General features: G+C 39.4%; 2 protein-coding genes across 2 annotated transcripts; one reads left to right on the top strand and one right to left on the bottom strand.

Annotated features, from left to right (window-relative positions):
- The first annotated feature begins 25,966 nt into the window (after window positions 1–25,966).
- On the top strand, window positions 25,967–58,828 carry LOC124156646 (putative nuclease HARBI1). Its single transcript, XM_046531303.1, has 5 exons — window positions 25,967–26,014; window positions 26,970–27,115; window positions 57,624–57,756; window positions 57,847–57,991; window positions 58,085–58,828. Exons 1-5 carry the CDS (start codon window positions 25,967–25,969, stop codon window positions 58,465–58,467), a joined length of 855 nt encoding a protein of 284 aa, XP_046387259.1. The 3' UTR covers window positions 58,468–58,828.
- On the bottom strand, window positions 58,821–61,165 carry LOC124155316. Its single transcript, XM_046529031.1, has 7 exons — window positions 60,724–61,165; window positions 60,209–60,411; window positions 59,881–60,069; window positions 59,652–59,681; window positions 59,254–59,529; window positions 59,078–59,163; window positions 58,821–58,971 (listed from the first exon to the last, which is right to left on the bottom strand). The coding sequence occupies exons 1-6, from the start codon at window positions 60,758–60,760 to the stop codon at window positions 59,146–59,148; spliced, it is 753 nt and encodes a 250-aa protein (XP_046384987.1). The 5' UTR covers window positions 60,761–61,165; the 3' UTR covers window positions 58,821–58,971; window positions 59,078–59,145.
- Window positions 61,166–72,089: the final 10,924 nt, after the last annotated feature.

Below are 72,089 nucleotides of genomic sequence, written 5' to 3'. Positions count from 1 at the left end.
GCGGTGGCTCCGTGTTTACCGTATTCGAGTCCTGCCCGGTGGTCGTATATTCAATTCTTGGAAGGGGCAAATTTTTTTCATCATTTGTTTCCACCTTTCGTTTTACAAAATCCTGGAGTTCTTCATTATTTCCATGATTTCCGATGACAGTTTTATTTTTCTGCGTGGAAATATTTTTCTGCAATTCGGAAGCGTCGGATGTTTTTTCCATTTTTCACACGGAAGCCTAGTTTCAATTACGTGATTATTGGTGTTACAACATGAAGCACTTTTACGTAGTACATTCACTTTTATGTTGCAATATGAACTCATTCCTTGCAATTCCATCCTAATTTTTATAATTGGATATTAGTGGAAAATTCGGCACGACACGGATTAGGAAAGGAAAATGATGACCGCGAAGCAATATGTTTTACGTATAAGAATTGCTTATTCACTTTCGGGGAGAAGTATAAGCATAACTTACCAACAAGATTCTTCTCGGGAGCCTTTAGATAGGTACTGATGATTTGTTAACAGTTGAGCGACCGCTCAATGAAAAATAGGATGATCGTCCGGATCTCCGGAAAAGCCCGTGACTCCGAAAAATATCAAAAACCTGTAAATTTATAGCTTCATTTTTAAAAAACTATTTGGCGAAATATTAGGTCATGATCGTTGTTGCGTTAAAATAAACTATCGCAAACGAACACAGCAAACCTTTTTTCTATCACTATGCGAAGGCTTTGTGAAAATATGCCTCGAATATCTTTTCCCTAGGAAAAATTGTTGCCAATCACCACAGTTCCGCCGTGTAACTAGTTTACTAGACGAAAATAACGTTTTACAAGTGTGAAATATCCATTCCCAAGCACTTCTACTGGTAATTGATAAGATTACAGCCAAAGGAAATCTTACGACAGCTGACCGGTGGCAATAATAGTACGAAAGTATGTTCACGACGATATATTATCACCACGATATGACTAATGTATGCACAGTTTAATATTCACAGTAGTATGACGAACGATCGGTTAACTTCAATGACAATCAAGAATTAATAGTTTCATGTTCACTTTATAAATTGGAGGCGATATAAGGAATAGAATACTTGATTATATACGCACACTGTTTGAGACTAAGTCCCTTTTTTGACCGCTTTTTTACCTTTGAATTTTTACGAAGTACTCAATCTTTCCCAACATTTTTAAGGCTCATGCGTGGAATTTATGAAAATTGACATTCGTTAAATGCGTTTTTGAAAAACGTCCATATACTGTGAAATGTATTTTAATGAAATGGAATATTCACTTACCTTATCTTTGCGAGTAAATATAATGGAGTCAGAAAGAGTGGAGAACAGCGATTGATTTCCAATTGTTGATAGGAATATAATATATATTCTACAATTTTCTTCCAAAACAACTCTTCACGTGCCGTTTGTGAACTGTCTTACTGTTTTGCAGACTATTTCCTTTTTATTTTTCTCGTTTTTTTTACTGCAGAACCTTGTAATAGGGTTCCTACATACATTAGTCACATTAATATAGACCAGTTAATCCTCTAGTTGAGGATATAAATTATATCTTCTTTGGAATATCATCTCCTTTAGCGATTGCTATACTTCGATCTCAGCGACGGCCTTATTATAGGCTATGGACTATTGAGGAAAAAACGTATCCCGCAAAAATTCGTTCCACCGCTAACACGGCTGTGTGGGAAAATTGGTTACCTTTCGGACGCTATTTATTTCTATTAAAACGAGATGAAGGAAGTTCAAATGCAGTCAATGCCACCTAAGGTTGAGACGGAATGTGCTACCCGCTCCAAGCTTAATTCGTGTTATAGTCGGTGCAATACAGGTGTTGTCGATGTATTTATTAGTAAAATAGGCGTTCCATTCCACTTTCATTTCATATCTTTCTCGCTCTGCTCACATCTTTCGATGCTTCGCACTTTCTCTTTTCTTTCGTGCAAATTCACTCCTAGTCCAAACCAACTCCTTCGATCTATCGACTCTGAAAGGTTTCGAAGACGAAAAGCAGTCTTTAGACAGATGATAGCAATGAGTCCCTTTGAGCATAGAATATAATATAGAATATCTTATTTATGCTCCGGCCTTCACCCTTGAAGCAAAACTCTATTTACAATGATAGGCTAAAAAAGCTCATTAGGTACATTCATGAACAGTCAGACACAAGTGTGGCATGCTAATTATATTTTTAATTGTTTTGGTTTAGTTATTTTGTAGCTTTATAGGCTTTTGTATATTATATCGGTCCTTTTGCTTTGTTGCTATGCGATATATTACGTTTGATATAAATAAACAGACATTAGGGGTTTAGCGACATTAGAGTGCACATCGCATTGAACAAAAAAGGCATAGTTATTTAAATATCTTATTTTTAATGAAGAACTCTCGTAAGAGCCCGTAGAAGTAATGACGATATGACAGTATGATAAATAAATTATTATGACATAAAAAAGAGACAATAATTATAATTTAGCCACATGCATGAGATCTGTAGGCTGTGTTCTGTTGAGTAGAGTTTAATGTAGCACTGGTTTGATTAGAGCAATGTGTTAACATAATTTATAATTAATTAATAATTCATATTTGGAAGCATGATTGGAACCTCTCTGTTTGAAGCCCTCAGGGATAGAATCCCAAAATTTAGACGTCGTCGTAACGAGAAATGATTTTTGACAGGTATTTGAACGTAGAATTGGATATAAAATAGAACAGTCCTCTCTGTTTGAAGCCCTCAGGGATAGAATCCCAAAATTTAGACGTCGTCGTAACGAGAAATGATTTTTGACAGGTATTTGAACGTAGAATTGGATATAAAATAGAACAGTCCCCGAAGCGAGATGTTATCAGAGTGGTTTCTGATTTATTCTTAAACATTTCTCTCATAGAATACGGAAGGATGAAGAAATATTCTCAATACCTCAGGGATCATAATAATAATATCACCAATGAACATTTATATAATGAGTATCGTTGTGAAAAATCATTAGGGACCCAAGCATTAGGATGACTCATTTCTCAACTGCGTTTACTAGTCTAGTATTTCACTTCATATTTACGTATTTATTTTCTTTTACTTTCTCTTAATTACTTGTCTTAAGTAACTCATTCGGGGCCTTCATTTTCATGTCTTTCCATCCACTTGTCCTTCGACGATTCTCTTCATCAGGCCATCATCCCTCAGGATTCATATGCAGAGCTCTGAAGAAATCAGGATTCGTCAAGCATTTTGTGGGAAGATTTTCGGAGAAGAAAGTAAAAGAAAGGTGCTATTTCGCACTCGTCCGACCGCACCTAGAATATGCAGCGATATCATATGGGATTTATTGCAGAAAGACTTAATCCGCGAACTGAATAAAATACAAAGAGAGGCTTTGCGGTTAGTCAAAAACCGCTACGGACGTACAGGCAACGTTACCCAGATCTTAATCGAATTAGGCTGGAAGCCGCTGGAGGCTCGGAGGCTGCGCGCTAGGCTTACATTGCTTGAGCTAGTGAGAATGGATATATATTTAAGAGCGACACGGAGAACATAATAATTATTACAGCCACACCATATTTCCAGGTCCGATAGAAGCGATAAATTAGGAGAGATATTTTGCCGAAAGGATAGAAATGGGAATTCGTTTTTCCTCCGAACCATAAGGGGCTTTAATAAATGCCAGTCGTACTTTCGTTAGAAAGTTTCCTTTTTATGTGCAAATGGCTGGTGTACTAACACCCCCTGCCACACGTTTTTTAGTTGGCTTGCGGGGTAGTACGTAGATTCAGATGTAGATGGTGTGGCAAATAACATTATCCCGTATTCTCCTTAACGTTTTTGAAAGACCTCTCTTATTTCCAACTTATCATAACACTTCCTCATTATCACCTACCCTGGCCGCCTTATACGCTGTGTACTATTGTGGAAAATAAAGTATCTCTGCAAAATCCGTACCGCCATCATCGCTCCGTGGTAAAATCGAAAGATTTCCCTTCTGACGGTAAATCTTTCTGAGGAATGATATGAAGACATTCAAGAGAAGCCGTCTGTCGTTTACCAAGGGTGAGACGGAATATCCACGCGATCCAAGCCCAATTAGTTTTTTTTATTGATTATTGGACCAATCGCAAATATCCAGCATACAAGACATCTCCACATAACCACCACACGGTCATAAAAATATTACGCATCAAAACAAAATGCAAGTCCGCCGTCACGCAAAGGGAAAACCAAATCAACGGCTATTTATTCACGTAACATATCCATTCAAGGGTATAAAAATGGATAAGCATTAAATGAGTCGTCCTAGCGATTTACGCAATTAATTTTATTGATCGAGACACCGTTGCTATCATTAATAGTACGAGGAAAGCGTGCTATTTTAAATCTCTCTGTTTTTCAGTCAATTTCCTATATTTTCTTCTCGTGGTCGCATCTACCATAGTAACGCGGTAAACAAAGGATATGTTTCACTTCGTCTGATTAAAAAAGAACTTCCCCGAATGAATAATCCAAACTAGAAGAGGCTCTATTTTCCGTTAATGCATTCACACAAGTTGTGTGGTTATACATACGATGCATTTTCGTGTTCATTCTCGCGTTCATTCATTCATACATTAACTCGTTAGGGTCACTGTTCCGTGTAAACAAGCCCTTAGAGATGTGGGAATTTCAAATGAGGTCTTCCTTCAAGAACGAAGGTTGTTACGGAATATGTCCGCCCGCTGTTATTCGTTGAATTCGTTATGGTCTCTAGAATGTTGGTGGTATCCTTTGACTGTCAAATTGTTGTTCTATTCAACTTCAGTATCGTCGCTTTCTCACTTTCCTTATCTCTTCCAATGCTTCCCTTCTTCTCTTTTCACTCTTGCGAATCCGGGAATATCACAACCACAACTCATTCTCTTTCTCCGAAAAGTCAGCATTCTCTAGGTAGTTACAAGGGTCGTTCAATAAATCTTTAGAAAAAGGTATAAAAACAAATTATATTGCCTCATTTTTCATTACAGCCTTATTAATTTCACCCACAAAAAGGTTTGTAAACATTTTTCCAGTCATTTTAAGCCGTTCAAAAAGAATAATTTATAGATCTCTTCAAAATAGTCATTGGTTTTTAGGGATGATCTCCTCTTTATACGCAAACTTTTGTCAGCAAAGTCATTTCTTCAAGTTGTAAAACTATTAATATCACCAGAGGTCAGATCTGGTGAATACGGTGAATTGTGTAATACTTGAAACTTAAATTCTCTAATTCTGGCTATTGACTCTGAACAGTTGTGCAACTCTGCGTTGAAGGAAGACATTTTTCTGCTTCAAATGAGGGCGCTGTTCTTGATTTATCCCACAAACTGTTCCAAAAACGATGCATAATACTTTCCTGTTAATGTTTTTCCCTCTTCCCATTCATCGATGAAGATAATTCAGCACAAATTCCAAAATATCGTCGCCATGAATTGACTTGCCCATTTCTGCATCGTCGCCTGCTTTGGAGCCCGTTCATCTTCAAAACTCAATTGTTTTACCTGTTATTTTGTCTTTGAAGTGTAGTGATAAATCCATATTTCATCAAAAGTTATGAATTGATGCGGAAAATCCACAGGATTGCGTCACAGGGACCTAGTTTCTATACGAGTGGATAGGAGTTTCACGTCGTCTGAGATTACCAATGCATGCATGAGGTACAGAGCTCAGGGAAACATGTCTTAATAATCACCAATTAAAACTGGCTAAGGTCGGAAAGTTTCCTTCGTTTGATAAGGTATTAATAATCTTATTTAAGCCAAGCGCTACCAGCTAGCAGGGTACTCTGCTACCTATTAGCATCCTGGGTCGTATCAGCGCTAAACCGTCGCCCCAAGGTCACCTCAATTACGCAAGCGGGAACCAGAACGACGTCACACGGAGTTTTGCCAGCATTCACACTTAGCCGTCGCGTTTTCGCGCGCTTGAAAATTTTCACTTTTCATTTAATCGCGAAAAATAGATGTCGTCATTTGAAAATCTAAAAGTCTGAAATGTGTACTCCAGGAGTAATAATCTTTCGATTCACGCAATAAAAAATAATAGGAAACCACCCTATTGTTCAAGCAATCTGAGCCTAGCGCGCGGCCTCCGAGTCTCCAGCGGCTCCCAGCCTAGTTCGCTTAACAGCTGAGTAACGCTGTCTGTACGCCCGTAGCAATTTTTTTGACGAACCGCGCAGCCTTATAGTTTATGCAGTTCGCGGATTAAGTATATCTGCACAGGATAACATTTGATATCGCTGCATAGGTGTCTAGGTGTGGTCGGACGAGTGCGAAATAGCACCTTTCTTTTATTTTCTCATCCGAAAATCTCCGCACAATACGCTTGACGAATGCTAATTACTTCAGGGCTATGCCGCAAATATTCCTCCTATGTGTTCCCCACGAGAAGATCGAGATTATCTTAACTCCTACGTACTTACCTTCGACTGTTGCCCTTCTGTCCACAACATCCACTCCATAAACATGGTTGAAGTGGGACAAACTCGGCGATAAATGCATCGGCATGCATTTGCTCATATTAAGTTCGAGACCCCACTCTGGGCTCCACAAATGATAAATTTCTCCGGAAACATCTTCTGCAACAAACCTTATAGAATTTGATGAAATAATTACAGTAATTTTATGGTTTTATAGACCATAGAAATAGCCTTAATTTTACCTGAGAAACCTTCTACAACCGCTGTGAAAAAAATTGTATTCATTGCTAGTACATAGCATACAAGAAAGTATGCTTTTTATTTTTCAATTATTACGTATCACCAACGCATTGAAAATGGAATGATGATTAGAATTAATAATTTTTTGCAATGGGAAGATGAATTACGATTCGACTATTATAATTTGCTTTCGTTAATTTCTTTATGAAAACATTCTTAGCTCACGGTGATTAAAGAGAGACATACGGGTGTATTCTACGTGATGTAATGTAAATGGCCCAGAAGCACAGTGAGCTAGAATCGAAAAAAAGCTGGCCAAAACCTCAAAATCGATTTTTTTGAGCTACGAAGTAGAAACTTCGCATATATATTCTCCAATATATTATGCATAACCTTCAAGATTATTTCTTCCTTGTTCCTTTACTTTAACAATTTCATTGAGGCAAAAGTTGAACAAATTTACCGAAAAACGACCACTCTCGATTTTTTTCTGAAAGAGCTTAATTTATTCTCATGCAGTGGTTTTTAATTAATATTATTATAGACAAAAATGTTATACCATCTTAATTTAAACTCCTTTATTTTCCGTTTGAGGGTTTGCAAAGATTTTGTTTCATCAATATCCATGGATTTATAACAAAATGGTGGAGCATTTTTTCAGCCAATTTTTTACACAAACGTAGAGATAAAGTAGATACTTCCGCCGACTTCCGCCAAGTTACTTATACCACGTCGATCTATGAAGCTTCTACATTGTGAATCTAAAGTAAAATCTTGCACCAACTCGCAAACCCGAATTTTAAACCCTCTTTAAATTCTTACGGTAATATTATTTTTTACAAATCATAGTATTAACCTCTATATTCCCTAAGAAACCTTACACAACAATTGTTAAAATTTGTGCAATTAATCTATTACTACCGCAATTCATTACAAGTTTTGTTAAAAATTGAATGGTAACCAGCCAACAGATGAAATATTTATCCAAGGGGACTTTGAACGCGTGGTGCTGACTTTTTCCATCGTTTGATGGATTACAGCAATCTGTTTTGTTACCTAATTAAAATTACGAGAACACATATCAAATATTGAAAACAAATTGATATGTAACTAACTAGCATGAAATGGCAATAAACATTTGGCATATAACTTAAATGTGTTGATTAATATTGATATTTACGGATAGTTTACAAATAAACTTCAAAATTACAATATCATTTTTATTTATTTCAGGGTGGACAAAGACAGCCGTTTACCAGGAGTAAAGATTTCGTGTGGTTATCTTAAGTATTAAGGAAACTGACACAAGGAATAAGATACAAGGTGTTTCTATGACTACGGAAGTCGTGTTTGCGGCTGATGGATCTCCTATCAAGTGGATGGTTTTCAGTGATGAGCAGAAGGCCTTTTATAGCTGAGGTTTTTATTACAATTCAGTGATTTCTGTTTCATGCTGTTAATATACTGTGTCTTTCCCAACAGAGTTCATCGGAAGAAAAGCTAATTAGCACTGTTATATGTACCGCGGTATGATGGTAAAATGAAGTCTCTCTCTTTGATGAGTGTAAATCAAGAGGGACGACTTGGTATTATGAGGTATGAGTTGAATTCAGCTCTTGGTAAAAAATCGGATCCCATGAGGTTATTATATGGTTATAGACCCATATAGTGAATGGGTCTTATTATGAGAATTCTCGTGGACGGGAAGTTCACACATGGTGAAAAGAGTGAAATATTAAAAAGGCGCCATAAATACAAAAGGTATCAAAATTGGCAAAAAATAGGCCTAAAATACAAAACCTAAGTAGGCAGGCATAAAGGTACATAAAAGTTAAGCATGTTTTTGCGTGTGATTATGGTTTCTTTGTTTTGTAATGTATTTTTTGGGTGACATCGAATGTGTATTTTATATAAATGTGCACTAACCAGCTCCATCACAGGATGAGGTACATATCAAAGTATGAAGGTTTCAATATGGCCTCTCTTTGATATTTGTAATAAGAGGGACGAACTGGTGTGATAGGGTATGAGTTGCATTAATCTATTGGTAAAATCGGATCCGATGACGTTATTATATGGTTATGGACTCATAAAATAAATGAGTCTTTAGGATGAGAATTCTCGCGAACAGAAAATTCGCACAAGACCATGGTGAAAAAAATCACATTTACAAAAGGCGCCAAAAATACCAAAACGTAGAAAAGTGTAGACGGAAAAAGCCAAAAATACAAAATTTAAGTTGGCATGCAAAAAGGTACCGTGTTTATTAATTTTTAGTGGGTTATTATGATTTTTTTGTTTTGTGATGCATTTTTTGGGTGACTTGCATACTTGTACTTCATGTTCATGTGCACTAACCAGCTCTGTTACAGGAAGATGTTGTAGAGAAAAGACAGCAATGAGACCTCGAAGAAAATTAGCGACCCGATATACGTGTGAACGTTGCGTTTTATACGATGCGTTGCGCGCTTGAGCGAAAATTGCGTTTTGATCGAATGAACGGCGAAAAGATACGAGTGCGATTCGTGTGTCCTCCAAATTTCGGAGGAGAAGAAAGAAGACAACAAGAGAAGAGGACCACATTAAGAAGAAAGCAAGTGAATAAGATTAGCTTTTGGGCCTTTAGGGCCGTGATCTTTGCGTCGAATAAGGCTAGGATTTTTAGCTTGCGTTAATTTTAGTTTTTTTTTGTGTCGAACCGAGGTATTGCATGCGCTGTGAACCATTGCATTACACGGGGATGAAACCGTGTCACTTGTATGGAAAAGTGGTAATTTCCTCCTTGTGTCACGGTGACTTCCCGTGCATTGCATTGGGGCGTATGCGATTCCTCGGGGGAAGGGTCATTTATTTTCCTTGTATGTATTCTCTCCCTCTCTCCCCAGGGTCTAGGTCATCAGAACTTCACGTGAAGAGGACCCCAGCTTCAAAACTAGGTTAGCTTTTGGGCCATTATGGCTATGAATCATTGCGTCGAGTAAGGCTAGGATTTTTAGCTTGCGTTAATTTTAGTTTTTTTTTTGTGTCGAACCGAGGTTTGGCATGCGCTGTAAACCATTTCAGTGTACGTGGATGAAACTGTATCGCTTGAATGGAAAAGTGGTAATTTCCTCCTTGTGTCACGGTGACTTCCCGTGCATTGCATTGGGGCGTATGCGATTCCTCGGGGGAAGGGTCATTTATTTTCCTTGTATGTATTCTCTCCCTCTCTCCCCAGGGTCTAGGTCATCAGAACTTCACGTGAAGAGGACCCCAGCTTCAAAACTAGGTTAGCTTTTGGGCCATTATGGCTATGAATCATTGAGTCGAGTAAGGCTAGGATTTTTAGCTTGCGTTAATTTTAGTTTTTTTTTGTGTCGAACCGAGGTTTGGCATGCGCTGTAAACCAATGCAGTGTACGGGGATGATATTGTGTCACTTGTATGGAAAAGTGGTAATTTCCTCCTTGTGTCACGGTGACTTCCCGTGCATTGCATTGGGGTGTATGCGATTCCTCGGGGGAAGGGTGAGTTATTTTCCTTGTATGCACTAACCCGCTTTCTCCTTAGGCTGAAGATATTCCAGTGGCCGAAGATATGAAGACATCTGAAGAATGAGATAATCAGTTTACTGAAGCAGGAACTGAAGAAAAATCATCCAGGATATTCCTTACATGGAAATCGGTAAGAATAAATTTTTAAATATATTTCGCCATTGATGTCTTGGATGCTGTTTTGGTTTTTATATTTCATCGCATCGTTAGGTTTATGTAATTATGTTTTGTGGACGAATAGATGTTACAATGTCTCCTATGAACATAATAAGTTTAGAACCTCAGTTTGATAATGAATTTAAAATGGATTTAAAATGGAATGGATTGTTCAGTACGTTTTGTTAAGCTTTTATTATTAAATTTACTGCATCCGATTGAGTTTATATTTTTCAAATTATTGATGCACATTATATTATTTAGAATAGCTACTTCATTTTTTGTCTTTTCTGTGTCTGTTAAATACATCTTATATTCTCTGAGCTTAATAATAAATATAAGTGCATTCCTTTTGTTTAAAGATCTTTTTGCCTCGTAGCACGCGGAAACGTTATGATCACTGCGTCTAATCAGTTTTATTTTTTATTATTTTGAAGCATTTTTTAATACGCAATCGCTGCATTTATCTGTCCCATGATTGATTCATATTGGTGATTTATTTCAATTCCTTATGATTGAGTTCGAATCTTTCCGAAAACATTTCCAAAAGTTTTTTTTTTCGGAATATACCTTTTTTGTGAATACGTTTGAATACCTCTCTATGCGTATATAACACTTATTCTGTTGCTGAATTATAGATTCAATGGAAATAATTCAAAATTAATTTTGCACAGACTTTACTTTAAAGCATTGAAACATGAATGTAAGTTATCTTCAGGTTAGAAATCACCATACATTCTAAAATTTGGTTAACCACTATGAACAAATCCCTCAATATTATTTTAAAAATAAGATTTTTCTTCTCGTTCCTCTCTGTCGAAAGGAATCGCCTTTTAAAATTTTCGTTAGGCAATTACAATTAGCGCATGGCTGAATAGAAAGTAAATTCTCGCGTCCCATTCATTATAATTACATTTATATGGAGTTTATGTGAGTCCACGGAAGTAAATTCAATTCCCGTTTCTCTCTCATCAGCTGCAAGTCATCGCAGAGGATTATGGCAGTGCGCTGTCGGAAAAAATGGCGCTAATCCGGAATGTGATAATGCAGTGACATCACGCCAAAAGGTAAGAAAATCATTCAATTACATTTTTTCTGTGTCCGTTGATTATTTTAAAAGTGTGCGATGTGAATAACTCTAAAAAAAGAGAGGATAATTTTATTATCGTTAAATTCAGTAATATTATTTTTCTTTGACTTGTTCGTTGTGGTACATCGCAATTGATCTGCTTTGATTGGGCCTTGGTAGCGACACGTAAATAGCTTCAGGCAATGGTGTGTTTTTTATTCGGAGACCTAATAACTTCCTCATTTTTTGCCGTTTTTATAGAGTGCATTGAAAGGAGTATTAGAATGAAATTACAATAATAGTAAAAGAATTTGAATCATTCTTCCGATTTCTTCAACTCTTCTGTAGTATCCCTTACGCTTACCGTTAACACCAGTATTTTTCATTCACCTAGGGCGGATATCCGAAATTCAGCCCAACATAAGTTTGGTATTTACCCTGTCAGCTGAGTCAATTTCTGCTGAAAATGAGCATTGAACGATGAGTAGTACGAATTTTCATTAAACGGCTCAATTTTTCTCAATTCTCGTTCAGTCATGAGAGTATTATTTCCACCTTTGCGAAAGTAAAATTACGAAAAATGTATTCGTGATTGTAATTTGATCTGGAGAATCGATTTCCACGGAGAGCTGAGCCGAAAAGTCTATTTTTTTCGGAATCGATATTTTAAGGTGCCCATTAATAGATTTTTTGTTGTGGTTGAAAAGAAATTTCATTCTGGCTTCATTTGGCGTCAAATTCTTTAATAGTGCACTTAATGGACATAATTTGATGCATTAAAAATTAGTATGACTATGTAAATTTTTTTTAAATCACATGAAGGGTACATAACTATGTACCATGAAACTCTAAATGACGTATAAAAATTAATATTATTTCATAAAATATTGGGGAGGAAAATATTTTATAATACCTATCTCACCATGCAATTTTTGACAAAATCTAAATGAATATGCATTACATTGATAACGGATTTCCAGAGATTTTTAACGAATAATATTAATAATTGCACTGTGGCTGGACAGTGAAATTAATATTCATTTTCAAGAAAGCCATATTTTTCATATCAGTTTGAACATAGAGTAATTATATACTTACACTATGGTTTGAACCAAAAATGATGATTTACGCCATGTGTCATAAGGAAGAAACGATTTTTCGTGCACAAAATCCGATTTGATTAAATTGACCCTTACGCCATTCACGAGAATACAGGTAAAATTTGAAAGTAACAGTAAACTCACATTCCTTTTATTTATACGTCTTTTTTCATTTAATTTGAATTTTCTGTACTTTCATCGTCAGAATGTATTGATTTCTATATATTTTCCTATGTGTAACGGTGAATATTAATTTTTCAAATAGGTACGCTCCAATTTTTGTGGTTAAGTACTTAGACCAGTGCAAATTATTTATTTTTTCAAGCTTTAAAAATGTCAGTTAATCCTTGCATACGTCAATATCATTTGCTAATTCACCACATGGACCCTAAAGGCTTGGCGAATCTATTAATATCATCGCTGAATTTCCCCGTCCAATGGTACCATGCATTTTCATTTATTCCTGGAGATATTTATTTTTTACGTTTCTTAACAGATATCCTGTAAGCCCCATTGCTTAAAAACTATAGTTTATTTTCAATTAATTTTCGTTATCCTTTTTTAAGCTTGTCTTCGTTTAAATTGTGTTTTCAAAGACGATAAATTAATCTTTTTAGATAATATAAGCTTTTGGCTGGGATCTAATATTCAGCAACGACACTGAATATTTTTTTTCTAATTTTAATATACTATTCCACTATTTATAAAACTTAATCTAGGAAATCGAATCCTTTCTTATTTTCAATCGTATCCTTTCTTATTTTTTTCTACTTGGTCATATCAAGAATAATAACCTTTGTGCCGAACAAGGTGACCTTTCTATCTCATGGATGAGTATATTGGATAATTTGTTTTATCAACAGGGACAGAGAGAGAGAGGCAGCTTGCAATGATGGACTTTGAAGAAGGAGATTTAGGGATTAAATAAATGTGGAATGCCTCTACATTGACCAATGGAATTGACTCAGGAACTCAGCAATTATGAAGAAGGAAACAAATTGTGTAGATTGAGAATTGAAGAACTGAAGAGTGAAGAATTTAAGACAGGATAGGAACATATGACCCATTTGAAGACTCAAGAGATGAAGAATGGCGGCGATCCGAAGTCTGAAGATTTAGATTATATTTTTTTTCGTATTATTTGCACATTTCGATTGTATGTGCCTCTTGTATTTTTTGAATAATTTGATTTAATTTGTGTTTTAATGAGTGAATGGGATTTAGTTTGTGTGTGAGAATGGTATTTAGTATATATGTCTGTATATGAGAGTAATTGAGTCAGTGTGCGATAGAGAACGTGCTTAATGGTGAATGAATGTGTGCTATTAATTGTGAATGGCGTTGTTACTTTGTGTGAAGCGTATTATTTCGTGTGAATGAGGTATGTTTTGTTTCGTATGAATGAGGTATGCTATTTGTAGTGAATAAGGCTTGGTAATTAGTGTGAATGATGAATATTATATGATGTGTATTAGGTATGCTATTTCGTGTGAATGACGTATGCTATTTCGTGTAAATGAGCTGTTTTCTTGTGTGAATGAAGTATGTATTTCGCGTGAATGAGGTATGTTATATGATGTGAATGGTGTATGCTATATCGTGTGAATGAGGTATGTTATATGATGTGAATGGTGTATGCTATATCGTGTGAATGAGGGTATATTATTTCGTGTGAATGAAGTATGTTATTTTGTGTGAATGTGGATTATTATATTATGCGTATTAGGAATGCTTTTTCGTGTGAATGATGTATGTTAATTTGTGTGAATGTGGAATGTTACATGATGTGTGTTAAGTATACTATTTCGTGTGAATGACGGATCTTATTATGTGTGAATGAGGTGTGTTTTTTCGAGAGTATAAGGGTATATATATTATGTAGTCTGAATGAGGTATTTTATTCGTGTGAATGATGGTATGATGTTAAGTGTGAATGAGTGCGATTATTAGTACGTAATTTTAGTTTGAGCGAGAGTGCGTTTTTGAGTGTGAATGAGAAGTAATTGTTTATTATAATTAAGCGTTTATTATCGATGTATGTGTGAATGATGGTATGTTGTTTATATTGCGAATGACCTTGTGTTACGTTATGTGTGAATGAAGGTTTAATATATTTGGAGTGAATGTATGTTATTTGGTGTGAATGAAAGTGCAATCTAGTTTTCATTGGAGGAAGCCATTTTGTGAGATGGCTGAAGTATTGCTTGTTTTTTTTTATCGTAGAACTTGGGTAGATAGTAGATGGTAGAGTAGTGCATGTCCCCCTCAAATCCAACTGCGTCCTCAACGTGGAGAGGGGGTGTAACAGCGGACAGCCATGATTCAACGAGGTTTCCATGGTGATTTAAAACAAACTTTCGAAATTTTTCTCGGCAGTTTTTCCTGCTAATTTTTCATTCACAGAACTTGCCGACTTCTTTGATTTCTTGCAAGCTACATTGATGGTTTCAAAATGTAAAACCGGTGAACTAGATGCTTCCTACATGGCTTTCCGCTGGCTAATGCAGTTGGTGACTTATGTATCGGAATGTGTACGAATTCATTTATATTGTTCACAGTTGTAAGTGTTTCAGTTTTTTAAACTATCCATTATATTCCATTTCATTAATATTTTTTAATTCATATTGTAAAATTAGAATGTAATTTAATGTATATCAATTCAATGTGCAATCCATTTTTTTGAAAGTGTAAACTTTTTTATTTTCAATAAAATTTCATGATTTATAAAAGTTTCACTTCAAATGTATCTTAACTTCATTCGCTCTGCGGAAAAAATTGAAACTACCTATGTAAGCCTTACTATTATGTAAGCCTTACAGTCTAAACAATGCGTACATGTATTTTATGTTTTTATTTGCATCATATTGTATTCGAGAAAAAGTAATGAAACAGCCATATTCCACTTCGGTAATTATCTATTTAATCTAAGTGTTTATTTCAGTAATAAATAATTTTAAATTGCCTAATTTAACTACTTATGTTCGTCGACAAAAACCATTGTACTTGGTATTATTCAGTGTCTCTGCCTTCTTTGTTTTTATCAATATAATTTAATGTTGCGCCAAAATATAATTTCAAAATTTGTTTTACTGCATGTCTGACTAGGGAGATAACACTTTTAAATTACCTATTTTTTATATCTGCTCTGCGGAAAATATCGTATTTTTTCTGTCCGTGTTTGGGTGTTTATATATTCAATAAAATGTTAACATTCGTGCATGAGATTAAAAACCTGCCTGTTTCATTTGCTAGAGTGAGAAATAATAGTTGTGAATTATAGTATATTATATTTTATAATTATATACGGAAAATTTTATTCATTGTTTAATTTTTAGACCTTGTATATGTCACTGTATTTCTTTTAATGTTAACTAAGTTTATATGCGTTTCTGTGAGAAATAAAATCTCAATTTTTTTATTTTCTACGTTAACCTAAATTAATGTAAGGTTTTTCTTAAGCGTGTGCAATGAATATTAATGATGTAGTGAGAATATGGATGCATGAAAATTAGGAAGATGACATTGTATTTGTTAGTACTGATTGGAGCACTTAATTTATGTTGAGTGTTGTTATGTATAAATTAGAATCCTGTGATTAATTATTAACCACTGAATGTAAGTACAATTGAGATGGTATTATATACTTTTAGTGTGTGTAATTCAGTTCGATGAAGTGTTATTAATTAGTGTGAATGAGATTACATTAAGCGTGAATGAGTGTGCGTCTCTTACTGATATCAGAGTATATATATTTTTTAGTGTGAGTGCGAGCTTGTACTTTAGTGCTATTAAGACTGTTGTTTAGTATGAATGAGAGTTTATATTAAAGTGTGAATGCAAGTTGGTGAGATGATATTATATATTTATTAAATTGAATGAGTGCACTTAATTTATTGTAATGTGAGTATGTAGTTAAGTATGGTTGAGGGTGTGTGGAAATTAACTGGAAAAAGTTAATTGTTTTTATTTTGTGCCTGAGAGTAAATAATCAAGTATGAATGAGGCTATTTAATTTAGTACCATTAGTGTTGTTTAGAAGTAATGAGACGCTATTATTAGGTGTGAATGATATTGCGTGAGTTTGTGCATATTTTTTGTGTGAATGTTGGCATAATATTTAATTTAGTGTGAACGAGGGAGTTGTCCTTGTAATCAATAAATGTAAGTACTATGGCCTGGAGTACACATAGTTATGGACAGAAGATTGGAGGTAAGCGAAAAAATACTGAGGTTATATCGACAAACTTGTTGAAGGTGATCTGAAACTATAATCTATCATCATAAAAGTCGCAAAATATTTATAGACTTGACATGACTTTAGGATTGATTTTACCTGACCCAGAGTAAATCCGGCCCCTTCTTCACCTGTGACACGGATATTTTACAGAGTATCAGTCACTTGAATCTGTTATTGGCACACATCAAATGAGGTATTTAGCACATTGGGCCAATTTCAGTTCACTTTGCAGCTGATGGATTCGAGTCAAGAGGACAGCCAATTGAATTACTCAATCATCCGTGCAAAAATTGCAGCAGTATCACCAGGCAACCGCGGGCATTGTAGATGTAATAGATTTTTGGAATTAATAACATTATTAAATAAGTAAAAAAATAAATATAAGTAAAATATGACTCTGGTTAAAAATCGTAAAATTGGCCTTGTGCAATGGAATTAAAACCAATAAATATTAAAAATTCTGTGGAATAGTGGGGCAGCGATGAGGAAGTTTTTTGGGGGATAAACCTCCTCTTAGTGTTAAGATTTCTACGAAATACGTAATTTCGTATCTTCGTGGGCAATGCCGTTTTTATCAACGGAAAGATTACTATGTACTGTGGTAGTCAAGGGTTTGTTGACTTACTTTGTTGAGAGTTGACTGTTACTAATGGTGGAGAATTAAAAAAAAAACGGAGTAAGATAGTGGAACCAGATTTTTTATTTTTCCGGACTAACTGCCGAAGCTTGTTCAGTTGCACGAAGACTACGTCTACGGATTACCGACATAATAATTTTTTATCACTTAGAGCTCAGAATTTATAATTTTAATCCATTTTACTTAATTGAATAATATTACTATAGAGTAAGTACTTACTCTACGTAATTAATTATAGAATAGTGAAGTGGATTAAAACTCTCCCGCAGATAGCCATTAAACTCACCAGTTTGAATCATTTACCTCAAAATATTTCTGGGGGAGTGCCCCCCCATACCTCCTGCTTGCCTTAGCGGGAATTTCATACCTCCCAGACCCCCTTGGTATCAGTTCAACACCCTAAACCCCCCTAGCCTTAATTCTTAGCTGCGCCCTTGCCGGAGAATACATATGTATAACTTTAGAAAAATTGGTTTGAAATGTCGTACCTGTATACTGGGTGAATTGGATATTATAAGAAACATAAATTTGAGAGATTTTTAATAATTGAGTTCCTTTTGTTGAGTTATATACAGGTAAATGTAGGGGTGAAAATAGAAAATATTTGGGTACCAAATAGTCATCGTGATCACATGTGCAATATTAATCAACAATGTCTGTAAATATCATTAGGAAAACGAAATTTATTGCCTAAGCGCTCATTACTTGGTCGCTTTTCCGCACACAGAGTTATAGCTCTTGCGATGGCCTTCCATGATGTCGGTCCTTCATTGTCCTTAAAAAAAATTAAACACAAAACGCGAGTCGCGGCACGAACATACTGGTTTCGAAGTTGGCAGAGGTTTGCGTTTGTGAGGTTTGTTTACAACAACTCCGTTAATTTTTGTGGTATAAAAAATTTGTTTTCGGCAAACTGCTAATAATAGATGTGGTTTCTTTATATCAAAATTGCAAGTGCAACTATCAAAATGGTTGTAGCAGTCTGATAAAAACTGAACCAAGATCAAATGGATAATGAAACCGGCGCTAAGCAAGCACGCGAAAGATTTTCCACCCAGAAGAACATTGTTCTGATTGAAAATCTTTAAAAAATGTTGGTGTTTATGGTAAGTTCTCATTAGGGAAATTCAAAAGAGTGGAGATAAAAAATATGCCTTTATGAACTATTGAACATTGGACCCCGCGTGGCAGTAATAGACTTTAACAACCGCAATAATGCTTCGAATCGATTGTTTCAATAGAAATGTACGGGAACAGGAACGTATATTATTATTCAAAATACCTACCCAACCTAAGTTGTTAGAAATGAATAAGGCGTGACTGCAGTTTCCCTTCGTAAGCTTAAGAGGAATACTTGATGCACACCATAGGATTCGTAGGCACTCAATAACAATATCTACTACAGTTGCGCAAGAATGCTTCATTTGCATGTTTTTTTTTCATTGAATTAATTTGACTATAACTTCCTGGGTGAGATTCTTGGTATTAATTGGATTTAGTGCGACGTATTTCATCACATTATTAATCATCATTGTTACGAATGATTACGCTTAACATTGGCCTATTGGGCCTATTACGAACGGCTCACAGCCTGCGATGAGACTCCGATAGATACGGTGTCCTACCGTCCGAAAGCGCGTTCGTTCGCCGCCCCCGATCTGTAAAGAGAGGCCTCCGGTCGGAGACACACCACGGCTATATAAGGGGATCGGAGTGACACACACTGCCTCTGTGACTCCTACCCCTTAATGATGGACGTTTGTTTACCTTTTTCGGGTCGACCAGGCGTTTTCAAAGAAAAACATCCGACGATAGAGACACGGAAGCCTTTAAATACCGAAATATCGAAACTTACGCTGCAACCAAAATGTCCATTTTTTTCACAAATTATCTTCTAGCCAAATGGAAAAACTCTAGGGTTTAAAAAGAAATTTAAAAACTTGAAAAAATTAAGGATCACCCTAATTTCCAGGGACCGAATATAAGATCGCTCATTGGCCCATCTTATTCTGATTCACACGGTCAATCCGATGTCTCTTTTTCCATCGGTTCCCGTATTTAAAACTCTCATTCTTTTGAAATACAAACTTGAAGTTAAAATCGGCTTTAGCAGCCGTGCGTTCTGAATAGAGTATATATATATTTAAGCAATGGTTTCAGAGACGATGGCGGAAAAGTTTGCATTGAATTTTGTAAATAGGGTAGATTCCTTCATCAAAGATAACAAAAGGCATTGATTGCGATTCGTTACCCACCATTAGTGTATTCATAATATACAATTCATTTGGTTTTAGAAATTCCAGTTCAGACGAATGGCAATGGTCAATTTTAACCTCATTTGAAAACGGTCAGATTGGCGCCCATGCGATTCCACTCCACGTGACGTCACAGGGACCTAGTTTCTAATCGAGTAGATAGGAGTTTTACATCGACTGAGATTACCAATGCATGCATGAGGCACAGAGCTCAGGGAAACATGTCGTAATAATCACCTATTAAAATTACCTGAGGTCGGAAAGTTTTCTATACTTGATAGGGCATAAATAATACTTATTTAAGCCAAGCGCTACCAGCTAGCATCCTGCGTCGCATCAGCGCTCAAAGGCTCGCCCCGAGGTCACCTCACTTGAGGCAGCGGGAACCAGAACGACGTCTCATGGAGTTTTCCCAGCATGCATACTTACCCGTCGCGTTTTCGTGCGCTTGAAAATTTTAACTTTTCATTTGGTCGCGAAAAATAGATATCGTCATTTAAAAATCTAAAAGGGTGAAATGCGTACTCCAGGAGTAATAATCTTTCGATTTAGGCAATTAAAAAATAATATAAAACCACCCTATCCACCAACCTTTTTCCACAAGAAAGAGAGGCGTTTTCGACGGATTACATGCGCAGCCAAAATCTCAAGTGCTCGTCTGGAGACTTGTGCATTAGGTCCTCTCTTCGGAAGGTACGAAGTTGGTACAAATGGGGCACGTGTTCATGGCTGACTATATTTTTTTCCGTTCCCGAATAAACTTTTGCGCGTAAATAGCACAATCAGCGGCACCATAAGTCAGAAAACACTCATCCGAGTCACCGCTGAACTTGACGCAGTGAAATCCCTCTCGGTGGAATGAAAATATATAATTTATTTATAAACATTACTATGGCGCACTTCATAGCCTTGGATAGGATGTAGCGATAAATTAAAAGCTGCTTCATATTACCAGATCGGTAAATTTATCCCGAATCCCAGACATTTGACTTCGGTAGACACAATAATGTTAATACCATCGTCTCGTATACATTCGGATAGGGAGACGCCTCATGGCACTAATTTAGTGCTGTGAACATGATGAGATTCATTTATCGCCCCCACCTGGTCGACGCATCTAAATTGGTTTTGCACTTTGAGCAACAATGACATTTTAATTGATAAAAAATTTCTCGGGATTCCCATTTATTTGGGTGTGGTATTGGGTCAATTCTCCCAACGTTTCAATGTCTGAGTCTGCCATCGTCTTCAGGGGTTTACTCTTAATAGTACTTTCTTACGGTACTTATTTATTCATTCATATCCCTGGTTACGGTTACTGTTGTGTGCGGATGTAACGATTAATTATGGCATTCCAGGCACTGCTCAGTAGGAAGCCTTTACCTTAGTCTAAGCTCTTCTCCTCAAGGCTAATTGCAATTGCCTCCTTTACAATTCTAACCCAATAGTTATTAGTACGGCACAAAACCTTTGTATTTTTGAAGTCCATCGAAAGACCAAGGTCCAAGCAATGCTGCCGAACGTGAACAGATGGCCAGCATCTTGGCCATCCTTTTCGACTGCTCAGCGCACAGTCGTTGAGTCTTCGAACAGCAATTTCGTGAAAAATCATGCACGGGCTCCGACTTTGGGCCATCACGCACGCATTGGCGGAGCAGGCTTGAGCGGTGCTCTCGTGAGTCGAAGTCACCGCCGCTACGACGGCGGTGGCTGCTGGTCTTCTCGTCGTCCAGTCCCCGCGCGCGGACGTCGAAATCGATCCCACGGCATGACGTGAAAGTCAGCAAAATGCCGAATTTCGCCGTGGATGAGTGTTGTGAATTTCTCGTAGAAATCCTGGGCGCGGGACTGGAAGACATCTTCCAGCGGCGGCAACTTCGAGACAGGCCATAGGGCGTCATTGTGTGTCATGACACCTAGGCGTAGTGCTGTTCGAAGACTCTTGCGATCGGCAACACAGAGTATGCGCTGAGCAGTCTTGGAGGCGAGTCCGATACACGCTGGGGCGGCATATTCTATGATCAGCCGAAGAATGGTCCTGTGCAGCATGATCCGGCGATGGAGCGGCAGGCTGACATTTCCGAGCATTCTACATCTACATAATACCCTGCGAGCCACCTCTAGGGTGTTTGGCAGGGGGTGATCAATCACCAGCATGCAGCATGCAATTGGACTCCAACATGAACATCACACGGTCCACAAAACGTCACGCATACTAACAAATTATACTACTATATGCTGTTACAAATAATAATAAAATCAAGAAACATGCATTAAGTTTTACATAGGTTAGTTGGCTACACCACAAGTCATGCAATCTATTTATGAGGTCTATCGCTGCCGTTATAATCTCTTATTGATCGTGGAAAAAATGACATTCGGAATCTGTCTGTTCTACAATCTATCTCTCTTATTTTATTTATATGATCTCATCTTCCGTAGTATGTTGGCGTCCGTAAGATATGGTCAACTTCGTCAGAAAACACACTGCTCTTGAATTTATCTAAAAGGTTTAGTCTATTTTTCAATCTACGGTCCGACAGAGATTCCCATCCGAGTTTATCTAATAGGTCAGTTACACTAACAAAACTATCGTAACGACCTCTCACGTGCCTGGCAGCTCTTCTTTGCACGCGTTCTAACTCTGTTATTAAGCCTTTTTCATGCGGATCCCAAACACTGGCAGTGTATTATAAATGTGGTCAAACGAGGGAGAAGTAGCTAATTTCTCTCACTTTGTCGTCGCACTTTCCCAATATTCTTTTAACAAAACCCTTTTAACGATTAGCATTGAAGCAATCTGGTTCCTTCTTGAGAGCATGATGGCTGCTTTGCGGCTAGCGTGTGGCAGCATGGTGAGGCGTCGATCTAGAAAAACGCCCAGATATTCCACGATGTCTTTCCATAACACTTCCGAAGCACCGACGAGAAGTTCGCCGGGCTCTTTCCGAGCTATAGAGAAGACGATCGCCTGCGTCTTTGTCTCGTTCACTGCCATGCGCCAACGCTCGCACCACTCCAGCAGATCGTCAGTGGCACGTTGTAGGTATTCGACAGCTCTGCACTGCTGTGTAGTGATGGTCGATCAAGAACGATTCAATCATAAAGATTGAATCACTAGGTGAATCAAATGACTCATGATTCATTTCGTTAAACGATCATCAATCATCGAACATTCCGACTTCCGGTTTCATATAAATCATCCCGGTTTCCGGTTTATTTCAAAATTTGGAACGATCGATGCTTGATCTCTCTTCGACAGGGCAGAAATAGTTGTGAGAAAATTTTATACTACGATATAAAAAACTGAATACTTGTGTAATATTTTTCTTATATGTTTTCCAGAGTTAATCAGTATTAATAACACCAATACACGAAAAGGAAAATATTAAGGTGACTTTTGCAGGAGAACGTTAAGAAGTAGATGTTGCAGCTGTTAACATTTTATTGTGCCGTTCATAAAATTATCCTGCACATCAGATTCATGCATAGTGTGTGGTGTATTTTGTGTTATATTTTGAGATATATAGTTTGAAATTATTCTATCAGTGTTAAGAAACTGTGGCAGTTTTGTCTTCCCAAATATTTTCATGACACTACTTCCTTAATTTTTTCAATCTAGTTAACTCATCTAGGAATCCACAATCAAAATAGTATATGAAATGATAATATGGATAGCAATAAGCGTTACCAATGCTCTTCGCAGATGAGGCAGTATTTATTCGATTATTCAAAGTGATTTATTGCATCCATTGATTGAGCCTTTTCAACAGGGGTGCCGACTTACGAAAAATATTGGGGGGCCCAAACTGGGGACCTGGCCCCGGTAAATTTTATAAGTAGTGAATTTTAAGTTTTTTATGCATTTTAGAAGAGTCATAAGATCAACATTAGAACCCTGATCACTCGACTCTCGATATCTGAACACTGGGGAAAATCGACAAGCCTAACACATTTTTTCCTCACATCTGTAACGAATTTTTGGGGGGGCTCGGGCCCCCTCAGGCCCCATGGAGTCGGCGTCACTGCTTTTCGATCTTGATTCCTTTGAGTCTTTTCGATCATAATCATTGAATCAATTGATTGAATCATTTATGTGACTCGAGTCAAAATGATTGAATCACTAAAATGGTCGACTTTGCCCATCACTACTGCTGTGACGATCTGGCGGGCAGTGCCGCCATCACGTTCGGGCCGAAGTTGCTCGGAAAGTCAGCCGTGAAGATGCTGAATAGCAGCGGCGAAAGAACGGATCCGTGCGGGACGCCTGCTGTTATTCGCCGCTGCATCGATGTCGCCGGACCCCATGCCACGGAGAAGCTTCTTTCCCGGAGCCAGGCCGCGATGATGCGAAGACACCAACGTGGAAAACCGAAGCACATCAGCTTCCAGAGCAAGCCTTCATGCCACACTTTATCGAAAGCTTTGCTGATGTCGAAGAAGCCTCCAGCTGTATGTGGATTACAGTGGAAGCCCTCAACGACATAGTTCAGCAGACGTGCGACTTCATGAGTTGTTGAATGCTCGCTCCGGAAGCCGGATTGGTAGTCCGGGAGAAGATCCAGCTCATCCTGCGAAGGTGCTGTAATGGGACGATCTCGAATAATTTCCCCAGCGAATTGAGGAGAGAAATCGGCCGATAATTCTCCAAGCGGCTGGGCGATTTACCAGGCTTAACTATGCAAATGACGCGTGCGCGCTTCCATTGAGATGGGAAGATTGCAATAGAGACGCACGCGTTCATTATGCCCAGCAGAATGAATGCCGTTGAGCGCGGCATGGCTCGGATGGCGGCGCCGGTGATGCCGTCAGGTCGTGGTGCTTTCTTTGCCTTGGTGTTTTTCACCGCTTGGAGAAGATGGGATACCAAAATATCGGGCGCTTTCTCTCCTCCGTCTCGAACTCGCCTCTTCCTCTTCGTAGATGGGATGCTAGTCGCCGGGTGTATCGCAGGTTGTGCATAGCGGCGAGAACAGTCGGTATTGTTCGCCGCATTGGAATTTTTAGCCGCTTCGAAGTCCTTGGCTTCCCACGCGTGCACATGACGTTGTCCTCTGCTTTGGGGGGCGCGTGGGAGAGTGGTGGGAGGCGGGATGAGTTAACCGGCGAGAACCAAGTGCATTGGTCGTCGCCGCTTCTATATTCTCTGCCTGTGGTCTTCCACGCATGCAAGTGCATGGGAGTCGCGTGCAGGGACGCCGAATTACAAAAAACATTGGGGGGGGGGGGGGGACAAACCGGGGATCTTGCCCCGGGAAATTTTATAAGTAGTGAATTTTAAGTTTTTTAAGCTTTTAAAAAGAATCATGTGATCAACATTAGAACCCTGATAACTCGAATCTCGATATCTGGACAGTCCGGGGAAAATCGACAAGCCTGACAATTTTTTCTCACACCCATAATGAATTTTTGAGGGGGATCCGGCCCCCTCAGGCCCCATGGAGTCGGCGCCACTGGTCGCGTGGCCGATGTTGTGAGTGGTTCATAGCTGAGGGGGGAGAGGGAGGATTGTGGGAGGTGATCGGAGACCCGGTCGAGTACAGGCAAAGGCTAGGGCGTGCGTGGCGTTGTGCTGTTGTCGTTGTCTGCAGTTGGTGAACGGCCGGTAGGCCGCCCGCAGCCGGCTGGGAAGGGAAGGGGGAGCTTCGGTGGCTTGTAACCTCCCCCTTCTCCTCTGCCGCCGGCTCCGCCGCTGCCTGAGTGGGGGCGGGGAGCTCCGGTTCCCCCCCTCCCCCCCCCCCCCGAGTCCTCCACCTCCTCTGCCGCTGGTTGTCCGTAAAGCCCCCACCTCTCTCTGCTAAGCGTGCGGAAAGAGACAGGTTGTTGCAGTGGGCATAGAATGCCAGCCTTTGGTGGAAGGGGGGAGAAGATTCTCTCCAGATACTCAGCCATTGCGTCCGCCTATGATTGATGCGAGTAGATCGGGCCGATTTCCGTTCAAAGTGGTGCTCATTCCGCCGATGTATCGCGCAAAGCTTTCGCCATGCGCCAAAGTGAGCCGTCGCGTCGGCGAGATCCAGAGAGCTGATCTTTGAATCCCGTGATGATTACCTGAAGTCTTTGATGGCATCGCGCACTCGATGTCTCGCGTCGTTCATCCGGGCCTTATCTGCGTTGCCTCTGGATGTCTCTGCCGATGGAATGTGCGACGAAGATAGTTTTTGGTCCGGATAAGACATCGAATGTGGAAAGGAAGAGCGAGATAATTCCAGCTTCGAGCTGTTTTGGTCGGCACCGATTTCTCCATCGCCTCCGTGACGATTTCCGTCAGCGTAGCCACTTGCCGGTCGATGTCTTTCGGTGTGATGAGAGGGGTGAGTGGCAGGCGGTGCTCCATACCCGTCGTCACCTCGGTAAGATATATCTCCCAATCGGCATTTCGGTAATCTTTGATGATACGTTGAAGCAGCGCGACTGGGCGCCGGTTTAGATGGAATAGAACCGGTACGTGGTCGCTGTCCAGCGCGTGTATAGATTTCGCAGACAACGCCGACGGGAGATTGTGCAATGCGATATCGAGCACATCGCCTTCCCCTTGCGTGTTGTAACGAGACGGCGTCCGCGGCCCACTGACGGTAATCCCTCGCTGCGTGATGATCTTCAAAAGGTGGCGTCCTTTCTGATTCTCGACTCTGGAGTGCCAAGCGGGGTGTTTGGTGTTGTAATCGCCCGCTGCGATCGTCGGCTCGTCAGATGTAAACAACGCATTTATGTCCTCCGCACGCAAGGTATTACGCGGCGGATAGTAAACGCTGATGAGTCGCAGCGGGCCGTCTTCCATCTCCAGGGCGATGGCAGTTGTCTCGATCGATGATGGCAAAGTATCTAAAGAGAATCTCTGTGCATTGATGTGATCCGCGACGATGATCGCCGTTCCGCCGCCGTTGGCGCCGGTATTGCGATCAACGCAGAGCACTTTTGGGAATAGTCCAGCGGCTATTCGGCTTCAGCTGTGTCTCTTGAATGAGGGCCACATTGCATTTTTGCCGAGCCAAAAATGCGATGAGCTCTGCAGTTTTCCGCGCCACGGCGCCGCCCGCGTTCCACGAGACGACTGTGAGTTGCTTTCGTTGTAATTTATTGGCCATTGTTGATGTACTGAATGATATCAGGTAATTGCGCCATGGTGGACGCCAGGAGTTGTAGAGTTGCCTGAAGATTGGCAGCAATTGTACTCATGGCCTCCATGGAATCGTGGATGGACAGAGAAGACAAAGAAGCCGGCAGATTTAGAGGGAGCGGCGGCTTGCAAGCGCTGCTTCTTTTCCCGCTTTGTCAGCGGAATCTTGATTGATTCCGCTGTTCCAGCGGGCGGTGCAGGAGCGGGTGTTGGCAGCAGCGGAAAGAAAGGAGACATCCAGCCGCTTCTTGGGTGCAGGTCTCCGCGGCGCGGGCGGGCGGGAAGCGTCGGCGCCGCGCCACGCATTCTACTTGCCAAGAGTTGGCACGCGAAAGTGAGTGCCGCTATCGCCGACTTTAGCGGATAAAACGGGCGTATGCATCTTTCGTGCTCCGTCAGACGTTTTTCGATTGTGCGGCCAGTGTCCCCAATGTAAACGTGACCGCACTCACACGGGACGCTGTACACTCCCGAGGTTTTGAATCCTGAGAAACTGTTCATCAATCTATACGCCGGGAAAACCTAAAATTTTTAATGAAATTTTACTTTCCCTTCGCAACGAAAACCTTTGCAATCTCCACCACCACACCTCCGTACCGTGAAAGCTCGCCATCCAAGCAAAACCGGGGAAATCCAGAGTCTCAGGATGGAAACCGGCCTCACCACCATGATTCTATAAACATTGAAAAGAAAAAAAATACAATTTAATATGTGTTTCAATTTTACAGTCTTTTGTTTCTGACGAAATGGATAATTCAAAAAACTTTTATCCTCTTATTAGAAGTGGCGGCTCGTGAGTCAAATGCTTGGGGGGGGGGGGGGGGGTCCATCTCCATCGAGGGGTCAAAATTTTTATATAATTTGTGTATCTTTAGTTAGTTTTTAAGGCAATCTAGGTCTTAAATTTGATGCCATATGTTCCGTTTTTTTTCAACAAAAATACCTAGTTATCCAAATAAAACTTGACGAGCGTGATTCACCCGCTCCCAGGTCAGAGGACCTCTTTAAACACAACATTGGAAGTAATTACACTATCCTCTGTTAAACGCACATGATGACACACACTTTCGTATCATCAGGAGACTTGAATGTGGAATCAGCCGCATGTTGATAAAAGTTATTTTAGGAATACGAGATATTGTCGCAAATGAACAAAAGTATCAGTTTGTGCGCCGTTAACGTCAGGAATACTTACCGGTTTTTGTTTTTTTTATTATTTAAAAACGAATTTTAGGAAACAATAGCAATATTTAGGAATTAAGATATGCCGTCGCTTGTTCTCTCATAAATTCTGTGCATTTTGGTACTTCATTTGTAGAGTTTGGTTGCGTATAAGTTGAGAAAAATGTATCTATACAGTAGAAATAACATAGAAGATTAAAATATACTATTAGATACTCTAAGGCTTAAATATACTATTGACATCTATCAATTTACTTAGTACCTACGTAAAGGTTTTTAGGCATTTTTAGACTTCTTCATTTAGTTTTTCAATTCTTAATCTGCACGCACTATCTAATTGGACTAATGTCAACTTTGCCTAACACGGCATACTCAACAATAAGCATTATCATGTTTTTCACTCAATTTATGTTTTCTGACTTACTAATCATTCAAATGTTTTAAATCCGAGACACCATCCACCGCCCATGCACGGCCTGTAACTCTCATTACAAAAAAGTTAGAAAAAAAGAATGATTGACCACGCACCCACACAACCAATGAGCGCATAGTTGTACAAATTATTTTAAAATTTTCGAACGAAACTTTCGTGCTTTGGAGACTTTTTGTTGTTGAATTTCTTTTACTATAGACCTAGGGGGGCCTAAATTCTTGAGCTCAATCCTATATTGCAGTTCCATAATACCATTACTAACAATAAAATTCACATCGTCGGAAAGAGACGAGACCATTATGACTCTTTAATACACCAAGCAATCACTAACACTATAGCATTAACAATCACTAACTCGATTAACTCAACTAAAACTAGGCCTATTTACATACCAATCACTCATTCGATAAAACAATTTACACATAATAAGTCAACTGGTCACCAAAACAAGGTATTCTGCAACACTGCAACGCCAAGATTATAAGGCCACCGGACGGCGCGGCGATCACAACTCACTGATACGTCGTTCTCCGCGTTGTCGGGCGGCGTCCCAAGACTTCCACAAGGCACAAGCTTAGACGCGTCATAGCACCAGCAGCCCCCAACACTACCACTCTTCATATGACTGCATGTTAATATGGATTGGGACGTTCTGGCCAGCGCCCCACGACTGCAAATTAAAACTTACCGCACTATTTTTGAGTGATTTTCCTACATTTTCGATATGTGCGATTGAAAAAACACTTTGGTTAATTAGATGTATAATTGTAATTGAATGGGTATTTAATTTTTTTTTCCTTTTTCGAATCTTTGGGTGGGGCGGCGTCCGAGAGTCCTTTAATAGGCAAGCCGCCACTGCTTATTAGAGCAAAAAAAGCGTCAAAATCCATTTCGTGGGATGTAATTTCCAAAATCTTTATCTCGGGGTGCCCCCGCATGAATCCCAGCCGAGGCCCCCATTCATCCACCCCCCCCCCCCACATCAAATAAACTAGTGTCCTAAAGCAATTTTAAGACCACGGTTTCTATTTGAGGAATGAGTGTCCTACGTTTCCAAATCCCACATGGGATATGCTGATGGCAATTGATTCAAATAGTTTTTTACCATACGAGAAAATTTATGCTATTATGGCTTATAATTTACGTCGCAGAAAAGCATTTTGATGAAAGCTCAGCCCAACCTGACCTTAGGTTTACATGAAGGGTGCAACAACGATACTTTCATCGCGTGAGTCGGTCATTTAAAGGAACCGCGAGCCGGTCATTTAAAGGAAGTGCGCCGTCTGGCGAGTCCGTAGCAACCACGCGTCTCTTTTCGCCTCCCCCTCCCACGACGCGACGGAGCTGCCGGTGCGCGTATAGAAACATCTAGATAAATAATAAGTGATATTGACGTTATTATTGATATTTTATATACATTCTCTATGTACTTGCATTACTAACATTCTACTGAAGACAGCAGTACCAATCAATTTTCAATTGACCCACTGGTTTCGAAGTTAGCAGAGGTTTGCGTTGTTTACGACAACTCCGTTAACTTTAGTGGTATAAACAATTTGTATTCGGTGAACTGCTAACAATAGATATGGCTTCTTTATATTAAAATTGAAAGTCATAGAATCAAAAACTACGGGAATGCCAAGCGCTTAAATTTGTACAACTGGATTTTACGCGCAACAATCGGGTACTTTTTTGACGAAAAATTAAGTACGGGAAACACTATTGAGCCAAAAGTTTTTAAAAGTAAATGACACAACGTAGAAATAATTTCTCTTTCGTATGATTTTTGTTGCATTGAAATTGATTGTTTCGTTTGGACGCTAGAGCTCCTCAGACTCGGGTATGTTGCCTTTTTTTTACAGACAGTAGTAATCGTCTATAATTGTGAAATTTTCACCCGAAAGAAATGGTTTGAATTCGAAGATAATTGTTGAAAGAAGGTTTAGGGTGTCTTTTCCGCTTTAATCGAATTTTGAAGCATATATAGCGTGTCCAGCCACTCCACGCCGGAACATCACTTATGTATCACCCTTTTAACCAGTCGAGGACAAAGGCCGTCTGCGGTTAATATCGATAAGGGTCAATTCAGTTTAGTCGATCGCAATGAAGAAACGGTAACGCTTCTGGATAGTTAAAGGGAGGGGATAAAGTTGAATAGTAAGTCGAATTGTGAGGTTCGGAGGGTGGCAATTTCTGACGGTTCTTGATCTCAAAGATTTCTTTGAAGACAAGGAAATTTCCTTTCATTTCCTTAAGTATTGGAATGGTTTGGAGTTCTTTACGAGTAGTAGGGTAGCCAGGAATTTCGTTTGGAGGGGGTCCAAAACCAGAGTGGACATTCTTTGAAAAACATGGTAGGTACTAAGTGTAGGGTTTTATACTAGTTGTAACACTTTCATAAACGATGACTCTTCATTTTTACAAGAAATATTTTGTCGTTTCATGATTTTTCAATATTCTGTTTCCTTTTATTAAGGAACGAAATAGGTTTTTTTTTATTTCGGGGGGTCCGGACCCCACGGACCTCTCCCTCAGAACTGTTTACGTATATCTTTATTTCATATTAACCATGGCGTTGCAACCATCAACTTTCTAATGAGGGACTTTTCATTAGATTGTCTTTTCTGCTAGTGTGATTTCGCAGCCATTAGTCGAACGGGCGCAGTCTCCGTTAATATTAGTTTGACCATGGTTCTGTACATAGGCGGATCTAAGGGGGGCATATATCCCCCCCCGAGACCCTTTAAAAATATGCGAGATTTTCAATACGGTCCCATTATCATGGCGTTCGTTTTGTATTACGAGGTATCCTTGTGCTCCCCCAGAACAAAATAATGGATACTTACTTTTTTCTTCTTTTCTTGACCGCGATTAATTAATGGTAAAATAACTCTTGGAGTATAGGTCAAATGTATATGATGCAAAAAAGTTGTAGCCAAGGTTTCACTTCATATAGAACTCTCATCAGGGCTATGAATGAAAGCGGAGTCTGCGTTGAAATTGGTTCGACCATGGATCTGTACATTTCTTGCGGAATTCGCCCAACTCTAACCATGTTTATGCAATGGATGGTATTAACATAAAGGCAACAGACGAAGTGAGGTACCTGGGAGTTACGATAACCTCGAACCTCACGTGGGGAACACATGTAAAGAATAATTGCGGCATAGACCTGAAGAAATTAGGATTCGTCAAGCGTATTGTGGAAAGATTTTCGGATGAGAAAGTAAAAGAAAGGTGTTATTTTGCTCTCATCCGACCGCACCTTGAATATGCAGCGAACGTATGGGATCCGGTGCAGAAAGACTTAATCCGCGAGCTGAATGAAATACAAAGGATATCAACGCCATTCGACAAAAACTGCTACGGGCGTACAGACAGCGTTTTTCAGATGTTAAGCGAATCAGGCTGAGAGCCGCTGGAGACCCGGAGGCTGCGCGCTAGGCTTAGATTGCTTGAGCAATTGATAATATCTTTAAGAGCGACACAGAGAACATAATATTATAGCCACACTTTAGTTCCAGGTCCGATAGAAGCGATAAATTAAGAGAGTTGTTTTCCCGAATGGATAGATATGCGAATTCGTTTTTCCTCCGAACCATAAACGACTTCAATAAGGGCTAGTCCCAACTTCGTTACAGCACTTCATTTTTTAGCTGTATACGGCTGGTGTCCTAACACCTCCATCACACGCCCTTTAGGCGGCTTGCAGGGTATTATGTATATGTAGATACATAGGTGGATCTAAAGGGGGGGGGAGTACGGGGGGATGTGCCTCCCCCCCGGACCCTTTAAAAATATGCGAAATTTTTAATGCGGTCCCATTATCATTGGGATCGTTTTGTATTACGAGGTATCCTTGTGCCCCAAATCCCCCCTGAACAAAATCCTGGATCCACTCTTCGTTCCGTAGAGCAATATCTCCTATTTTACTCGCGAGTCGGTCGTTGTAATCTCCCGCGTGGGGGCGCAATCTGACGGCGGAAGGTGGCATTGACGTCGCCCGGGAGGGACTGTTCCTGGCGATCGCTGCACTGCGAATCAGGGAAGGGGGAGGAGGCGGGGTAGGGGTGGTGGCCATCCCCCCTTCCCCTCCCAACCCTCCCCTATCGCCACTGAACCTCAGCGTAAATTGAGCTGCTCAGCGTGACGCCTGTCATTTGGCCGGCGTTCTTCAATGCGAGTCCCACTGACAATATAGGTCTTCAGTCGGGAGCTCCTACTATCTGCACTGCACTGGCCGACTTCGGTTCGCTTTCTTTCACAGCCGTGATTTCGCTCATTCATTGAAACTATATTCAGTCGCAGTGCATTGACGATGCCGCATCGTTCGTGTAGCTGGCTTGCATAGTTCATTTAACGATGTTAATGATGAGTTATCTAATTTGAGTTCCGGATTTAAATCTTTCGCTTTTTCACGAGACGTGCCTTCGTTACGGTGTGGCCAAAAAGGTGCCGTATTTGGGTAAGTATTTGAACATTATGTTGATGATTAATGAGTTGCAAGCCATTTTTTAATTTAATTTTTTTGATTCGTAGTAATTTTTTAAATACTGAGGCAATTTTTTCTTCTATTTTTCATTTTGTGTGCTTAAGTTATCTTTTTTTACATTTTCAGACCCCAGTCGAAGTAAGAATTATAGTATTAGTGCGATGAGATTACTGGGAGCAACTTGATGGCGTGAATTAGCTCGTGGGATCTTTCCGTTGGCCGGGAGAAGTTCCTGAAAAGAGTATTCCGCTGACATCGTAGCTGCTCCACGATTTCAAGTGGCTGATAGCGGTTACCGCGAGATTTGACTGAACCAAAGTTTGGCCGAGGCATTCATCGTAGCTGCGAAATTGCCTCAGCCGATAAAAAGAAGTCTCTGCACAGCTTCGGAAAAAAAGATTTCGGTGAGTTTTCCCCTAATTTTTTAAGGATGTCTGTTCATAACGTGATTGGCAGAGCAGTGGGGCAGCCAGAAATTTTGTTCAGGTGGAGGGGGGGGTCCAAAATTAGGAAGGGGGGTAATTTTTGAAAAACGGGGTACTCAGTAGAGAGATATAAACTACTCTTAACACTTTTTATTATCTTAATACTTCAGGTAAAGAATTTTTTTGTAAATTCATGATCAATAATTTTTTTGTTTGATGCAAAGTATTATTTCGTTGTATTACATTTCGAGCAGTGGCCCCTGCACTCCATGTGGTGTGAGGGGGCCCAAGCCCCCTCTAAAATTCCTTATGGGTGTGAGGAAAAACAGTGTCAGGCTTGTCGATTTTCCCCGGAGTGTACAGATATCGAGATTAAAGTTATCAGGGTTCTAATTTCCCGGGGCATAATCCCTGGTTTGGGCCCCCCCAAATATTTTTTCAAAGTCTGCACCCCTGATTTCGAGGAGGAGGGGTCCCGACCTCCCCCTGGCTACGATACTGCGGCATAAGTGTCATAGTTTTTTATCCTAAATTACTTGATCACATTTTCAGTATCTCAGGGTAATAACTCCGGCGGTAGATTCTAAGCAACTAAAAAAGTTATTACTCAACCCATGATATTCCAAATCAGTGTCTTTCTCATTCCCACCGTCCCTTTTACCATCTCGTAATCAGTCACTTACCGTAGATACAACCGCGATTCAATGAAAGCGCAAATCGTGGCGTTACGACCGCTGTTAGCGGACGTGAATTCTGGTTGGCCGAAATACTGTGTGTGGTAGCTATGGTTTCAATGACCGCACCTTGAATATGCAGCGATATCATTTGGGATCCGGTGCAGAAAGACTTAATCCGCGAACTGAATAAAATACGAAGGAAGGCTGCGCGGTTCGTCAAAAATACTGCTACGGGCGCACTGACAGTGTTACCCAGATGTTAAGGGAATTAGGCTGGGAGCCACTGGAGACTCGGAGGCTGCGCGCTAGGCTTAGACTGCTTGAACAATTGAGAATATCTTTAAGAGCGACACAGAGAACATAATATTGGAGCCACACTATATTTCCAGGTCCGATAGAAGCCAGAAATTAAGAGATATTTTGCCGAATGGATAGATATGCGAATTCGATTTTCCTCCGAACCATAAACGACTTCAATAAGCGCTAGTCCCAACTTCGTTAGAGCACTTCATTTTTTTAGCTGTTTAACGGCTGGTGTCCTAACACCCCCTGCCACATGCCTTTTAGGCGGCTTGCAGGGTATTATGTATATGCAGATACATAGGTGGATCTAACGGGGGGTACGGGGGGATGTGCCTCCCCCCGGACCCTTTAAAAATATGCGAGATTTTTAATACGGTCCCATTATCATTGCGTACATTTTGTATTACGAGCCCCCCCCCCCAGAACAAAATCTTGGATGCGACCTTGCTTGTGTCCCCCCCCCAAAAAGAAATCCTGGATCCGCCCCTGCTTCGGAGCGCCAAGAAGCGGTACCTTAAGAAAGAAAGTCGTTTTCGACGTCTTAAATACGCAGCCACGGTCTCAAGTGCGCGTCGGGAGACTTGTGCAGCGAATATAAGGAGTGCAGAAGGAGTCCGTGATATTGTCCTTGAGTCGTGGTCTTTTCAGAACAATATGTTAGTTTCCTTCATCAAAGAAAACGAAAAACATTGATTCAGATTCGTTATCCACGATTAGTGTATTCATAACATACAAATTATTTGGTTTTAAAAATCCCAGTTTAGACGAATGTCAATCGTCAATTTTATCCTCATTTGAAAAAGGCCAGATTGGCGCCCATGCGATGCCACTCCACGTGACGTCACAGGGACCTAGTTTCTATACGAGTAGATAGGAGTTTTACATCGTCTGAGATTACCAATGCATGCATGAGGCACAGAGCTCAGGGAAACATCTCTTAATAATCACCTATTAAAACTGCCTAAAGTCGGTAAGTATCTTCGTTTGATAGGGGAATAATAATCCTTATTTAAGCCAAGCGATACCAGCTAGCAGGGTACTCTGCTACCTGCTAGCAGCGTACATAGCCTCGCACTTAGGTGGACTCACAGGGCGGAAGCCGGAACCAGAATGACGTCACACGGGCTTTTCCCAGCATTCATACTTAGCCGTCGCGTTTTCGCGCGCTTGAAATTTTTCACTTTTCATTTAAACGCGAAGAATAGATATCGTCATTTAAAAATTTAATAGGGTGAAATTCGCACTCCAGAAGGATTATTCCACTAATCGTATGGCCGGGCCATAAGTCGAAATCGGCCATATCTACGGCCTCGAGACATACGTATGGCTTCGAGCGATTCTACTTGGAGCGAAAGGCCATAAGTTTGGCGGTAGCTATGGCCTAAAGGCCGTAATACTATGGCCTGCCTAGGAGGCGGTCATAACACGGGCCATACGAAATAACATTGCTCGCCTAAGGAGTTATAAAATAAACTTACGAAGTGTCATCGATTACATAGCGATTGTTTCAAGAAATTTATGAATATTTTGGGGGAGCACATACGGATACAATGGGCATTGGCTAGATATATGAAAGAAAGACGTCGATTTCATAAGGAGGATACGGAATAGGTGTAGGTAATCGGTTCGCATACGATGATGATATTTTAATTAAATATTTCCGTGCGTCAAAAGTTGTAACTTAATTTTTAAGTAGATATAGTGGATGAACTAAAAGTTCGCTTGTAGTTAAAAATTTAGAAATAATTTTTTAATGTATGCTCTGTTAAAGTGAACGGAGGAACGGGCTTTTATTTGCTTTCTGTGCTACATTTGCTAGCAGATTTCTTAATACTTGTTTCGAAAAGCCGTAGGTAGCTTGAAATACCCGCTGTTTAATGTTTTATATTTTAAGATTCTCGTTGCATTACAGTTCATGAGGGAGGATGTCTAAGAAACATAGGGCAAGACATTGTTTTGGCAGTAAGGCAATCTTCAGTAAGTCGATGCGTAAAGGACAAATGTCGTCCACAAATCAAGGAAAGAATAGTCTCATATTGATGTTTTTATTTTATACAGCTACCTAAACATAAGCCTCTGATTATAAGATTAATGAAAGTAAAAGTTTCAATTTCATCTTTAGATTTCGTGCATTGGCTGGATTTCTACGGCTTTTGAGGGCAAAGTATTGCAGCCATTGGACAATAGTTACACCATTGGAGGGAGAGGAAGGGGATTAGAACCACAGTAGGATGTCATGTTCTAACTCTATCCATTACATGTACAATTCTGTAATATTATAATACCCTGCGGTAAATTTTCTTCTGCTACTTCTCGTCCGTGATTTCCGTTCTTCACTTTTTTTAAGATCTCCAGCGTCTGCCGCCAGGTCAGTATTTAAAGAAAATCCAAAATTATCCTTTGATAAAGCCTATTTCCGTTAAGGAACATAGAATATTTTTTATCCACGTTAGAACAAACGTCCTTCTCAAAAACTCACAAGTGTTAAATAAAAAGTGAACCCAACTTATAGCACCAATTATAATTCTCATACCCACCTAAAAAAGGGCGTTAAGACTTATGGCCGGGCCATACGATATGGCCCCTCGAGAATGGAGTGGGTATAGGCCGTAATTTCGGGTCAGGCTATAAGAAACTTACGGCCGGCCATACGTAGTGGAATAACCCTGGAGGAGTAATAATCTTTCGATTTAGGCAATTAAAAAAATAATAGGAAACCACCCTAATTTCTCGAGTGCGCGTCGGGAGACTAGTGCATTAGGTCCTCTCTTCGGAAGGTACGGAGTTGGTACAAATCGGGCACATGTTCGTGACTAACAAGGTATTTTTCCGTTCCTGAATAAACTTTTTCGCGTAAATAGCACAATCAGCGGCACTACGAATCAGAAAACGCTCATCCGAATCACCGCTGAACTTGACACAGTGAAATCCCTCTCGGAAGAACGAAAATATGTCATCTATATATAAACATTTCTAAGACGCATTGCATATAGTCTTGGTTAGGAAGTAGCGTGAAATTAAAAGCTGCTTTATCTCACCAGAGATTGGTAAAACTAATCATCGTATGTATAAAAATATTATGTAAAAAAGCATAGGAATAGAAGGATCAACAACTTTGCTATTTCCACTTAGTAATTTATTGACACGTACCATGGTTTCATTGCATAGTAACATTATTAAGGGCTCGTCATTATCAAAAACAAATTCACCTTGATAATGTTACTCTGTAACGAAACCATGGTAGGTCTCAATAAATTGCTATGTGGAAATAGCGAAGTTTTTGATCCATTCCTGCGATTATGGATTTCCACCAAGTTACGCCCGCTACGATTAATTATAAAAAAAGCATAATAGATAAGCATGAAAAACAAAACAAATGCCCCACTAAAAACTAAAAAAATGCCTAAATGTATAACCTGTAACCTTGTAAATCAACTCTATAGACAAAAAATGTGAATTAGTTTGAAAAAAAAACTCCAAAATGTTGCCGCGTGCGATTTGCGTAAAAATACTGCGATCGCCGCAGTCTTTTCCCTTCGCCAGATCCGAGCGCCATCTATGTAGAAGACGGCAAAAAAATCTTTAAAAAGCAATAAATAATATAGGGCGTGACGACTTATTTCGATCATTTTTGATAAAATGTAACACTACTAAAAGGAGACATCGCCAAAGTGATGTTCGGGATCTGCATGCGGATGTTATTAACCGAAACTAAATAGGTTAGGTAGAAAAAGTGTCACGGCTTTCTTCCACATAGGTCCGGGTTCGAGAAATATTCGCTTGTAGAGATTTCGAGCAGCATGACATCCCTTGAGTAATCGCTACCTCTTAACTACGGCCGTGTTTTTCTCTCTTCTAATTTTTGAAATCACTGTTACATTTTATCGCCATTCGTTTTATTTAGTTAATGTCGCCACGGTGCATGAGAAAACGCTCCCACGGCCCAACGTGCTCGTGGGCGTGAGTTTCCTCAGTGCATTCCGTCCGCCATCATGAATCTGATTGGGCCTTTGTTCCTGTAGCTTGACGCCAGGTTCGTCGTAGCTCACTCGCGTTCGGTAGCTAAGGATCCAGGTTGCGTCATGTGCCTACCGCCAATTTTTCACCGAGCTGGCCTCATCAGATAAGTGGGACTCGTTGGTTCCGACATTTATAGCTCAACTCATTACATTTTTCAAAAACGCATTGTTACGTAAAATACCTTTTTTTTAATATAGCCGTAGCCATCTAGCTCAGATTTTCAAATTTCTCAATCGGGTGCTATTTAACCCTCTTCTCGATTGTTTTCACCCGAAGAAATTAATTTCAATTTATAAATTACTAGCACGAGTCACTTGATATCCCTATTTGGAGAGAAATTGGAGCCAGTTCGAGTGAAAATGGTACCCTTTTTGAGGGCAATACCGCAGAGTATACATATAACTCTATGACCTTTGTCCCCCATTGTGACCCCCGGAGGTCAAAAAACCAACAACACGGATCTATGAATTGCCTAACCGACTTTTGCACCCTTCAAAACCTATGGTTTGACACGTTGGCTGTCATGATGGCCCGAAGTTCAACTCTATGACCCTTGACCCCCATTGTGACCCTCGGAGGTCAAAAAACCTACAATACGGATCTATGAACTGCCTAACCGACTTTGGCACCCTTGAAAACCTATGGTTTGACACGTTGGTTGTCATGAAGGCCCGACGTTTAACTCTATGACCTTTGACCCCCATTGTGACCCTCGGAGGTCAAAAAACTAACAATACTGATCTATGAACAGCCTAACCGACTTTGGGACCCTTCAAAACCTATGGTTTGACACGTTAGCTGCCACGATGGCCCGACGTTTAACGCTACGACCTTTGACCCCCATTGTGACCCTCGTAGGTCAATGAGTGAATAATACGGGTATTTGGACAATACCAATGACTTGGGCACCCTATAAAACCCTTAGATCGACACCTTTGTCGGTATGCTATTCTTTTTGCCACCCTTATGACCTTGACGGTGACCTTACTGGGTCAAAGGTTGAATTTTCGTAAATAAAATTGTTATTTTCGGGTTTCTCGGGTCCGAAACCATAAGAATTGACACCTTGGTCAATGAAATTCAGACATTTTTCTATCTCGATTTTTTTAACATTGAAACCCCATAAGGCAAATTCAAATTTTTGGTTTGGACCCAATTTGTGAGGTCAAATGGTCAAAATTTTAAAATTTTGCTTACACTCAACAAAACTTAGGACCTTTTCCCATAAGTGTGCCAATTTTCATGAACACTCTCTACGGAAAGTTACTAAAATTACAGGTCAAAAATGACACACGACACTTGGGACAGTCTGTATATACTCTGTGGCAATACGTTGATGTGCAAAGACTTGCATGTTTCTGTAATGCTCGTCACTCAGTGATTCAACCCTAAGGTTAGTTTTGGTTGGTGAGCGTAGAGCTCACTCCGAACTAACCTAGAGGCGTGTGAATTTCGCACTTCGAGAATATTCATTTGGGGTGTTCGTATGCTTCACAGGGGGGTTGAACCCAATAACCTCTGGTAGCTGACCTGCCCAATATGATCCCATTGAAATAAATACTTGCATTTACCCACGATGTTAAAATTTATTGCAATATAGATTTTAATGTTACTACATTCAAGAAAATGACATAGTAATATTGAAATGCATTTTATAATCGTGGAGAATTATTTCAATATGGAATAATTCCACTTCCTTTGGATTGTATCTTTCGGTCTTATTTTTATTTTTTATTTTATTCCCAAACCACCGAATACAGCTCATGTTGGCCATTTTACATCGGGATATTCAACAATTTTAATAATTAAACGCACACGAACAACCATGCTCTGGAGAGGGGAAACCTACCCAGGCGGGACTCGAACCCGCGACCTCTTGTTTGGCAGGCGAGGACGTTACCCCGCCGCCACCGAGGCCGGCAAAATAGAATTTTATTCCATAGAAATGTCTAAATTGAGTTTTCCATACCAGAATAGCGATATAATGTATGTATTCCTGACACTTTAGAGGGCGAGGTGTTGATATCGATTAATGGCCATCGATATCTGGGACTTTTTTCACGGCCTCTGGACGTCGCAGTTGTGTTAATTTTCTAAGCATTTTTCTCTTTACTACATTCGTGAAAGTGAACACTGTCGATATTTCCACCCTCATTTCCATTCCGCGTGAGTTTTTTTTTAATGTTGAAGGTTAATAGGCCTACACGTATACTGTTAATGGGAACTCAAATACCTTCGGACTACCCTGGATGTTGAATAGAGCCTTAACTCTGGTGGAGAATAGAGAGTACATATTCGCTTCGGAAGGCCGAACACGCCCTTGGGATAAGGCTGTGATGCTGCGTTTCCATATCGTCGATCCAATATCGAGTCCATTGCCGCTTTTGCCATAGCACACACCACAATAACAACGACGAGATCAATGCGTCGAGTGTTGTTACCTCACCCGACCTTTGGAACTGTAAGGACACACCTTTGGGCTTTATTAACACGCGCCACTGCTGAGACTCAAGAGAGCCCTTTAAATGGACGAAGGCGCTTGCTTCACAAGACCTCCCATTGGATGTTCTCGTTCACGCTTTTGCAGAGAACGGTTGCCGAAAAAATTGATAGAGCAATTTTTAAGTCACCATTTTTTAACCATTTTATTGGATAAAAATGAAAAGTATACTTTTAAAAGCTAACAACCGAGTATGTCCAAATTTTCGGAATTGAAACATGTAGGGAAAAACAATTTTTCAACGGTCTCTTCCATTTTGTCGACGATGTTTGTTATCGCAGTTTGATTGGAAAACGAGTTTACAGAGAAATGATTAAGTTTCCAGGGTTTTCACCCAGTTGTATAGAGCCTTGCGTCATTGATTATGTGATTATTATAACCTTATATCGCCTCGTTTAATGGTACCCTTAATAAAGCAAAGGTGTAACCTGTTTTTCTGCTATCTCGGATGATAGCAGAGCTCTTTTGGATTTATTTTGCGAGTCCTAATTTAAGATGGGATTTGGAGCAGAGAGTGGTTTTGAGCCCAGCGCATTAAGTGTGCGTCTTAGCTGAAATATCTTCTCGCTAAGCCAACAGATGAAGTGAAATCCTCGAAAGCACAAAGGCTCACGGGATGAATTGTTAAGGTGTCCTTTGTGATTCTCTCACACATGGAGAACATAAGTGAAATTCTTTACTCCGTAAAAAAATCTGTTGCTGTTTTATGATCTTTATTTTAGGCTTACTATTTTTCTCTCCGATCTAATGGAGCCTCTAATTTATTTCCTTAATTCCGACCCATTAATAGAGCCTTTATTTATTTCATTGGTCCCAAAATAGCGTTGCATAGTTTAGATGTCCACCCCTTCACCCATACTCCATCCTCTGAATTTCCTGTATCTCACATCGGCGAGAGTAAGTTTCTAGTTAGAGTTTCATCCTACTAACCTTAGCTCCGAGTTGGTGGCGACCTTCAGTCAACCTCCACTGGAATGGAATGTCTATCTTTTCTTGGGAACAGTGGCTGTGGAGATTTCTCGGATTTCACACTGGGTAAGATTCTCCACATCTTAACGTTTCGATGAGTGACCCGCATGTATTCCTCAGGATTTCTGGAATCCAATGCCATTCCGTTCGACAATCGGGTTTTGTGAATTTATTTCAATTTACTGTGATCAAGGGTGGTTACTAGATTAGACAGCACATAGACTAGACATGCTGTAGTTAAATTTTATCGCCTTCGTGAAGTTCATAAGATGGTCTGAGGTTATATTACAATTCATTGGTAAGCTCTAATTTGGCAAGCTGTTAACCCGATCTCGATTAAACCATCTTTGACACTATGAAAGAGCCTTTTAAGAAAGTTATTATGAGCCATCCTTTACGCTCTTGTAAAATGTTGAAAATGCTCCCTTCGAGACACATGCATAAGTATAAAGTTCTTCGAATTATTTTGTGAGAAATTTAACTAAAGCACCAGTGTCAAATAGCCTGGGCTGGTGGCATTTTCATTTGGTGTTCACAGCATTGCCAATGCCCAAACTAGTTTTTAAAGTATCCCGGAACTAGCCGCGGTGATAACTTTTACGGGAGTCACCCGCAATGCACAATCGTGCGAAAGTTCCACAGAAAAATCATCAGCTTAGACGGGTATTCGAACCCGGATCCCCCGATTTCCGGTCGAGTGCTTTAGCCAGTTAATGCGTCATTCTTCCCTGTGGATATTTGCGGACACTTCGGGACAAGGTGTGGCTGGACTGTTGGGCATATGATGCCACTAGCAGTCCAAGTCGTGCGCTCAGCGCCACAGCCTCGGTAGCTTAACTGGCTAAAGCGCTCGACCGGAAATCGTGGGATCCGGGTTCGAATCCCGGTCAAGGCGGATGATTATTTTCTCTGTGGCTCATTGCGGGTGACTCCCGTAAAAGTTATCACCGCGGCTAGTCCCGGGATACTTTAAAAACTAGTCAAGAGCGAACACCGCTATGTGTTCTATGTCCGGGCCTGCTCTTCGGCTGTGGCACTGAGAGGAACTCTGCCACTGACGGGACATCAACTCGGATCCACGGAAGAGAAAGATGAATCCCTTTTCGGAGCACCAATTTGGTTCTACTCTCGTTAAAATGATGATAATAATCATAATATTGTGTATTCTCCCACTCTACAAAATGATAACATGAATAAAAAATTGTAGAATGAAATAAAAATTTGAACCGCAAGGGAAGAAAGAAAAGGAGATTTGAGCCGAGGAAGAATCGCAGTTCATGTTCAGCGAAATGAGTTGAGTCCTCTTTCATCCCCGCGAGGAGCTCAAATGCGTTTTCTTGGGGAGCGATCTCTTCCGAATGGTCGGGCTCATTCAGTGTCCCTCCCTTACTGGCTATATAAGCTCTAAAGGAGAAGATCGTTTTAGGAAGCAATGGGGGTGGTTTTTTATATCTCCTTTTTTACGTTTACTCACTCTTCTTGAGTACAAAAGACCAATGGATCTCTTTGCTCCGGCTTCGATTTTCCAAAATTCATGCCGTTGAATGCAAATTCACTGCTTAAGAGTTGGGACAAAAGAAAGGTGTTCTTTAGTGTTTTACCGGGGTTCTGCTGAGAAATCAGGGGTAGATAAATCCTTTGAGCTTATTTAAGCCTTAATTTATTAATAGCTTCGGCGAAATCAAACGTTACCCGGATATTTACACCATAGGTACCTCTGAAGGGAAAAGCATTCTTCCTTCGTGATTGTTCCTTGAACAATCATGAAAAGCTGTTCGAACAAGCGCTAATGAATTGCGCTACACAAAAGATTTAGGATAAAAATTTATTGAAAAGGGGAGTTATTCCTACATTGGAGACACTAAATTCTGTTTATAAAACCGCATGTTAAGTATTTCCCCGTGACCCACCACGGGCACCATTAATAATATACGGGTGATCGTGGGAGAAAAAGGGTTTCATGCGGAGGATAGGGTTCCTAAGGGTATGTGATGAAAGTAGCACATATATGCATGATAGGTACTTATGACTATCATGGATAGATGGGGTTGAAGGCGGTGAAAAAGCTTTGTAAGAGGCCGATGCGACCTTGTTACTGGGCTCTTGGCGGAAGTTAAATGAGAATTTTATGGTGGCTGCTACTGGGAAGTATTAATAAACCTCTTTTTTGCGAATATTTGCAAATTTAAAGTTTGATTTCATGGAAATAACCGCATACTGATTAGCGAGGTCTACCGTTACGGATAAACCGATTTCTGTGTGGGAAATTTCAGCAAAAAAGGGAAATCGCTTTCCTTGACCTTTATAAAATCCGGATTTCTTGGTCTTGAGCTACTTCATTGGATCCTTTTCTGGATCTGATCTGGATTGGATCCATTATTCCTTTTCCGGTAAGATCATAAGACACGAATGTGGGAAATCTGAGCTCAAATCCCAATCGAAGTATATAATTTTACCTCTGTGTAATTCACGCAAGTGCAGTTTTAATGTACGAGTTATATCTTATGATTCAAGTCATTTAATACAACTATGTTTTTAAACTTTATATTTTTTTTTCGAGTTGATTTTACGTATCAATTGAATTTTTAATTAAATGAAGTCCTCATGTTTCGTGAAAGACATGGATTTGCTCTAATGTGGTATTATTACTTAGCACGTATTTTGGTAGATGCAACGCACTGCAGGCAGTGCAGACCCTAAGTGGAGATTTGGCAGAGAGCATTGGGTATCTTCTGTGACGGAGGTAACTTTGTCAGCAGACCACGGCAAATCTCTGAGTACGAAAGCCGATTGTGCAGGAAATTAGCTGGGAGGTGTATATATTAATATTCAAATTACAAGTTTTTTAAAATGTTTACCGGGGTTATAATGGTCGGACCACGGGAAAAAGATTATCCCTCGCATTTTTTTGGCTCTGTCAGACCAAAAAATAGAGCCAAATTCATAGTTGAAGTTCTCCAAATCGCTCCGAATAATGTCTTTTGTTTAGTGTTCAAGCAATCTAGTTTTAGGGTATAGTCGGTGTCTGTGGTGGCTTTCAAAGCTGAGCTAACATTTCTTTCCTTCAAACAGAATTTATTTTCGACCATTACGATGCCGCTTGAGTTGGAATGAACAAATGTTTGCACTGTAAACAAAGCATTTCCTCTAGGCCATTGATTCAATTACTCAGCATCACACACTTGCCACAGGCACCGCTAGCGGCAATCCTAAATCCAATACAACTGTGTCGTTACCCCCAGAGATCCATCCCATGATCACGAGCCTGCAGCAACAAGGTAATGGGATCACTTCATGGTCAGGATATCCCTATGCTTTTTCCTAATGATAATACATTTTACCAACATTATGGTTTGTGGAATGAAGCTTATCCTTTCCTTATGCATTACTGACGCAAGTTGAGTTTTTTCACGTTGTTGAACGTTTCGTTGTTATTTTTCCCCAAACGCGACCTTCAGATTTTTTCGTGCCTTCTGTTTCTCTTGTGGTAATTTCTCCACGCCGTTTCTCTAATTGGGTTTTCCCCTGATGACCAAAAAGGAATCGCATTGGATTTTCTCGATAACGGTTTCGCTGATGCCTGCGAAAGTGGCTCTCACGCATTGCCTCTGGTGGTCAATGTCTTTTGAAGTTGCCGACGGTGGTTAATGAGGGAACCCTGAACGCGAGGCGTGGACGGCGGGGGTGAACCCTCAGCGACAGCGAAGAAGGCCCTTATCTTTCCTAGTAACTCTCGAATGAGCAGTAACTATCCTTATCCCATGGATAGATCACAGGATTTCTAATTTGCTATATATGCGCACCAGAATCTTAATTTCCGTTCGGAAAGTGGTTTTCCAATGGTTTATGTGAATTTTTTGTCGATACTGTAACAAAATTTTTCAAATTCTTTCGAAAAAGGCGTTCGCCTTTGCTGAGTCCATAAAATGGAGGTTAGTAATGTAGGCGAGTAATTACTAGGTTTTTAATATCCCCACACTAAAATACAGGCGTGGCGTTCGGTCATCTCCAATCTCTAGGACATGTTGATGACAATTCGTAGGTGCATGCTGGTGATTCATCACCCCATGCCATACTCCTCAGTGGCGGTTCCAGGATTTTTAGGACCGTATTAAAATTTTTGCATATTTTCTAAGTTTCCGAGAGGGTCACGTGCCCCCCTAGATCCGCCTGCGATACACTCTGAAGGTGGTTGGCAAGGTATATGTGGATTTGGTTTGGTGCTCAAATTTTTCCTTTGATGAGGAAGCCCTTACGATTTGATGGCCATGAGGTTATTGGCAGTAGTTTCGGAAATGATTTACACTATGTAACTTTTAGATATTGAAGTTACATATCCGTAAAAATGTCTGGTGATGAAAATCGAAGCTTGACTTCGGTGTGCTACAATTTTCTCGTCAATACTTCTTTTTGTAGAGCATTGATAAGTAATGGTATGCATGGTTCCCGATGTAATTGTTGTTATTATGTCTTGCTAAACCATATTTCCTTGAATCACGATCATGTATATTTTTGACGGATATTTAGCCAAATAAAATCATGTGATGAACGCAATAGCATTTAAACGTAATTATTATCGTAGCATTCAGTATCCTCTAATTCTTCTTTAGTCCATTTATTCTTTTTTATTTACTTTCATAATTGAATTTGGTTTAAAAAATTCTGCTGTGAATATCAAATTTTATATACTTTGTGTTTCACATGAACTCATTAGTTATTTTTCAGCCTACAGCCGATAAATAGTTGCAATTGTCGCTAGTGACTTGTCGTTCGTCATATTTTAAATTTGCCGCACCGTGGTTGAATCGTATATTTAATCCAAAATATACATTTTTCCGGTTTCATATTCAACAAATAATCTTCGCTCATTGGTGTTAAGGGCTTTTTCCGGCTGTCAGTAGGGAAAATATTGAGTTTCCTTTTATGGATTTCCCCTAGGGAACCATGTATTTCTGCTAAACAGGAATGTGGCGGACGGGGTAAAGTGCCACGCCCCCCGCCTTCACTTTCCTATCGTGGGAGGGGTAGATAACGCCCTCTCAAGAAGACTTATGGTAAAAGCAAACGACTTCAACAATAGGCATGGCGACTTCAACAATAGGCGTTGCGAATCATTGCATAAGTTACACAAAGAGTTTCTGCTCTGCATTTGCGCACAAATTCGACGATATTTTCCTCTAATTCTATGAATCTGCCGCATCGAGACCCCTGAAATGACTTCCACGATGTATTAGTGCTTTGCAATCTTTCCAAAGACTTTCTTTCCACGCCAAATTTTTCAGCCGTCATATGAATGCTATGATTTACGGTGCATTCTGCAATGTCTATTTTTAAATTGGCATCGAAACTCCGTCTTTGATGGCTTCTTATCTGCCGCAGGATTGATCCTCATCTTTCTACTTGATCCATCTCCTCTCTGTTCAACGTAAAATTATTTTTAATGAAGAAAATATCGCGGAAATAATTGCGAAATATTATGTGACGTAATTTATCGATCCTACTTACCCTGGCAAATTGAAGATATTCCTCCATAAATTGATCGCACTTTCGATGCTGAGTCGCTGGATTTCGATCAAATGCAGTAATGCTGGCGCTTCTGGTTTAAAGCCATTGATTATTGTGCCTTTTCAGAAACAAATGCATAAATATTGCACATTCTTGTTCTGTGAAGGCGGTAAAGGCAGTGGTTGTAAACACGAACCGCACAGGCACATGGACATATAGTAGCTACGGCCGCAATGAAATGCGAAATCGTCACGAAAGGTTTACTTTAGTGATGGGTCGGTTTGATTCCTCGATTCTCGACCAAGAACCGGAATCGAAAACGAGTACTTGCCAAGGTGAAAAATCGATTCCGATTCCAGTAGTACTTCAAACAACAAAATATACAACCGCGTTTCCAACAGTCATTTGAATTTTCGCGCCACGTAATCGTGATAACAAAACACATATCTTCTAGGGATGTGCGAGTACTCGAAACTTCAAGTCGATTGAGTAGTTGGTACTCGACTCGAGCGTTTCGAGTAGCATTACAAATGTCGAGTCGAGTAGTTAAGGTTACAGAGCTTTCGAGGCTAGTAGGTCCAGCAATCTGCCGACAGGAATTGCTATCATGAAACTCATGTAATAATACAGTTTTTATAGCCGATAAGTCATTCTAATGCCTTGGCCTGGTAGTTTCAGCTTGCCGAATACACCATAGTTGTCGACGTGGGCGTCGATTACCTTTACGCCAGCCGCGGCGGCCGATCGTCTTCCTACTGCACGCACACTGGTCCGAAATCGGAAAAAGCTGGAATAAAGTCCAAAATGACCTTTTTGGGGATAGAGACTTGAAACTTAGTGTAAGTAATCATAAATCATTACCACATATATATTTATATGCCGTTTTACACATATACGAACCTTTAGTGAGATACAGAGGCCCAAACATGACCAATTTTTCAATGCCACGCGAGATATCGTTTTTCCTCAAAAAATCTTTGAATTTATTCTAGTGGTTTTGCATTGGTATGAGTTTTATGGAATATAAAACGCAATATTCCTTTGAACTGGTGCTTTGCCTATACTTTCAATGACTTTTGAAGATTTTGGCTCTCATCTGTCTGCTTTTACGACGCAAAATGGCCGACCCGTGTTTCACGTGAAATTTGACATAAAGTAGACATTATCTTTCGTTTACGGAAAATATAACTCGGAAAATTTGAACCAAATTATAAAGTAGAGATTTCTAAAAAGTAATAATTAGAAATCTTGGAAAAAAAAGTCTGCGACGAAGGAAATAAGAGCGATTTTTCAATCGCGCGTAAAAGCTCAGCTACACGCCGTGGAACTCTAAGGCTCGGTACCTGAGGTCGATTTTTCACGATGTAGAATAATTGGTTTTTCTGCTTGAGAATTTGAAAGGGCCGAATATTACACTATTCATATATGTAGTACGTAATCTTTATTACAGCTATGAAAATTTCTGTACTCAGGGCTCTCCCTTGTAGTTTGGATACATATATATGGTCGACATATTATGTGTGCCAATATTCTAAAGTAATACCTATCATGTAACACCACTTTTCAGGTATGTTCTGTTTTGAAATATAGCTATTATATTTTAATTACATAGTGATGATATGAAAGATGCTTTTGTCAACTGACTCTTTCACAGAGTAATATTTTTAAAAGTGGTTTTCTTGCTGCCTGGAATTAAGTCATATTTTTCTTGGAGCCTATGGCATCAGAATCGATGGAATCGGTATCGGTAGAACCGGAATCGAAATGTCAGAATCGGAATCGGGATTGGAATCGATAAAATTTTGTACTACTGTATATTCCGTCTTAACGAATGTGCTAACTTTGTGAAAACATTGTTTCTTCTTCTTCTTTGTGCCCCACCAAAATTTGTGTTCGTGTTGTCAGCACACAATCAGGGTTGATTGATTTAAATCACGATTTAAATTACTTGATTTTTATTTTAAAAAATCAGGTGATTTAAATCATAATGTGATATATATGTTTGATTTTTAAAGAGTCAAGAAAAGGAAGCTGTAAGTGTATAATTTTGATTTTTATTTCTTAATTAATACAATGAATCGTCAGTTATCAGCACAATGGTGGCTCTTAAATAGAAATGATACGGTAGGAATGCATATAACATGAACAATAAAAAAAATAGCCTTGGTTAGAAGACTAGTGTATCCGTTGAAAAAAATTGTTTTCTGATTTAACTTCTAAGCGTAGGCACCATACAAAGTTGCAATTACAGAATTTTTCTAAACTTCATATGCTTTAGAACCGCATAATATCGCACATTTGATACTTCCAATGGCAATTTTATATTATGCTGGTGTAATTTTTAATTTGATACCATTGGCATTTCCATAGTTCTGTCCCCTGATTGACTAAATGTTGTATTAAGTTTAGAGTATGTTGCCTCGTATTGTCTCTGCAAACGATCATTCTACAATATGCTGCCCAAATAGTTAGTTTTGCAAATAACTGAATGTTTGATGAATGGAGAATCATAAAAATCTCATTTAAATCAATAAAATCAGATTTAAATAAAAAAATCAACAAAAATGTTTTTTTTTTAAATCATGATTGTTATCAACCCTGCACACAATGCTACCACTTTATCTGATATGGAATGTTTCTCCAATGTATTGGAATTGTAGTTCTGCTGTTTCTCCTGGCAAGCCCTGCAATTCTAATGACTTTGTTTGCAATCCACTTGACGGTAGGAAGAACCGCACAATTATTCTCACAATTTTTAAAGCCTTGTGGTTTGAGGCATCAGCTAAAATAGCAATGAACTCTGATTCTTTAAGTTCCTGTTGCAGTGGTTCCATGGCAAAAGGAGGAAAAACATTTGTAACAATAGCCTCAGCTGTAGCTCTAGCACGTGCAAACTTGCCATTAAATAACTTTTGCTCAAGCTTTGAAGTGCAATCCATAGAACGGAAACTGTGATTGTGATTGAGAGTATGAAATGCCATTGCTTCTCCTTCAGCAGCTGCTGTTTGTAGTTCCTCCTTTCCTGCTTCTGTATTTCGAAAGAAATTTGTTAGAACTGATGAAGAGGAAGCTGCTGTTAGGGTAGACCGGGGCAATCCCGACACCCTACTTTGCGGTCGTATTTAGAGGGCCAGGCGCTGCTTTTTAGTGCTGATGCATTGCGGACGACACTGCAATTAGTGCTTGGTATGCTCCTGTCGTCTGAGCAAACAAGTTGTTTTATGGTGAAGCATAATTCATTTTCATAGTTTTTCATCTAAAAATTGACTCCCATACAAATCAATGTAGCACTTTAACAGCACGTGTCATTGTTATAGCTCTTAGATTATTAAAAATTACGTAATATAACTAACGTTTTGGTATATCTCTTGTTAAACTTCAACGTTCAGAGTAGTCTCCAGGGTTTTGTAACCACCATATTGTTCTTTCGGGGTAATGCCGACATCCTATGAGGGGGAAATACCAACAGGGTGTCAGTATTTCCCCATTTATTCTATACTTTTGCATGAGACTGTTAGGGCCTTATTGTTTATTTTAAATGACCTCCAGATGGTGAGATTGAGGAAACAGACCACGGAGAGGGGGAAATGGAATAAGGAGACTTATAAAAAGGCGTTTGAGTTGGTGCAAAGTGGAGGAACTGTTAAAAGGGTGGTGGCTGAATTAGATATTCCCAGAATCACCCTTAATGGCCGTCTGAAATCCAACTCTATGGCCAAACCAGCCTTGGGAGAAAATCTTACTTCACACCCGACCAGGAAAGCATACTATCTAATCATATTAAACAGTTATCAAACCAGTTATATGGCATAACTTTGACTGATTTAAGGCAATTAGTGTATGATCTTCCTGAAAAATTAAATGTTAAGCATAATTTCAATAGAGAGACCTAAATTGCTGGCGAGGACTGGGCTAGTGGGTTTTCAAGTCCTGGTGGTCGTTTTTAAAGATCAGGCAAGTATTTTATTATTATTAAATAAAAGAAGCTATCGCCGAAATATCACGCGAATTTTTTCCTTCCAAAAGAGTAGTTACTTCTTACCTTCTAGTATTCATTTGTTTATCCGTGCTCTTCAATATGCCCAAAAATTACGTAAATAGCGTTTTCACAAATAAGCAATCAGCAATCTAATTATTTTCTTATTTTTTACCACTGTTGGGATTACCCCTAAGGCATGTCAAAATCACCCCAGTGACCGGGGAAATACCGACATCTGGTAACAGTCACAGAAAACACTTTTTTTACTTCATAAATTACATTAGTTTGTTAACATAACATATCATACGGATGTAGAAAATTCGAACTAATTTGCAAGTAGTTCAATAAACGATGTAACTAAATTAGTAAAAAAAATAAAGTTAAAAATGTCTTAAGGTGTTGGAATTACCCCAGTCTATCCTACTGTATTTCTATGTTTCTCAGTCTTTAAGTGGTTGGAAATGTCTCCCCCACCACCGGGAGCTACTGAAAATTCACATCTGCACACTGTGCAGCATACATCAGAATTAGTCCTGTTCTTTTGAACGAAAGGAAATTCCTTTTGCAGTTCCCTGTCAAATTTGCAATGCCGTTTCCCCATTTTTCTTAGGCTGAAAGTTTGCCAGATTTTCAGTGGTGAGTGATGAGGAAAGACTAGGAGGAAGAAAGTGAGATAGCTATGCAGTAATTGACATTTGTACTGTGTTGTCTTTTAGTAATTTATTAAAAAAATATATTAAATTTTGTACTTAAAATTTTCAGCATACCTGTCGTTTCAAAACGCTCAACCTTAGGTATGGTAGTTATGATGTTAAACTTGCTGAATTCCTTACTGAAGACATAAGAGTTAACCCTTAACCAGTGACGTGAAATTCTTGTTACACTACCAGTGACGTGTGGTCTGGGAGACCGCAATAAATCAAAAATTCATAAAATATTGCTACGCCATTTTTATTTCTTTGTTTAATTTTTCTTTGAATGCTCAACTATTTTAAAACTGATATATTTTACACTCCCAATACGAACCAATTTGTCATAAAAAATTGTGATTTGAAGCAGGACCAAAAAACCGATGCCAAAAACTCTAATTGAGTTATAATTATTATATTTATGTATCAATATTTCGCCAGATTCAAAAAAGGCCTTAAATGTTAAAGTTGGAAGGCTAAGTAGTGAGTAGCCATGAAATTTATCCCGCTTATTCCTTTTCTTGATGCATTCTTAGTAAGTGACGTGCGGTCTCACAGACCGCTAATCGAGTTCAATTGCAAATTTACAGAAATTAATAAAAGGAACGTTAAATTTTAAGAGTGGGATGTCCTTGTTATGCAAAAATATGAAGCTAACGAGAATTATAGATATTTTGAAATCTTAATTTTGAAAATATTCATAATTTTAGAAACGCAGCGGTCTCTCAGACCGTACGTCACCGGTAAAGGGTTGAAGTAGGGAGTCAAATAGTGAAGTCTCGAAAATTAAGTAATTTGTAAAGCAAAAGTCCAAAGCCTGTGAAGATGACTAATCCCAATGGCCCAAGCCAAAGCCCAAATACCAAGCGAAAACCTAGCTAAGAATAACAAACGAAAGCACTGTCAAAGGCAAAGTCAAAAGACTAAATTCTAAAACCACAAAGAACATGCCATAAAATTACAAAGCTTTTGCTTAGATTCACAACTTACGGTCTGCTATGGTGTTTACTGAAACATATCAAGATCTTTTAACTTAGTTTTTCAGCATTCATTTAGAAATCAATGAAAAAGTCAGCAAACGCACAGTCAGTCTTCCGAAGACCGTTGAGATATCCATACTAAACGACGCAACCGCGAATCTCCCGCTTTGACGTTCAGACAGATCTCTGAGATTGAGCGATATACCAATACATAGTTCAATTGATACTCACTTGTGATTGTGCAGCACTTTGGCAAGGAAGTTAATTTAACTGCCGTAATTAAAGAGCCGTAAAATGTCCCGTTATTGTAGACGGCTAAAATAATAAAAGTAAAAAGTTGATGGGATAATTTTTCTTGTCTCTTGTTAATAATAACCTTGAATTAATCCCAGATTTTTGTTTGGTCAACAAATTTATAAACTAACGCAAAATAAAAGTTTCAGTATTTCACACAGATGCAAGTCAAAAACCAGGTCAATTGCCTGTCCCGGGGAACATCGCGGGGACACTGGGACAAGCATTCTGAAAACAGGACTGTCCCGGGTAAACTGGTACATACATATGGTCACTTTACTGTGGAGAGGTTTCAGTGATAGCCACAATTTTTTTCATATCCTTCGGAAATGAAAGGCACTACTGTCTTTTAAACCATTATATTTATGTGTTTAAACAAACATAAATGCATTAGAGAACATGTATTTATTATTTAATAATTACAGAAAGCGAGTGCTATTGCGTGACTTTTACCAAGATTCGAGAGAAAACGATGTGATCTCTCTTAATTCAATAGTCACTTAATATGATTAGGATACAGTAAAACTTCGATTTTACGCACTTTGATTTTACATCAAGGCTCGTTTTTACGCAGCAACACTCAAGTCCGGCCGGAAAGGATAGGGAATTCCAATGGTGAAACTTTGATTTTACATCTTTTCTTGATTTTACACAGTTTTTCGATTTTGTGCGGCATAACCCTAGTCCCACAGAGGCCGCTAATCTTGATTTTACATAGTTGTCTTTCGACTTGTTTTGAAAATCCCGACTGGAGCAATATGAAGTTAGGTTATTTATTCGTCTAAATGAGTTGCAAAAATGAATACAAGAACGGTTGAAATGACGTCGCGCTGTTGAGAGTGAACCTAAAAGCATCGCAAATCTAATTATTGCTTCCCCTTACACCCTCTCAGTAATATTTCAGGCTCCTTTACGAACGCAAATATCGCTCTTATTGTCAGTTAAAATTTGCCGTAGAAGGATATCGAAACCTAAAATATATGGCAATTGCAGACAGATGATCGCCGGAGATATTAACATTATCACCTTTCGTTTATTATTCGACTTATTGATCGACGCTATTTATAACATATTTATTGTAATTACAGTAGATGGTCATTAATATGGAATTATGAACCACGGAATATCTATCCCTAATGTAAGGTTTTCTAGAATTTTGCCAGTGCTATGTTTTCCTTCGCCCCAGCGAAATATAACAGCGAAATGAGCCGTTAAAAATCCTCCCGTGCCAAAATTTTGGCTTCCAAGGTGATCCAAAAAAGACGGTCGTACTTCTAATATGGACGTAAGTCGATGGTGATTCAACACGGTGGTATAAGCAGCATGCATTGTCTCATTCCGCGGGGTAACCCCACATCTGCGGGACGAATGGAGGCGAGGGAAAGTTGATTGCTCGGCGCGCTTATTAGAGCTGATTCAACTTGAATCTCACTGTCAGTGGGTTTAAATGAAACATGGTTGGAACTTGAATAGCTAGCAGCTTAACTCCGCTAGGTGGCAAGCGTTTATTTTTAACGGAACGGGAGTTAATGCCCTCTGAGAATAACTCGCATCATCATTGAAGTCAAATTCAAGACGTGAGTGATAAGGCAGTCCCTTTTAAACTCATGAATGGCTTAGTACCATTAAATCGAAATACAAAAGTGTCCGGTGTTGTTATCAGATGGGGGAAGCAAAATATTACGTTAAGATGAGTCACATGGCTTGTGAGTCGAAGGTCCCGGCGCTGAATTCGCAGAAGAATGCCGACAGAGAAGCTATACCCATTAGATTCTATCTACTAATGCTAAAATTCATGGGAAAATGCTTTTTTAATGCGTAAAAATTATAAACAAGGAAAATTGTTCCGAACTATTAATGATTTTTTTTATTCATCACTGGCGGCATGACGGTAGTTGCGGGGTTATTTAAATAGCTCACTTTAAAAAAGTGATCTAAACACTGGAAAAATCTGAATTTCCAAATTTCCCGGGTCCTGTGTGCTCCATATTATCTATGGTATGCTATTTGGAAGGAGGTAACTGACAGCTGGGGTCATTAGCGCCATGAAGTAAGGGCTGGGGGGATAAGAACCCTATGTTGGCATTAGCCAGGTTGTAATGATAAGCTCAAAAGGGACCAGCACGCATATTCTGGAACCCTCTAACGATTCGTACTTTCTACTAATGGACACGTTAACTGTGCTTAAAGGCACTCACTTTACAGGCATATTCCAAAACTCACTAACGTGAGGAAAGCCATTACCGATACCGTTATTGGCGCTTTAAGCTAAAAATTGCATTCTGGGACTGGCATTAGCAAATAGTCTTAAAGCAGGGAACTTTAAGGGGCTAGTTATCGTAAAGTGCATATCTTTCTCGCTTCAAGTGCAAGACCGTAAGCGTTATTGGAGCTAATTATCACCAAAAAACTGATTATAGGTACGTGGAACTTAAGAATTTACTCTGTATATATACTGTGACTTGCATGTTATCTCTTAAGGCCTATAAACCAATGGGGAACATGCATGCTTTTTAAAAGTACTAGAATAAGAAGATTCCTACTTCAAATGTGCTCGCCGAAATTTTCGCTGATGAATTATGCTTTTAGCTGAGTTTTGAGTCTATAAAAAATAATCTTCATCAACTGCTTGAAAACACGTGACGGAACGTGGGCACGTCATATCACGGCACGGTATCCACTGATGACAGACTGAGGAAGTGGATAGAAAAATTGTCAATGTTGGGGCTCAAACGCAAATTTGGCGAATATAATTGCTGTTTTAACGTCAAACTTTGGATTGTGAATATATTGGGTTGCCAAGGCATTGTTGAAATAAATAAAGGAGATTGTTTTGGGAGATTTGGAAAGATTACATTGATATAAGTTGATAGCAGATTGTGATCTACGTTACACACCTACATCATTTGCTGAATGCAATTAGTGTATTACAGCATGATATTCAATAGGAAAACGTGTGAAAACCTTATAAATCGTGTATAAACCTATATCGTGAATCCTACAAAACCATATAAAGTGTCCCATCGTCGAGTACCTCTGTTTACTCGCTGGAGAATTGCTTGTGTTCCAAAGAACAAAAATAAGAGGAATAAGTGGTTGATGATACACAGAATGGAGTTAAATACATTATCTATATTGTCAATGGGATATTCTAAACGTAAGTACACTTTTAAATAAGGATTACCGTAGGATTTTATCGAGTCGCCAGTTTTTCTCGGATGACCACCAAATTTTGGATGAATCACTTATTTCATTTTGTAAACAACCCTATAAATATTCCATATTATTCTGTCTGTTATAGGATCAAATTATACGGAAAGTGGCTGATTACGAGAACAAATACTGATTATGATTAAACCAAGAGGAAAAATAAGGAATGTAACGGGTGGTCGACCTCTCGTCGCAAGGAGCCCCTAACAAGGAACATTCACGAAGTGACTTTCGCCGATGTCGTTCAAATTTGGTAGGGTAGTAGTGTTCCATAATAAAAGCACATTTTCTAAATTTCTCGTGCCCATAATCCTTGTGACAAAATATACAGAATATAATAAAGGCAGTTTTAGACCTGAAAGCGAGTGTGTCGTGATTTCTCTCCATCCTTACCCTGTGAATCGGCGCACGCTACAGGAATATACGAGAAATATGAGGCTTTTGGCAAGGTAAATTCAATATTTATTACTGCGATGCCTAGAACGTTCGCTGCATGTAAAGAAAAACCTAAAATTTCGACTCGCTTTTGCTGGAAATTAGGACAGGCGTTCAGAAATCCATACATTCGTACACGCTTGCGTGGTTACACGGTGCATTTTTGATTTCAGTTAGAGATTCAGACATTAGCAATTTCCGTGCATATATCTCAAAATTGAAGTAACACAACATTGTCACACATGTCTAGAGGATTTTTCTTGAATTAGTGTATGGCTTTATCAAGTTCCTCGGGGTTTCTTGTACGTATGTATTGCACTGCAGTTTCTCAGTACCTTACAGCTCTGAAATAATATTGAATGCTCTAATATTTAATGCTCTGGGGTACCGACTTGTTGGCGCGATGCTTACAAGAAATTCAAACAGGAGCATTTTAAAAATACGTCACTAAGGGAGAAACTCCCATACCTACCGCTTGATTTTGACCCAGTGTTTCAGATGACTGACTCACGCTGAAAACCAAGGCCACTCAGTTCCCCTTGAACTTGCGACCGGGTAGGGAGGGGGGGAAGATAAGAAGTTTGTGTAAGAGGCGCACCCCCATTTTCGGCTGCAATGTCTGGGGAAAAAAGGTGCGCCTCTTACACGCGCTTATACGGTAACTTAAATTTTTCATATGAGATTTTCTACAAAATTCCTTACTTTCTTTCCACCTTTTATTGACTCAATTGTTATGACTTATTCTACAGATTCAGGGAAGCGCATGGAATTAAAGGCATTATTGGGTGTATTGACTGCACTCAGATTGCAATTGTGAGGCCCCACATCCGTGAGGAAGCATACTTTAACTATAAAGGCTTCCATTCACTTAATGTACAAGCTGTAAGTGCAATAACTCCTCGCTTGCATGACCTTCTTAAATCTCCTTTTTGGCCTTTCTCTCCCATACTAACACCATTTAATGTTTTCCAGGTGAGCTCTGATGATCTGGTAATTTTGAGCCTAAATACTAGGTTCCCTGGAACCATTCATGACAGTTTTATTTGGAGGCAATCTGCCATTCGACAGGAAATGGTAGGACTTTGGGATAATGGGAACAAAGATTCAATGCTTTTGGGTGAGTCTTCACTTCTTTTCTCAAAAAGAAGGTGTTGGTTACTGCAGAGTAACAATCAAATATATAACATAAACGCTTTATTCTTGTTCTCAGGTGATAGTGGGTATCCCCTTGAGCCTTGGCTAATGACTCCCATTTTAGATGCGGCTGAGGGATCGTCAGAGGCACGATATACTCGTGCTCACTCCCAAACTAGAAATTGTGTGGAGAGAATGTTTGGTGTCCTGAAGAACACTTTCAGGTGTCTGCTACGCCATAGAGTGCTGCATTATCAGCCCCCTGTGGTGTCAGCAATAATTGTGGCATGTGCAGTGCTGCATAATATGCGGATACACCATAATGTAATGGATAGAGTGGATGTTGGGGATGTACAGCCCGATGTTAATGAAAGACTGGAAGATAACAATGGGGTAGTACGAGGGGAGCGAGTAGCAGAAGCAGAAAGAGTGAGGGCAATGCTTGTGAGACATTTTTGAACAAGTTCAGTATACTGAGCTCCAAAATGAAGTATTGGAGGGTTGTACCAGAAAATTTATATTGCAGCTTTATTTTTTGATTTTACAAAAGCCTTTCATTCCATTCTCATTCAAATATCAATAATAATAATAATAATCTATAATATACCTATAATCATCTTCATAATCTCCAAAAAACCAACCCTGAATGAAATGCCATGCATGCTGCAAATGGCAATAGGAGTCTATGAGATCAAAAGCATCCATAATAATTACAACTTTTAGCAACCAGTATCCATTATTGTGAAAAATTCTTATGGGTCATGCATGCTATCAGCTAAGTGAAGGAGAGAAAATAGGAAGCCATATTTCAATAAATCATTTATTAGTAAAAAACTCTACAGCTCTCTCAAATGCAGCAACGAATCTGCTTTCCAACTCAATCTTCTCTCTCATCTCCTTTTCCTTCAGCGATACCTTTCTCTCCTTCGCCTCTGCAATCCTTACCAATGCATTCTCAATTCCCTAAAATATATATTTATAACCTTATTATTACATAGAAGATAATGTTTCACTTCACAGAATAGGAACCAATCATTAGCACATACTATTTAATTTCATATCAACTAACCTTCAGCCTGTCCCTATGAACTTCTTGCCCCTCCTGCAACCTTCTTATTGCCTCATGCAAGGCACCACTTAGAGTTGGTTTTCTCTCTGAGAAAGATGGAAGGTATCCAGGAAATAATCAAGGAAACAAAGGTTAAAATGTAAATTATCTCAGTAGCATAATCCTTTTATACTTACTGCCTGAGGGAAGATCCATGGATGGGGTAGATGTAGCTGGTTGATTAAATGAAAATGGAGAGGAGGATGGAATGATAGGAGAGGATGGTTCATTAACAGGTGAGGAAGGTAGAATGATAGGGGAATGGGCTGATTGACAAGGGAGGATGGCAGATCAACAGGGGAGGATGATGGGCTCACACACACAGGGGGTGAAATCACCAGTGAAGGTGGGTTTGGTGTTACACAGGGTTTTAAGGCAGCAGGTATTGCTGAAATATTCAGCATTTCGTCTGCCTGAAAATATAGGTGTATTCAGATATTTTAACTTTCCAAAAGCATTGAATTGGCATTTAAATTTGGTTATGATTATCAAGTACAACTAATAATAATTTATTCTCCACCTTGTGGTTACATACCTCGAACACCACTTCATACTCCACAACATCCTGAAATCGAAAGTTTCAGAAAAGTTAATGTAAAAGCTTTACATATTACAATCCAAAAAGGCTTATCTTGTAATCACTCCACTAATTAAGACTAAAAGGCATTGATTCTGAATTGTACTGTCAACAGAGAGTCTTTATTCTTCAAATGGAAATGTTTTGGAACATGGAGCCACTCTCAAATTCTAACAGCTAAACTTACCTCAGGCCTCCGAGGAAGTCCATACTCCTCCACAGGATGGCCTAGGGAGGTCTCCACTCCAATGATATTGAGGACCTTCACGTCCATTTGCGACAGGTCCACCATCGTAGTATTGTTCCCTGTGGCACCCCTAGCAGCTTTTGCTTTAGATGCCCGCCCTCGGACATTGCATTTCAAATCTGTCCAGCACTTTAGAAAGAGGGAGAGAGAATAAGCACACATTAGTTAGGTAGTAATTGTCACACATTAGAATTTTTTTATGAAGTCATCTCAGGGTTTGAGGGCCATCAACTTCTTGTGTGGTACCATATTAGAAATAATAGGCTACCTTTCTCCAATCACTCCCAGCTTTCGATGGCCCCGGCAGCTCATTCAATATATCTGCCACTCTCCTCCACATCTCTTCATTGGCCACCTTTCCATTGGCAGACAAGAATCTGCCGGATGCGAACTCGCGGTGCTGCGCCATGAACTCCACTAAAATATCCAGCTGCCTACTGCTGGCCCTTCCTCTTTTAACTTCATCTTGCTCTAAAGTCACAAACGGTAACAAATTACCCAAATTGAAAGTTGGAATAACATTTAACCGGTGCATAGTAGTACATATAAAATATCACGCAATAATAAAAAACTGACTTAACAAGGAAGCTGTCAAATATTTTGGAAATAAACGCTAAGCGTTTGTTTGTAAACGATATTAATTCAAATTTTCAATTTCAGATCCACAGTTATTACTCATTAAATGAGAAGGAATTCATAGGTATAATCCGAACAATTCATAAGTAGTATTAAAAACGTATGATGGAACATTATAAAATAAGCACAATAATCCATAATACTTACTCGAAATGCACACCTTCTTTTTCCAGGCTTTGTCCATAATTTTTTACCTATTTCTTCCGTATCTGTAAAAGTAATTGAAAATTTTAACTTCCATCACATAATATAAGTTATTTCTCCTTAGGTAAATATATTTCATGGTCTAGTTATCATTAGTCATTATATTAATATATTTAAGATGAACACATGCACTTCTCACATTTCAGAATATACACACGAGTAATAGATTTTAAAATAAAATTATGATAACAATAGCAACAGTTACATTACCTTTTTCGTGCCAATTTTTTCTGGATCTTGGGTATTTCACTCTTCACTTGTTTTCTTCTTAGGTTCCTATTGGTCGCAACGATCTACGCCACCAACATCAGTGACGTCTATGGCTAGTCCATTAGAGAGACAGATTCACGGACTTTCACTTAACCGCCCGGTCACCAGGGGCGGAATTCTGTACACAGTACCGACGATTGTCGGTGTCGGTAAGCCGGTCCTACCGATAAGTCTGGTACGAGCGATTCCGGTGACACGTTTTACCGACGATTGTCGTTATACCATCGACAGTTGTCGGTAAACCCGTCGGTACATACCGACGATTTCAAACGCTCGGTAGGACCTACCGACAAATTTTTAGCAATATGGCGGACTTTTGTTTACACTTTTCGGCCTAAGCTGACGATTTTAAATCATAATCTACGACGCTAGATCCGTGGAAGTGCTCGAATTGTATGTTATTTATAATAAAAATGATTCATTAAACACTTGAAACGTAAAATTTACATAGTGGGAGCAGTATTTAACTTTGCCAATGTTACACATATATTACATTATGCGTTCCAATAGCGTAAGGTATTTTACATTATAAATATTCCGTAATTTTAAGTATGTAACGTATTGCTTTGCTTTTAAATTACTCACAACAAGACACGATAGGTATCTATTGTTGATTCGTAAAGTTTGGATCCGAAATTAATTTATCTTTTCAATAAAAACGAATGCCTATTGATGCACTTTCAATGAAATATATACGTGGACATTTCGTTCACTTTCATATTAACTTCAATACCCTATGTGAGCATCTGAGAATGGGGTTTATAATGAAAATAACTCTCCTACCTTCGTAAGTACTCTTGAGTCAAGCATCAGACAGCAACGACGAAATAGAAAAAGCATGTTGCTACTATATTTTAGAAGAATATAAATGGCATCACTTAACTCCTCTCACTTTGACGTCGTTACCGGTGCACAAAACTTCCCGTAAAATTAATGCTGAATTTACTTCACCATACTAACCAAACACCGTACGGGACTTCAAGATAGATTTTCATTATTACTATAAGAGCACTGAGTAGGTACGTACCGTGTATTCCATCGGTAGAAAGGGGCAAATAAAAAGAATGATTGCACGAAACAAGGAAACATTTAATGAATTATTCATCATAAAACTACAAAAATTTAATTTCAACACGAGAAAACCTTCATACTTCCAACGGTATATCACAAATTAACACTGATCAAGCATATTTAGTCAAAGTCATATCAACGCAAATTTTGAAATAACACACATGGTATCAAAATTCAAAAGTTAACACTTCCAAATAGATAGCGCAAAGTATGTCACTCAAGTTCACAATCACAACACTTGACGTGATGATACTGATGATACCTTCCGTGACATCCGCGGAATCTCAGTGTTTTTCTCAACGGATGTATTTTAAATAGTCCAAAATGTGAATTCAAGCGACAAAAATGTTTTCTAATTAAATAATTACCCTTGTGGAAGTATCGGACTTACGGCGAACAATGAGGCAAACGATGTAAACAAGCCGTGGCTCAAGATGAAGGTACATTGCTACAATACTAATAAAAATAATTTCGTCACTGCTAATCCCAAGAATACAATTATAATAAGCGTAGGTGAACAATTATGTAGCAGACAAAGTCCTCTTCAAGACAATTATGCTTGAAAATTCCAATACATTGAGCACCTAATGTTGCCGGTGTTCTTCTATCAACGACCGTTGAATCCTTGTATATAAAGGCTTTTTTACTTGGGCTAGAAAAAATCCGATGGTAAATACAACAAAATCTCGGAATACAAGCCACATCGCACCAACGGGAGTAAGAAATTGTGTTCGCAGAGTGATTAAACATCGTAAAAGCAGTGATCAACTCTTTTTAACTTCTTCGCGGGCTGACGAATAACAGATGGCGTTTTCGGAGCCTCATTTGTTTTATGCAAAGAAACTAGAAATATGATTGGTCGAGGCGCCTAGCCTCGCGTGCGGGTGCCACTTTCGTACCGTCAAAAGCATTACGTCACGAATTTGTCGGTTGCACCGACAATCTGTCGGTAGCGGCGTTTTGTGAATCACATTTCTATCGGTGCGACCGACGATCGTCGGTAGCTACCGACACCGACGATCGTCGGTATCCGTGTACAGAATTCCGCCCCAGAATACGATGGCAAAGTGACTGCCGTTAGCTGTAAACCCTTCGCGCTTTAAGTAGCTCGCGTCCACCCGAGTTCTGGAATAAGGGTGCAGGACTTAACGTCCCATCTGATAGACAGAGTGGTGCATGAATGAATGAATGGAAATACAAGGGTTGTTTTTTAAGTAAGGGCTGTTTTTTTACATAAAGTAAACCAAAATTATTTTTTTTAAATTCTTTCATTTTTAGAAGTATCATACTTTTCTTTATATTTCCACATTGTTACTTGGTTTGTTAGGGCACTTATCATACCTAAAAACTAAGTTTTGAAACCACTCTTTAAAGAAGTTTGCCTCCTGCCCTGACAACCATGAGTTCACTCGAGATGCGCCTAGGGCTTTGCATCGAGACTCTCGACCACTTTGCGAGAGTCTCGATGGTCGAGACGAGAATTTCATTTCTCGGCATTGTCGGGACGAGACTCTCATTGGCGCGGCGAGAGTCTCGCCTGGGTCGAGAGTCGAGAAGTCTCGCCCCTTCGAGATTTCTCGACACCCGTCGGGACTCCTGGCTCTCCGGAAAAAATAAAACTGTTTCTATTTTAGACATTGAAAATAATTTAGTAAAAAGATTATTTTAAGTCATCATATATATTTCCAAAACTAAAAATAGTTGTAATATAAGATCGACATTGACAATTTAAGCATATTTTATTATTTAATTAACCAAAATTGACTGGTAACCTTGAACCTTAGTTACCATAAATAAACATTTCAAAAAGATGTATGAAATTCTTTAGAATTAAAATATGATCTATTCTTTTTTGTTAATTTACAAGTTAATGTTTCTTTTATATTATATTACTATAATATTTAATATTGATGTAACCCTTTAACATGCCTATGTATCAAAATTATATGCACAATTTAATTTTAAGCCCTGATAATGGTTTGTAAATAAATGGAAACGTTGGCAAAATTCACATTTCAATTTAAAGACCTACACTCCAAGATTCAAATTTTATATTAAATATTAAGGTCAGGAAAAAGAAATAATTTTTTTTCCAAATCCCTCGTTGGGAACACTATTAGCATCGTGCACACTCTTTAAAAAATTGGATGCAGAGGGTATATAATTAAATAAAATATTTTTATATTGTGAATAAATCCATAAAAGTCGTAAGGGATACCCCAGTAATCTCTATTATCAACTGATTGCGGTATTTATCGAAAATTCTCGCTTCGCGCGGGAGTCTTGACGGGTGTCGAAAAATCTCGAAGGGACGAGACTTCTCGCCTCTCGTCAACACCCTCGACCCAGGCGAGACTCTAGCCGTGCCGAGAGTCTTGTCCTGACAATGCCGAGAAATGAAATTCTTGTCTTGACTGCCGAGACGAGATTCTCACACAGCACTAGATGCCACGTCTTTTGCTCTGAATGGCACGTTGGAGCCTGGCCACGGTTGCACAGTAGGCTTCTGAATATATCGTCATTCCTCTTGTCATAAAGTCTGCCTGTCCCAGAACACCGCTGCCTTTATTTTGCAGCGCGACAATGTTTGTGATCAAAGATGGCCGTCCTGCGCGATCATCATCGTCATCTGAACATTTTCGCGGCCATCTTTGAATTCTCCAACCCACTTCCGCAGTTTACCTTTGCTCATTGCATTAGCAGCATACACTTCACAAAGCTGACGGTGGATGTCTGCTGCCGACATGTTTCTTGAAGTCAAAAATCGTATCACTGACCGAATCTCACACGCGGCAGGCAATTCGATAACACAGGCCAACAAAAAAATTTTGTTTGAAAACTTTTTTTATTTTAGTAGCTGATCTTTATAGATATTTATGTGTTGAATCCAACTTTGGCCTTCGTTTTTTTGAATCACCCATAGTTTCCAAGCAATATGTATTTAATATTCAGTCTAATACCCCTACATGTAGAGGTCCATGAAAGTGGTTTATATTTTTTGCTAAAATTCGTTTTAAAACCATGTGATTTTAGTGTTATAGAAAATCTTGGCGGTGTTATTATAATGCTACAATTTTTCCACGTTTACAGGCATTTTATTATTTTATGGTACCCATTTCATGAATACTTATACTTTCACTAAGCATTTTACATAACATTTAACACAAGTTTGATTGTGCAAAATTTCTGATAAAACTAAATGAAAGAAATGGTTCATGGCATAAGAATGGTTTATGTATGTAGTCGTGGCGAATACAATCGGCAAATCCCCACTACCTCAAATGTGTGTACTTCGAGAGCTATTCCAGAATTTTTGGATTGTCAAGTTCATTCTACACTAAATAAAGCCTTTAAAAATGCTTCTGTAGTAGCAACAACAAGCTCCTCCTTTGCTTTCTTTGACTGAGTGACTGTGTGTTCAAATGTTAAGGCAAAGGTAGCGAACGGGATATGAATTCTTATCGTCCAATATCCTTACTAAATCAGATAGGGAAACTATTTGAAAAGGTCTTCCATAATCGACTTGTATCATTTCTTGAATTTTCTAACCTTTTGTCTGGCTCACAGAATGATTTTAGGAAATGCAGATCTACATCTACAGCCACCTATCATTTGGTAAATTTTAATACTTTCAAATCTTGATAATAGAATCGAAACCTTGGGGCTATTCTTTGATTTTTCCAAGGCTTTTGACCTAGTCAATCATCAGTTACTCTTGTCCAAATTAGGACACTATGGTATTCGAGGTATCCCTTATAACTGGATAAAATCTTACCTCAGTGCAAGGCATCAACAGGTTATTTTATCAAAGAATGGCACTAATTTTATTTCTCCCAGTAAAGAAGTTACATTAGGCGTACCCCAAGGCTCAGTCCTGGGCCCTATCCTATTTTTACTTTACATTAATGATCTGCCAAATATTTTGCAGACGGTTCAAGGAGTTGAGCCAATTTTATATGCTGATGATACTAATGTAATTGTATCAGCACCATCGTTAAACACTTTGTCCTTGAGGGCATCTAGAGTTTCTGAACTTCTGTGTGATTGGTGTTCACAAAATCTTTTGAAACTCAATCCTGACATGTCTGGACTTATACACTTTTCCAATAAAAATAAACCCCCTGCTTTATTGACCATTGATCTAGGGGGATCACGCATACCCCAGATTTCTAGTTCCAAGTTTCTGGGAGTTGTTTTAAATAAAAATGTGTCATGGGACGAACATATATGCAATCTTCGTAGCAGGTTGAACTCTATTTTAGGGATGAGTCGATTCCAAATGTCGATTCTCGATTCCACCGATTCTCGGGCACGGAATCGGAATCGAGAATCGATCGCCTAAAGTCGATTCCGATTCCATTGATTCCAGGAAGATAAATGGTTTGAGCATAGACTATAAGTTTGGGACATAAATGCTGCCACACACCTAAGCGGCCGCGGTGTCAGCCATGCCCGCGCGGAGGATACGCCCCGCACGCGGGTGCTGCGACGAACATACCTAAGCGGCCTCGGAAACATGAAAATATCGGCAAGAGCGACAAACCGACGAACCCTGAAATGGCGTGTGTTCATGAGCAACTCTCAGAGAAAAAAAAAATTGGAAACCTCGGGATCGGGAAGCAAGGCATGCGTCTTCCGTTCTTTTATTAACCGCTGGTCACGGCAAATCAAATTGTTACGATTATGAATCACATTCGGAGAATTCATCTGGACCACCAATTTTAAAGTATAATAGATCGAAATATATTTTTTTACTTTCGAATGATATTTGAAGTCTGATGATAATAAAAACGTGCAGAGAGCGAGTTTTCCTGTGAAAAAAGTTTCTTATAAATACGCGCTGAGAGCGGTTTTTTTATATATGAAACTTTTTTAGACTAACACGCGCCTGCGTCAATAATAAAAAATAGACACATTCGCGTTTGTATAGCCCAGTTTCATCAATGCAACCCTTGAGGAAGTTGATACTTGCTTGGCATAAGCCGCCGCGGCCTCCGGGCAGACTTGACTGGTTGCGTTCGGCCGCCACCCGCCAGGCTGCTCTAGTATGTATGGACGCCTTGAACGCTACATTATTGTTTAGCCACCGCGGCTATTGTTATTTTTAGGGATGGTCGGATCGGATACCTCAGATCCAAATACCCGCGGATATTGCCCTTCATCGGATCCAAAGTCGCGGAAGACATTGGATCTGGATCCGAAATTTTAAATAATGGCTTCAGTGAATGCAACGCCTCATAAGGGTGGAAAGAGTTCCGATTTTATCTTCGAATGCGTCGTCGTACGTGATTCTTGTCCTCCTCATGAACCGTTTTGTCTGAAAGCTCTGGCAGAGGTTACGAGTAGAATTTCAGCCGTGGCCAGGATTTTCAGCCAGGAAATAAAAAAGGCAAAATACGAGTGGCACATAGTGTGACTCTTCCTAAGAGATTGAACAATCATCGGAGGAATCTCAGCGCCGTAGGATGATAACCACGTCAAAAGTAACTATGTCGCAGAATTCAGAAAACCACCCTCTGCCGTCCATCAGCCCATGCCTCTGTTGTTTTTTTTCACATCCGAAATCACACGGACCAAAAATCATTGTCTTCTAAGGAAAATATCAAATCACACGAAAACAATTGAAGCGTGTTTCATCCCTACCTCGTCTCACCAACTGACCGTTTTTGGCCTACCTGCTTCAATTCTCCGTTCCTAGGTGACAAATGCTAGGAGAGTGACTTTCTGGGCCCGAAGATAGCTTCGACAATTAGGTGATATGCACTAGATTTAAAAAAGAAGTAGACCAAACGAGACGCATTTCTGACGATACTACAGTTTATTTTTCAGCTCTAATTGATTGCCACTCAGTTTTCTATCTACAATTCTACAATTACACTTTACTGATATGCAACATTGTCCAAACAGCATAATTTTCAAAGAAACAAGCGCAGCATTAACCCCTCAAACAATTAGAGACGGATTGGAAACGCCAACTACATATATCACGTAGCGCGCCTGGCTTCGCTTTGAAGGCAACGACGTCATTGAAGCAAGGTCTGACTTCTTCATCCTTGTGTCCCTCATTTGTAGCCTTGTTGTTTGAAATACGGAGGGAGCGTGCTCCTTCCTCTCCACCTCTCCTTTATGCGCTCCTTCCTCTCCACCTCTCCTTTACGCGCTCCTTCCCAGTGGCGTAGCCATGGGGAGGGTCCGGACCCCACCCCCCGAAATATAAAAACGCAGTTATTGTCCTTCACAAAAGAAAACAAAATATTGAAAAATCAGGAATTTACAAAAATTTTCTTTGACAAATTAAGTTTTTCGATTATAAAAAGTGTTAAAATTAGTTTAAAAGCCATTATTTAGTGCCCGGTTTTTTCAACAATTTTCCCCCCCGGTTTTGGATCCCCCCCAATTGAAATTCCTGGCTACGCCACTGCTCCTTCCCCTCCACCTCTCCTTTACACGCTTTTGCTGCCCACTCCTTCCTCATGCTGAGCGCTTGAGCACCTCGTCGCACGTGACGTTAATGCCGTTTTAAATACTGTTAATTGTGTTGCTGATTGCGCAGTTGCAATTTAATTTAATGATACACCGATAAAAATGTCTTTCATTGTGTATAAACATTTCCATTGAGATAAGGAGAACCAATGAATGCCGTGTGCAAGCTCTGTGGCGTAAATTATCGCGAGGATGTGCTAAATCCACCTCACCATACTGAAGCATTTTCGGATGAAACACAAGTCCGTATGCGATGAGAAAGTAAAATTCTGGGGAAACATGCGTGAGGAAAATTTGAATTCAGTCGATGGCCAGGGGGTAGCCAGGAATTTTGTTAAGGGGGGGTCCAAAACCAGGGGGGAAAATTTTTAAACAACAGGTTACAAAGGAGAGGGTTTCAAACTAATTTTAACGCCCTTCTTAATAGAAAAAAAACTTCATTTTTCAGAGATTCAATTTTTTTTTCATTTTTGTAAATTCATGATTTTTAAATATTTAGTTTCCTTTTATGAAGGAAAATAATTGTGTTTTTATATTTTGGGGGGTCCTCTCGCTACGCCACTGGTCAGTGGTTCATCTTAAGATTTTTCCTACTTTCATTTCCAAACCCAAGCGTAACACTTTAGGCCCTGAGTATGTAAGATGTTTTTAAAAAACAACTTGAAAGCCCATAAATTAATTTTTAAATTATAAAAATATTAAAATGTGTATGAAAATCTAAAAAGCATTCCATTGATTGCATGTACCCACAATAAACTTGAATAATGACTTTGTGAAATCGCAGGAATTTGAAAGTGCATTCGGATTCGAGAATATCCGATTCGAAAGATCTGGCTCCAAAAATCCTGGATCCGTCCATCCCTAGTTATTTTATTCCATTCAATTCTTAAATTTTAATGACAGCAATACTACAAATAAATCAAAATTCCACCTGCTATAAGGCGTAAGAATCGATGGAATCGGAATCGAGAATCGGGAATCGATTTGAAGGAATCGAAATTGGAATTGGAATCGAAAAAAAGTGGAATCGACTCATCCCTACTCTATTTGCTTCCTTATCAGAAGTATCAGGAATACTGTAAGCCTTGATATTTTACTCTCAATTTATTACGGATAATTTTATTCTTTAATTATCTATAGTATTCTGTTCTGGGGTTCTTCCACCCATTCTGATTCAATTTTCAAAGCTCAAAAATGTATAATACGATTAATATGTAATGCTCCTTTTAATGCACCTTGTCTTTCCTTTTTCAAAAGGTTAAATATTTTGACAGTTCCATGCATTTACATTTATGTTGTAAGCATGTTTGCTAAAAGAAATTTATTTAATTATATGTCTAATGACAATGTTCATTCCCACCAAACTAGAGCCTGTAGAGATCTGCATCAAACATATTGCAGGACTATAATGCATCCTTGGGGCCTAAATCCATGGGCCTTCTTGTACTGAACAGGCTCCCTACTGATTATTAAGTACGAAAAGGACCCAGTCCTGTTCAAAAGGAAATTAATAACGTTTTTAAGGAAAGAACAGTTTTATTCCGTAAAGGAATTTTTGGGGAAAAAATAATCATATTGAATATGGAATAAATTTTATGTACTTTATGAACTTCTTTTGGTCAAATTATGGTGCCATACACTTGTGTATTTTATTTTATTATTGTTTGCAACATTTATATGTATATGACGTGTCCTATACACTCAACTCATGTATTTCTTTACTGTGTTCAGTGTCCTCTGGGCAAATAAAGGTTACTACTACTACTACTACTAATGATAGCTGTCGTTTTGCGGGTGTCCCCTTTCTTTAGCACGTATCGCTACCGACGTGCTTTAACAAAGTGTCAAACCTTTCAAATTAAAATATTTTATCGCAAACTTTGCACAGTAATACTCTGTCTTTCGCATAAAATCCTTCTCAGCTGAATTCACTTGCTGAGAGCTTGTATGAGCGGTATCACTAGCTTTTGGCATTTTAAAATTCCCATCCTTCGTTAGATATTTAAAGCTGGAACTACGATAAAAAAAACAGTCCAACCGCAAAACACAACCTGTCACAATGGTGTTTTCAAACTGAGTGCTGTGTAGTTACGGTATAACCATAGTGCTGTATAACTTACAAATTGGCCGAAATGTTTCATGTCATGGGTTCCCTTTTGATACCCCTCACCGGGACGGTTGACAGCCCCTGTGGTCACCACGGCGCCCATTTCAATCCCGGCGGTGTGCCGTCTACGGCGTGAAATTCAGCGGCTTTCAGGCGAGACGACTCTCTGCCACTCTCTGTGAGCTGTGCCGTGAACGGCGGCCCGTTCCCAGCCAGCAGTCGTGTTTCAGTCAAGAGAATTGTTACATTTGATCCAAACTCAAGGTTTTCCTGCGACAAGTTATCCATTAACACTGTCTAATGTGTCGCGATGAGTCACCGGAATTACTGCTTGGCATCGACGCGTGCCGGGTGCATCAGCTTATATTTCCGCTCTTTGCGGCCGCGTTATATTTCTTTCAGCCCTTTTTAATTCATAATTTCTAATTCTTCAGGTTAGAAAGCGCCTCATTCTAAATATTTAAGGATTGATACATGTATGGGAATCGAAGAGAGAGGCTGTGATAAATTTAACGGGAAATTCTGGCGGAGAAATCACTACAGTGCGCGATATTACGCGGATGCATTATGCACGAGGCTAAACGAGCCAATTGACCTTGGAATTGTAATGAGGTAGAGCAAATGAATGTCGGCAGTGTCAAAAATGAAGGCTTAGGCTTTAATAGATTATGACTCATTGGATGCGATTTTTTTGCTAATTCACCGAAAATTGCAAAAAACGCGAAATTTCGTTTTTATTTACCGAATTTGTATTATTTCGTGTTATTTCGCGATATCGCATCTCGCGAAATTCACAGACCTCTACCTATACGGTAAATAGGGAAATCAATGAAACACTGTGATACATCATGAAATTGTTTGTATTTACTGTTCACTACAACGTGATAAAATTGTTTGTATTTACTTCAGCATGATAATACAGGGTTCACTTGTCAACTGGAATTGGTCTTCATTTTCTTTCCCTTTTTTCCTTGAAGCTTCTTGTGTAGCTTTTTCTGCGATGAATCGCTTGCTGAACTTCTCGGTGAAGTACCAACAGTAATCCCCCATTATCTTCGTTCATTAGACCTACCGTATTTGCACGAATCTAAGATGAACACGATTCTAAGACGACCCCCCCTTTTTTGGAACTACGCTTGGGAAAAAAAAGTTTTCCTAACAACGATACGAATATGCTATGAATGCGGGAATGTTTGGCTAGGTTGCCTATGTCCCAGGAAACGCAGGCTTTTTGGAGCGTAATTATTATTAGATTTTAGCGCGTAATATTTCTTACAGGAATATTTCTTCGCAGGGGCCATGGTCCGAAGACGAATAAAATTAAACTGGTGAAAATGAAACCTAACTTTATTAAACCCACACGGAAAACACCCCGTAG

The sequence above is a fragment of the Ischnura elegans genome, chromosome 3 (assembly GCF_921293095.1).
Source record: "Ischnura elegans chromosome 3, ioIscEleg1.1, whole genome shotgun sequence".
Taxonomy (NCBI): Eukaryota; Metazoa; Arthropoda; class Insecta; order Odonata; family Coenagrionidae; genus Ischnura; species Ischnura elegans.
The sequence above is the reverse complement of the archived record's forward strand: the minus strand, read 5'-3'. Positions and strand labels throughout refer to the sequence as shown.

Coding starts and splice junctions, on each gene's coding strand:
- LOC124156646 (XM_046531303.1), top strand. CDS start 25,967: ATGAGAGGGGTGAGTGGCAGGCGGTGCTCCATACCCGTCGTCACCTCG. Junction 26,015..26,969: donor CCATACCCGTCGTCACCTCG/GTAAGATATATC, acceptor CCGCTGTTCCAG/CGGGCGGTGCAGGAGCGGGT. Junction 27,116..57,623: donor CCAAGAGTTGGCACGCGAAA/GTGAGTGCCGCT, acceptor CTTATTCTACAG/ATTCAGGGAAGCGCATGGAA.
- LOC124155316 (XM_046529031.1), bottom strand. CDS start 60,760: ATGGACAAAGCCTGGAAAAAGAAGGTGTGCATTTCGA. Junction 60,412..60,723: donor AAAGAAGGTGTGCATTTCGA/GTAAGTATTATG, acceptor TTGTGACTTTAG/AGCAAGATGAAGTTAAAAGA. Junction 60,070..60,208: donor CTGGGAGTGATTGGAGAAAG/GTAGCCTATTAT, acceptor CTCTTTCTAAAG/TGCTGGACAGATTTGAAATG.